The following is a 72,089-nucleotide window of genomic DNA, read 5'->3' as shown; positions in this document are numbered from 1 at the left end:
GTGGTATGCTTAAAAGATTATATTAACTAGTATAAACAGTATTAAGGACCATTATGTGACGGAATTATATACACCTTTACAGAGTATACAAACACAAATTTAAACGGAAAAGAGAGATAAAGCATATATTAGATTAACAAGAATGAAAGATTCGACCAATGTTTGTCAAAATCCAAGATATAGCGACAATAGGTATACAATTTACAAATGTGTGTAATTATCGAATTACTTTTACATGACCATAATATAAACTTAATCCATTTTCTATGGAAAGTTTTCAGGTAAAGTAGAATTAGAAATTGTCACTAAGTATTTTTATTATTGTTCATTAGTTTTTTTCTTTTTGTCAATTTTTCTAATAGTATGTGAGACTCCTGGAGTCTGTGGGGTCCAGCGCTGAAGCCCCCGCTATCCCCCTGGTTAATCCAGCGCTGTTTTTAGTAATTACATAATTAGGTACATCCGATTACTAGTGATTTAAGATTTTATTTAAATTTGAATATCTTATTTACAGATACAAATATTTAACTTTTGTTGAAATAAAATTTAGAGTGGGCTATAAAATTGCTATGCCCGATGAATGTCAAACGTCCACCCGACGCCATCAAAAACGAAATAATAAAACTTTTATCCCTACATCATGCTTAAAACTAAATTGCTACAAGTACTGGATAGAGAAGCTTTGTATGTATGTACACACTGGTATAAAAAATTTAATGAATTTAATGTTTTCTATTTGGTTTGAAAGGGATGTAGGAGTGAGATTGGGTTTTTTCCCTTTTTTCCAGGAAAAAACTAATAACAAAAAACGTGTTAGTAGAGAGAAATATATTAATTTATTAGTTGTGTTTTTTTAAATGTGTAACAAGTAGTGAATGTATATCTTTATCTATACTTCCTTGTAACAAGTAAAGGATGTATTGCATTTGTGAAAATTACAATACGTACATTCAGTGTTGGGTTGCCTTTGAAATATCCACTTTAGCACATATGAATTCCCTCTAATTAGTTTCAACATGACAATTAGAATAATACAACCGTTTGAGAACATTGCGTGCTGTTATACATTTATTTAATTTAGCTTTTGTTTGTTTATGGCGGCAAAAGTCAAATCGTAGTCAATGAATTGGCTTAAAATTTTGACAGGTCCTTGTGTCTATAACCATAAGTGCTTCTACATGCTTTTTATCCCGAAGTTCTCATAGGAAAAAATATTTAAAAACTGAATAAAAGCTAAAAATCAAACAAATATCAAATGTGTTTCTAGACAATTTTTTTTACTGCATTAATAATTAATGTGGCCGGACCACAATGCTCAGCAATTTTTAAATAAAGCAATTATTAATAACATAATTAATTAAAAAATTAAAAAAAAGTTGTTCCAAAGTTTTCACTCAGAAATCAAAATTTTTTTTTTTTTTAATTTTAAATACTGGTTCTTGGTATTTTTAGGTATAAATGATTTCATGTAAATAACCGCTTCCAAGACAACATCAAAACTAATTTCTTTTTCAAAAAATACGTCCTACTTACACTTCCATAACACAAACAACACTAAACTTCTATTTTCCACAAATGTTAACGGGGTAAACAGAGAAAGATTAATACATGAAATCATTTTTAAATAAAAATAGTATTATCCTATTTTTAAAACTAAATATCTATCATGGGTGGAATCCATTTTGATAAGTTTTTAGTTAAAGACAAGGAAGTAATGTGGTGCTTCCATAACATTTTTTATTTGTTTCCTGTTCACATTATGGGTCATGCTTAAAATGAAGATGTTCTTTCTAATTTAGTTGAGTCATTAAGTTTTTAATTTCTATGTGAAGGTATGTACATACCTTTTTTTATTTCGTTTCGTAATAAACAGCCATTAACTTCAATAAGGGTTTTGTGTATATTTTTAAAAGTGCATAATAAATCACTTTTAGTTTCTTGTTGTTGTTGTAATTGTAAGGCATATTAACAATAAAGTCATGGCTGATTTGGTAATACATTAGAAAAATATGAAATTATATTTCATGCTTTAATAATTAAGCTTCCACGACAAATGGTACGAAGGCTAGCAACAAAGTATTCGAGAGTTTTACCTACTTTGAATATAAGGATGAATTTTTGTTGGCTTCAAATGAAGATGAAGTCAAATTCACAATTTCTGGCGCACTTTGATTTGCTTGTTCTATAACTTCACTCAAATTCACCTTTGATGCCGCCTTGTTTTCTATCGCAATTAAAATCAATCTCAGTTCATAGTAAGATATTATAGTTTCTATAATAGATCATTTATCTATTATAAATCTAGTAAAATATTCTTTACCTTTCGATAAAGTTTAAAATTATTATAGATATACGGGTATTAACGGTAAACAAGTGAAAACAAACAATTGACTGAGTTAATTGTAGAAACACCATGTATAGACAGTGTTGATTACACTATCAGACAGTGTAGATTACACATACATAACTGTTAATCCCATATAATACATACTATACAATTTGCGCATAATTTGAGTCCTCGCGGATAAACAGTGACGTTTACGAAAAAAATTTTTAAATAAAAGTTGTTTATTTTTTGATAAGAATCATTTTTTATATTTAAAATTTTGTTCTATCTCCAACGGTTTACAAGATGGGCCCTATGGATCCAAGAGCTTGACCAATGTTGCTCAGACCAGAGAACCGAAAATTGACTAATTACGTGATTTTATGACCACCTATACCAAATTTTTTTTCGTAGCATCAATATTTTTAAGCATTAAAAACTTGGGATTAAACATACTATACCTTGATATATATTACATATATACATGGTATAAAAATAGCAAATGCTTATCAAAGACGCTCTTAAGTTAGGAGTTTTGTTATTGGTAATGTTCAGTTAACATTGTTAAAAAGAATTATTATGAGCAAACTGGAAGTTTGCTAGCTTTGGGAACTGACTGCTCATTTGTTTTGAATGCCTAGGGGCTCTCTGCACTTCGGGACTCTGATGGACTGTACCACTTAGCCCTATGGTTGCTAAGTTATTGCTTACAACAAAACTATTAAAATGTCTGAATGATTAATAAAAACTAGCCTACTCTTCTAAGGGCCTTTTCATTCTATAACAAACTTATGTTCTTTTAAGATTTAAGTCGGATCATTATTGCTACTTCTGCCACGTAGAATGTTAGACGTCATTACTAATTTTTCCGATAATCACCGTGTTGTTTTTAGAAGGACTTTATTATTAATTCTTTGAGTATATTGTTCTAGTTTTTGTACGGAATGATTTTCAAATTTGTACTAAACGTCTTTAATCTGTAAGGAAATCTGACTTGGGTCGTAATTAGTATGTTCGAAAAAACTTTCTCTTATACATGTTTAAGCAAATTAATAAAATTAATGTTATAAATAGATCTCGATAACAACAATTATAATTAATAATATTCATGAACACACTTTTAAGTACTAATTACTCCAGCTAGATATTCCTATTAAGTAATAAATATGGTAATTCATATTACATCAGATTAAATACTTATAATCTATATATATACTTAGTATACGAATACATTTAGATATACGATTATATTCTGAAACGTAAACATGTATGGCGTGTCCAGTGCCGAATGGTTAGGTCAGATTAAACTGTTCTAGAATGAAACACATTTAGACCATAGGGTCCATGGTGGTACCAAAAAAGTGGATTGGCCCATCCTCGATTACCACTTCATAAACCATGATTCCAGTAATTATTCTTAAATATGCTGTTTTTTTACTTTATTATATTATAAATATAATTAAGTATTGCGATCGAAATAAAAATCGATATCGGGATTTCAACGGAAATACACGTTTTGAGGGTCTCTGATTCCAAAAAAGAAGTTTTTAAAAAATGTTGCGCCCGTCGGTATGTCGGTATGTCAATATGTCTGTTACCAAGCTGGAGCCTTCAATTTTCAACCGATTTTTCTTAAACTCGGTACATAGGTTCAGTTTGATCATAATTCCAGAGAATTTTTTCATTTTTCCCTAGGCCTTTTTTGAAGGGTACTTCCCTCTAGGCCAGAGTAGGATTTTTGGGGTTTTCTCATAAATGGCTTTAACGATTTAGATAAAATTTGGCACAAGGCTAGACAAAGTGTTCCTTGGATTGGTATAAGCCACATATCCGGGAAAATTCGAGAAGGCCCACAACCTAGGGAAAACCTTTCCAAATACAGGAAAATGGGATTTTCTAGGGAGAGGCTGAGGCGACAGCAGTGACACTTCGTATCAGGGTTTATATCAACAAGGTCCCCTAGGTTTGATATAACTCCCCTCTGGGACCCCTACCCCTGGAGCCGTAGAGCTGGAGGGGATGAAATCGTCAAGAGTGGTCAAATCAACCCTACCCAAAATTGATTAATTATTTTTTAAAATGTCTTTTTAAGTAACTCTTGAACTTGGTAATCTTTGCTTAACCTTACCCTTACCAAACTACATCCTTCTAAATATTATATTAAATCCAATAAATACCTAAGCCTGTTCCTCATTACCGTATGATTCCAAATATACCGCTATGCTTGTATCTATAGCTGATATAAAATAAAATTTGGGAAAAATAATCAATTATTCAAAAATTACCTACCTTGTACCAAAAAATTATTTTGCCAAAAATTTTATTATTACATCATAAAGTTTGTAAATAAAATCGAGAAGGGCCACACCAAAATATTACAAAAATAATATATCAATTTTATAATATAATAAAGTCTTGTCCGATGTTTCGGACCGTTTTTTAAAGTTAACAACCTATATATTCGATGCGAAACCATATTCTATACATATTTTAGTATAAAGACTACTATTATTGTAATCAAAATCGTATATGTTACCCATACATAACAATAGTCTAGCAATTACCAAATATTCAACATGGATTATTATCAGGCAACGAACAAATAGTGAGTTAAAATTATACAATTGTTATTGGCTAATGAGAAAATTATACATTTGTACGATTTAGTTCCTCTAGATGTATGCCAGATATTATCACAAATGTTTGTAGGACATGTTAAACCGTTTGTTTACCTTAATGAGAATGAATAAGGCTCTTACAAGAAATATTCGAGAAAGTCACAGGTACACTAAACCAGACAGAGAGAATATTTTCCCAAGCGACAAATAGTTTCTTGGTATATGGAAATTATTTCTTTGAAAATGTAATCCAAACAATTTCAAAATAATTGGTTTAAAAAAAATGATAGGCTGTCATGGGATTTGCCGATAGAATTGAAAACTTAGAACTTTGGAATAACTGAATTAAAATTAAAATTATTGAATTTAATTTAAATAGAACGAATAATTAAAATTCAAATCATTTACATAATACAATGAGTATGATAAACTATTTGAAATAATAAAAAGGCAACAGCACACAGTGTTCCCATTTCAGTGATCTGACGTTAACTGATGTTTTCAACGTGAATGTAAGTTTATTGAATACTCCGATACCTCGGGTTCATACAACGGTTCAATACAACGGTCGTGGTGGTCATATGGTTCAGAGCATTTTTCTCATCCCAAGAGTGTCACTATGAGATGCTACCACGTATTCAGTGCTTTTCCTCACCTCGAAAGAACCCAAAACCCCCAAAGAGGTTTTCACTTCAAAAAGCTCTCAAGTTGTTAGCTCTCGTACCAAAATATCTCTTCTATTTTATTTTTGTAAAACGATGAAGCTATTTTTAAAACCAAAATATTGACAAAAAAAAATTTAACATAAAAATGAAATAAAAGATAAATAAACAAATGTTTGATTCGTGTTTGTATTTGTCGTTATACGGCGCCATTGAACAATCCCCTTAATTTACCATTCATCAATAAGGAAAAAAAAACTAGGAGCGTACCATACGCTTTTCAATCATAAAAGCACGAGCTTTATAGAAAACATACTCACATGCTAAGCATGCTAATAATGATGGTTTGACGGGTGAACAAAAAATTGAAATAACAGTAATTAAGAAGACTCATATGGTATTAAAAAAAATATTTTGTATGAATATATGTATGTTATTTCAATAATTTCATATTTGTAAATATTTATGTTATAAAAACAAAAATTTATTCATAGGTGGGATAACATGAAGGTTTGTTTAATATATTGATTCATTGTGGTTAAAAAATGGGTGTTTTTATTTCTTTGTGCAAAAATTATTTTATGTTTTTAATGGAAATTTTAAATTTCACTATTTTTTGTTTAAAAAATCCAAAAATATTTTTTTGCTTGGTTTTGAATTATGGTCTAAAATTGAAGAAAATTCGGCTTATTTTTATCATAAGACAAATAATTCAATTAAATCGATTTGGAAAATTGGGTCTCATCTGCATTTTTGGTCGATATATCAGAATTATTCCCCCAATCGTCAAACAAACCTGATTTTTGTTGTTTTCTTTTTGGTCAGTATTAATGACTCTATATATCGAGTATAAATTAAATTTCGAAGTAAAAAGTTATTTGCGATTTTTCCAATTTTATGCCCTCAAAAAAAAAAAAAAAACAGAAAATTAGTTGTTTACAATTTCGATAAAACTCAATATTTTAGATAAATTTTATCAGAAAAGTACAACAATCTGATTCCCTTGATGATTAGGCAAGTCGATTATTAAGATATATGCTTAATCCAATACGAAGACCGATTTCTCGAGTCGATTTCAGTCAATTGTTTGAAAATGTTCGTCTATCGGTAAAATTAGGCAGCTTTTTTTATTTATTTTTGGGTCATAATTACTGTAGGATATTCAAAAAGAAGTACTCTTTCCAAATTCAGATAGAAGCTCATTAAAATCATGCAAAACAGAAGCGAGTGAAATAGTAGATGATTAAAATTTTGTTTCCCGTTTTGATTAAAATTTACGGCCAAAATGCAAATGAGCGATCTTCAATTATTTCGAGTAGGGTAATACAGTCCAACTTGGGTGAGTCAGACCAGGGTTAGTGAAAAAGAATGGAGGGTAACTGATAGGCTCCTTCATTTTAACTTTCTAAAACATCTACAAGAAGAAGACTTTTTTTCTCTTTTCCTTCATGGATCTCTATAAGCGAGACTGCTACTTGCTTGTACCTCTACAAGCGACAGTCTAGTACTTAACATAAACTATTTATGATCCAAACTATTAAAGATTGATAAAGATTGCTCTTGCTTATCCCCTTTTTATAACACTCGAAATAATGGTAAGGATTGTTTTACACAGGTAAAATATATGTATGGTTTTCTATTTTTTTAAATGTATAATGGTCGTATTTATTCATTGAGTATATTAGAAAAGGGTCGTGAAATATTTTATATTGACTATTTTTACAGATATCTGTAGTTAATGGTAATGTCCAATTAAATTAATTTTAATTTTTTTTAATTAATGTATCTTTATAAATTATATCTCATGTGTTATTATGAAGTATGTGCTATATTGCTGTACAGTTTCATTAAAAAACCATTCGCTAGTTTTAGCGTGAAAGCGTAACGAACAAACAAACAAACATGCTTACTTTCGCATTTATAATATGTATAGATAGAGAAGAGATAGAGGTAGAGATTCTTCAATTTTGTGGAACTACCATTATTTTTGTCTAAAACCTTAATAAGTGATAAAATCTTCCAGTGAAGCGAGAAACTTGGTTTAGTAAAAACCCTCCATAAGTGAAAAAGACATTGCGGTTTTTTGAACTTGCGCTTATTTAAATTTAACTGTACAGCGCTTTAGTCCATATAAATAAATTCGATCTGAAGATACAAGATAATTTTATCCAAAATTATTCTTTTTTTATATATTGGATTATTTTCCTTTTTTTTATGTCTGAATATATTATACAAAACAAGTTTCAATATGATGACTATGAAAGAGAATTTCATATCAAACCTTATATCTATCATATAGATACACCATCATCCCTTATGTAAATAATAAGATATCACATGGGAATTCATGATTTAACAGTTTGGGAATAAATATATGAATATGGTTTACATTATATCAAGGTGGCTGTGTTCTGATCGGTCATAGTCCCGATACTCAACTACATTAATAGTACAAGAGACGGTATTATGTCGAACTTCATCCATCTAATAACTATTATGACATAACACATATTCTATATGATATTTTATTGATTTCGAAACACGCCTATAATGGTTTTTCTATAGAAAAGATCATAATTTGTTGTTAATAAATCTTTATAAACAAAAATTTAGCTTTCATATGTTTGTGGCCTCAAATTTGGAATAGTGTTCGGTGGATTGACTAAAAATTTTAATGGTCGTTGCATTTTTACCGAAGAGTGTTTATATATATTCCTTAATATTTCGAAGTTCCCACGGGGACGTTAAATATTTAAAAATAACTGAAAAAAGCGATGGAAGTTTATATGAAAAATCGAAATTTTTCCTGATATAAGGAAGAAATGAATATCTGACAAATTGAAGCATTCCATTGCAAATAAAAACTTCCTAAGCCATAACAAGAACGCACAACTTAAGAAACTTTTTCTAAATAAAAAATTTGTAAGGCTTCGCATGATTAAGATTTCTGATTGTGTGGACTAAGCCCGCTAGTTCGATGTACAGTTGCAGAGAGTGCCCAATCTCACAGTTGGAACTTGCAGATATTTCGGAAAAGGGCATCTCTGCAACTATGAATCAAGCTAGGAGGCTTAGTTCCCAGACTACCAAAATACTGTTTGGCGAATAGTTGATAACATCCGTATAACAACGACATCCCAAATTTTAGACCTAATTAAAATCCATACCAAAATGCCGATCGCTTACAGGATTAAAAAGACAATGAATGCTGACGGCACCAGGACTATAACGCTCGAATCGATGTGATGATGGGATGGGTTATTTTGACAAATTACATTAGTATAGCGGAAGTTAAACGGTGTTTTTTTCCTCTTTGTTGTTGTAAGGTTTTTATGTATAAATTTTTTTATCGGTTTGTGTTGTGTGATGCTTGAAGAGTATTATATCGGTTTTTTAACTCTTAATTTAATTCGGATATAAAAATAAAAATATTGCAAAAATTCTTGTTTCTAATTTTGAATAAATATAAATTTTATATAAACAAACTAATAAAACACGGTTACATATTTGTTTATCGTAAAAGTACAGCCAAATTAAATAAAAGAATATTATCTTAGACTGAATAAGCAAGGTGCTAGAATAAGCATTTAGTTTCACTTTTTCAAACCGAAGGTAAACTGTTTTAGTGTCATCTAAAGTGAGAAAAAATTGGCGGATGTTACTTTATATATATTTATTCTTTATTTGACATAAAAATCACAAAATTTATATAATAAATAGAAAAAGAAAATAAAACTTGCATCAATGAAAAACTGAATAATAATAATAATAGTAATAATAAAAAAAAATAATAATGGTAATAATAGTGGTGACAATGTTGTTAACCCAAAAAAAGAAATTAAAAACAATGATTCTTCTATAAAAATGGGAACATAGTTGGCTTCATTTGGTGTACGCCTCCCATTTTTTTAAGAATGAATTTGAGCTAAGCTACAACTGGGTTTATTTTCTCAAAAAACAGTGTATATTTTGAGATGAATAAGTTCACCTCTTTCTACACCAGCAGTTTCAGGGCAATCTTCTATCAAATGTTTGATACTTTCAACTGCATCAGACACTCTAACTGTTGTTACTATTAAAGGGACAACAATTGTATTAATACATAGTTTACTTACTAGACTGCAAACAAACATGATAGTGGTTGTCCATGTTCTTTTGATTTTGAGTAAAATAAGAACAGTTTCAAAAGATACACCGTCATGTACCTTGGGTCTAAGCAAGGTACTGTACAACTGATCAATGATTAGATAATACTTATAATATTAAAATCGTTTTGTTCTTAGCTTAGATGTTCGTGCCACGTAGTACAAAGAGAAAAAATCAGTTCTATTAGCTTGAGTAAATGAAAAAAGCAATAAAAGCTATTTTTCCCGTTCAGAGAAGAAGATTGCAAAAAGAAAAACATGTGGAGAATATTTTGATTACTTACACCCCATACGGCTGTGCTACAACATTAACTTTAAAGATTTCATCTTGTAGAAAGCGTCTCCAAGTAAAAAGAACTAAGATGATCCAAGGTATAGAAACTAATTAACGTAGAATTCATCGTACACTATGATTTTTTACCATGATAAAATTATGATTCTAGGTTCTAGCTATAATTGTTTGATATTTAACTTTTAAGACTCCCTTAATAACGCAAGGATTATTGTAAGTTCAAAAAACATATTCTTTGTACAGAGAACGTTAAATTACAATGTTTTCTTAGAATCTTTATACATAAAAATTACTTTAAATTATTCGTAAAGGTAATTTTTTATAATTTAAAATTAATAATGTCATGTTTAGAGTTAAACATGGGACGAACCATCATTATTATATAATAAAATAAAAAACATGGCAATGAATAAATAAATATTTTCTAAACATTACCTACATTATAATGAATATTTACACGCAATCACAATTTGTTTATAAAGTGTGAAAATACCACCACTACTCTATATATACTATAGTAGGGTAAATATGTAAATTAATAATATATGTCACAAACTATATTATACACGAATATTAATATGTAACGAACGAGAGTGGATATGACATTTAGAAACCTGAGCAATAATTTTTTTAGAATTGAAAACTTTTATTTACCTTGGCCATTTATTGTATTTTGCATATTCATTTTCTCGCTACTGGCTCAAGGTGAATTGAAAGTAAATTTTAACTAGAATGGTAAAAATGAAGAAACTTCGACGTTTTCTGCAATAAAATATCAAAAAATGCATTACTATTTTTCGAAATAGCTACAATTAGGTGATATCTGCTATGTTCCGAATGAATTCTGTGGTAGAGCCTATACAATCGGAAAATATAGGTCATTAAAGTTTCAATCAATTATCTGTTTGAATGCACCGAATTTTGTATGAAAATCTGGCCATTTTTTCGCGCTCTAGAAGTTTTCATGGTTTAAAAAAATATTTACTTATACTATTAATAATTCAATTTTTAATCAGGGAAATACTTCTTTTCTTGAATTGAGTATTGAGATCGTTGAATCACGAAATATTTATTTATTACAAGAACATGAATATCCAAGTAAATACGTTTAATTCAATCCATCAACTTTTTATACCATGCATATATGTAATATGCAAGGTATACTAAGTTTAGTCCCAAGTGTGTAACGCTTAAAAATATTGATGCTACGCACAAAATTTTGGTATAGGTGTTCATATAATAACCTTATTAGTCCATTTCCGGCTGTCCGTCCGTCCGTCCGTCTGTCAACCCGATAACTCAAAAACGAAAAAAGATATCAAGCTGAAATTTTTACAGCGTACTCAGGACGTAAAATTGAGGTCGAGTTCGTAAACGAGCAATATAGCTCAATTGGGTCTTGGACCGTTCGCGAGGGCGCAAATTATATAGTATGTATTATATGGGAACATCAATCAATCGTTTGTCTTCACTAGTTTTACTCTAGAATCTATCATTATCTTACGGTCTATTTGTTCAGGGAAAGTCGCGGTGAAATGTGGCCATGTTTAGCCTTAGCCATGTTCTTATTAAGGTAATTAAATAAAAAAAACCACAGTTATTCTAAAGTTGAATGTTTTCATTTCTATCAGCAGTCCCTTTTTTAATTTTCTCTTTAAGAAGTTAATTTTTTTCTATTTTCGAGGTGAAATTAATAGTTTTCCATTAGAAAATAATTCATATTGCATGAGAAATGAAGTCAAGTCGTCAGTCACTTTTAGATGATGTAGCTACTTTGTATGTTTTGGTTTGTTATCATTTTCAAAACTGTCCGCAACAGTTTAAATAAGGTGTAGGGAAGGTTATTGTAGGTTTGGTTTATACCAACAATATAATAACTAATGATACTTTTTAAAACTTGATGTATTCATGTTGATTTTAACACAATATGGTTTATTATTATTTATTACCTACAAAAAAATTATTTTTGAAAAATAATTATCTGGTGATTTTCTGAGAAGATTTCACACTTATATATCGCAAACAGAACGGGAAAAACAGATATTGACTCTTTTTTAAGGGAAAAGAAAAAATAGTTTTTAGTTTTTTAATACGCAAGCACCTGCAGAATCAAACAGGGATCAACTTTTTTTTTCCTAGACCTTTATTTTTGGTACCTGATTTTAACGTATTTTAGGCTAAAAAGTATCCACCAAGAAAATTTAAACGAGGAAATAATCCAAATAACATTTTTCTAATAGATTCTCATCTTCTATCGAATAATAAGTAACTTTTACCAATATATCTCTTTTTGCAGGTGTGCATTAAGAAGGGTGTGCACTTTTTGGAAATTTTAATCCTAAGGTGATGAAAATGGGGATGAAGTTTGAATGCAAATCTGTCATTTTTGAATCAACAGCAAGTCACATATATAGGCTTTATTTTATTTTTTTTTAAATTAGGCTTCCGCACTTAAACATTAAAATTCAACAAATTGTGAACAAAAGGGACGATAAGTGAAGGGAAGAGAAGGGATGACTATATATCTTTAGGGAAATTACCTTATTATTTTATTATTAAGGCTGGAAGTTCACATGGTTGGTTGATTGTATTTTCACGCCGTTGTCTTTTCTTTATACGAATAAAAAAAGTTAAGAATTGTCCTGTGAAGTGGACGATAAACTGCTAGTAATTGTTATAAAACATAATCTTAAAGTCTGCCTCTCTATTAAAGTCTTAAGTGTTCCCATCCTTCCAAGTTTTACGAATAGTTACAGTAACATCATTCATTTATTAAAGTAACTAAGGAGTTTGAGTAGTAGTTTTACAAAATTCTATAGAGATTACATGAAACATTTTGTAATATATATGAAACTATTTTGACAAATTGAAGATTACTTCCCAATGTACAGTGAATTATCTCCCTGTCTTTATAGTATTAAAACCAAATATAATTGGTATAGGGAAATTAGTTAATAGTTTTGTATATTACTTATAAATTGTAAATTGTAATTACATAAAGTAAGAGATGCAGCAGAAAAGTGTGCGATTTTAAAAACTCTCTTGAACAAACAACGATCAATTTTTTTAAATTATTATTTTATCATCTTAAAGTACATAAAAAACAAGTAAAAATAAACAATTGGCTGAATTAATTGTTGAAATACCCTATACAGACAGTGCTGAATATCAGTAAATAGGTTTAATAAAAGAATAAGATTCGTGTAGTTATATAATGTTATATAATGGCGGTCATTTTTTACCGAAAAGTAAAAAGAAACTTTTAATATTTTGGGTGCAAATTACAGGTAAACAATTTTCCGATTTTTAGAATTTCTTGAGGGACAGTTTAGAAAAAAAATTTTTCTGTGATTGGAAAAATCTAAAATCAGAACGGAAAGAATATATTTTCGATCGCCTCCGGACATATCGCGGAAATACTCATCTAATCATCAAAATACTGGATTTGATATATTTTTTTTTTTATAATTTCCTTAAATAATTCAAAGGCGTAAAAATCTGGTGAATACATTACTGCGTAATATCATCCTTCGATAACAATTTTAGTTGGTATATCAAAAAGTACTGTCAAAAAAACGATTGAATTTTTTTGGGTACAACTTATCTACTCTAAGAAAGGATTTCAATCTATATGGAGACGAAAAAAATTTCTAAAATTTTTGCAATTTTCTCAAGGGAAAAGGAAAAAACCGCAGAAAATAATTTCTTTCCAAATTTGATAAAACTTGTTATTTAGTGTAATTTTGACACCAAAAAAATGCAAAAATTAGGTGCATTTAACGAATTGTTGTGTAGTTTTTGAGATATCACTTAAAATCATGTACAACAAATTTTATTTCGGATCGATTTTAGAAATAAGATATATATAGAAAAATTCTCATCAAATCGTGAAATAAATTCATTCAAAGAGAAGAGATAACTTCTAAGTTTTTCCAATTTTCTTAAAACATTTAAAAAATCAATAAAATGTCATAAAATTAGATGGGATCTAATAAAATTAAATGGGACATTCCAATCTGGATTACGAGCCAACTATAACAACTTAAGTATATATAGGAAAATAAAACAAAGTTTAAAAATTAAAACCCCGACGCTCTTACCAAATCGTGCTCTTAAAAGTATGAAACAAGAAAACGTCTTCATCTGAAATTGTTATAATAAGTAAAATCGTCATTACAGTCGGCAAACCTCGAAGAGTAACCAGTTTTCCACAGGACCGCACAAAGGTCCCCCGACTGTAATGTCGATTTTACTTACTATAACAATTTCAGATGAAAATGTTTCCTTATTTTCATACTTTTAAGAGCACGATTTTGTAAGAGCGTAGGGGTTTTAGTTTTTGAGCTTTATTTTATTTAAACTATTTTGGGGTTATAGTTTCGTGATAAAGTATTACAATACATATTTTTTCGCAAAGTGCTTATTACGCCCCATAATTTTATACCAAACATCCTTTCATTAAATCGAGATTTGTTCTTCGATCATAACTTTATGTCTTCTAGAGGGCGCCATATTCAATTTAATGCGACGCTTCTAACGATAATCATTTGTCAAATTATGATAAGTATTTTAGAGGTAGGCCCGAACAGATGAACATACATACATATGGATCAAACACATAACCCTCGTCATTGTATAGTCGAGGTAATAATGATTGTTGTCTCTCAATTATCTTGTACGACTGAAAATGCATTAGTATTACGTAATTATTCCTCGAAAATATCGAAAAACACATTTCGTAAATATTTTAATATTCAACATAAACATTAAACCGGAGTAAATACACACATGAGTTACTACTATTACGAGAAAAGATAATTTGTTATTGGAAAATAAGAGAAACTCGACGGTAACGACGATCATATAATATTGGAATTGAGAAACTATTGATAATCTCATGGGTATTAAATGTTGTAAACAGAATTTAATGAAAACAGAAATTCCTTAAACAAAGTAATTAAACTCATCACTAATGTCTAATGTTTATAGTTTTAGTATTTTATTCGATTATATATATATATGTATGTTTATATATCTACACAGGGTAGGGCAGATAAATGTGTGATTTTGAAAACCACCAAAAAGAAGAAATAACCATTAATTTTATCAATTTGTCTTTTTATTATGTTAATTAGAAATTAGAAAATTTATGTCCGATCAATCTTCGAAGGTGGTAAAGATGTAATAGGAAAAAAATTGGCATTTATTTGTACAGTCATTCCAAAAAACGCACACTTTCTGTTTGTCTAATCCTGTCCGTGTATAACGATTTTGTTTATTGCGAGGAAAGCAATGTCAATATTCTATCTATAGAATACTTTATGTTCGAATTACCAAAAACAGTCAAACCTGTATAAAATTATAAGAACATTCATAAAATTTCAAGCTGCATTTCAACCGATAATAAACGAAATTGTATTCGGAAATATTGGCTTAACATCAGGGACAAAATAAAAGTTTTGGAAGTCTAGATAAGATGCAAGACCAACGAAAGTTTTTAGACTTTTATTTTGGCACTGAATTATCGTGCTGATGCCATGCTTGGTCAATAAGTTGGTTAATTCATGAAGGTGGAAGATTTACGGTCACTGGAGTTAATAATAATAATAATGGGGTTTAACCTCCGTTTCTCTGACATATACGCCTATAACAGAGGCCACCGACATCATTATTTGTTAATCTTTATTTATTTAACTACATACATTTTACAATTACCTACATTTTGATGTGGGTGGATTCGGTTACTTCGTTCTTATCCAAGCGACGACAATGTGATCAATTCTACCGCCCTAATTAATTTTTTTTTTAATTGTTCACACTGCCGCTGCTTGGATTTGAACCAGCAAAATATGTCTAAATAGTCGACCAGTCAAAGTCTAACGCCTTAGACTGGTCGGTCATTTAGGTTACTAGAGTTGATTAATTGATGGTTAGAGAAGCTGTGCACAGTAAGAAAAAGTTTATGTACTGCAAGCAATTATGTTCTTTACATGGTATCGAGTCAATAATTTTTAATTTACTCGCTATACTTAAATTTTAAGCATTCAAATACTTATTTTCTTGAATTTGGTATTGAAATCGTTGACTCAAGAAATATATACTTGTTATAAAAACATCAACAGCAAAGTTAATGCAATTACTGTGAAAGTTAACTGAATTAAATTCACGCTTTAATCCCAAGTATAATAATGCATCTTCTTTATAACATTATCGAATTTCAGCAAAATTTGAAAATATTAGTTGAATATTTTTCAAATGACAAAAAGGATCGATGAAAACTCCGATCAAGCAAATGGAAAAAAGTATCCATGTATAGACTTCGATCAAACTATCAAATAGCTTTAGGAATCTGTCCAAATTTGCATGAGACAATTAGAAAATTTAGGATAGAAAACACAAAAATTTGGAATATTAAAAATCTGTTGAGTATTGAAGTATTGAAGGAACCAATATTGCTTCCTGTTAAGCGAATTAAAAAAAAAAACTGAAAAATATTGGATTTTTTTTTATCAAATAAATTTGACACCCAAAAAATTATTTTCACCCGAAATATTTTATTGTTCGAAAATAATCAGAGAGGTATCGCTATTCTATATATTTTATATATATTGTATTTTAACAATAAGGTTAAACTTCAGTTGATATTGTGTTATACACCTACTCTTTCGGTGTACAGACCGTGAACCTATAATAAAACGAAATTTTCATTATTCATTTTATCTACCTTTTTCAGGATTGATAGAGAATCGTTTGGTAACATTGCGTTTTCATCAAAATTTATTGTAAAAATTTTGTAATATGGTAAGAAATTCTTATAATGCGTTCCTAATCTTAAATCTTGATTCTCTTAACTATTATCAAACTTACCAATGTCAATTCTCGAAAAGTCAGACAAAAAATTACGACAATTTCATTTCAATATGGGCTCAAGATCTAATAGACTAGAAATATTTAGTAAACTAGTATATCTAACTAGAATATAGCTCGAAGCAACTATGTATTTTATGTGATATGTATAAATCGACCATCCGGACCCGGTGGTGATACTATATATCAAGTTTCGCTTGGTTTGATTCGTTCAGAGTAGTTCGCTAACGTATGAGCTTGCCATACAAGAGCTAACTGCTTACTGTTGGAATAATACTTTATATATTGTTAGTTATGTATTGTTAAAAGGTAGACAACTACATATCCTGTACATTGTATTGTTTTCTGGGCTATTGTTAATTTTGGGAAGTTCTTATTTTGTCTACTTTTAAAGACAATGTGTTGTAAGTACAATATTTAGTGATGAACAAACCCGGTCATACTTTTGGTAAGGTAAAACTTGCAATACCAACATTACTACAACATTAGAAAGACCAAGTCTTATGTCAAACATAGTAAATGGCGTCAAATACTATAACTGATATAATAATTTCTTTTTTAACATTTTTTATTTATAATATTAAAATATATTTTTAACAATATATAATATATATTGTAGGTATCACGTGATATCTACAGGTAATAAAAACTGGCAATTTTCAACTTCCTTGTATCAATTTTTTGGATTAATAAAATTATTTCAATGTATTTTATTAATGTTACGATTCATTCTAGTTATTTGTTTGAAAAAAAAAAAAAAAAAAAAAAAAAAAAAAAACTGAGCCGAATGAGCATTGTACAAATATTATGAAATCAAAAATTGAAAAATAAATTTGTTAGTTTACGCCTGTATGTATCGTATTTCATCAAATATAGTCGAATAGACCATAATGTAAATAAATATCGTATGCATGATTATAAGTAAACAAAAAACAATAAATAATAATAATAAATAAGTGGATAAACAAATTTAAAAAATTCATTGAGTTGAAAAAATTGAATTCGTGTCTAGAACTCGAATAGCCTAATTGGTAGGGCGCTTGACATGACTCCAAGAAGTCCGGGTTCGAGTGTATTTTTTTCAATTCTCTTTAATTTAAATTTTTGATGTTAAAAGTTTAAAATGATCAATTTTTTAAAAATTTTTTTATGTACTTACGATTTTCTTCAATACAAATGAAAGAAGCAGATATTTGTGCTGCATATCTGAAAGAAAGCAAAAAATAATTGAATTACTTAATTTGCTTTATTTGCTGACAAATGAAAATACTTCCACAGAATTGAGTTATCGCAATTGTAAGCATGTTTTATTATAATCTTTGAGCAAATACGATAAAATATTAGAAAAGCTATAGTCTCCGCCCCACAAGCAAACTTTATCAATTCTCAAGGCAGATGAGTAAATTTCTTAACTGTACAGCAGTTGAAATTGCCTTAGATCATTCTACCTCAAAATATAGATAGAATAAAATTACGTTTGATTCAATCACCCTTTCTCTTACATTCTGCGTCAAAATAACCCATAAAATTGTGCCCATGTAAATTGTAAGGTAAGTTTTGTTTATTGCCTTGTTCTCAGCTGAAGTTTCAATAATAGGGTTTTGTACAATAGCGCATTCAAAATCTATTCAAATCTCTGTAAAAATACAAAGCAGGTATGTAAAAAGGCCAGACAAAATTTAGATTACCTAGTTTGAAAATTTTTCATACCATAGACTTAAAGGTATATATACAATAATATCTATCTATATACCACATATATAAAATGGATTGATAAAACGAGACGAATTTAGTTGGAGGGTGGGGACTTGGGGGTTTCTAGTTGGTTGAGGTGGTATTTTATTTGATGCCAGTGATGGTACAAACACATTTAACAAACAGACGAATTGCAATGGTTTTGTGCTACCGTTCGATATCATTCTATATACTAAATATCAGATCCAATACATATGTGTCAATATTCGATCTATTTTTATTCTATTTTATTTCATGTGAAAAATAAAATGAATTGTCAATGTACATGTTTACCATGTGAATAATGTAATTTACACGTTGCAAATTTGTATATCCCTGATCCTAATTCGACTTATTATGTGCTATCGATTCTTGTCAACGGATTTTCATCTTGGCTTATCTTTATTTCAAATTAAAATGAGTATCTGAGTATTCATCTTCATGATCATACCTATAAACTTATTCTCTAACTAGAGTGATACCTACCCCCTTGGCTGGGTTTAAAATAAATATTGATAAATTTTGCTCTCGTTTATCCCCTTTCTATAACACTCAAAATAATGGTAAGGATTGTTTTACACAGGTAAAATATATGTATGGTTTTTTATTTTTTTAAATGTATAATTGTCGTAATTATTCATTGAGTACATCAGAAAAGATGGCCGTGAAATATTTTATGTTGAATATTTCTACAGAAATCTGTAATTTATGGTAATGTCAAATTAAATTAGTTAAAAAATTTTTTTTTTATTAATATATCTTTATAAATTATATCTCATATGTTATTCTGATATATCAGCTATATTGCTGTACAGTTTCATTAAAAAGTATTCGCTAGCTTTAGCGTGAAAGCGTAACAAAAAAACATGCTTCGCATTTATAATATATAGAGATGGAAACTTTTTTGGCCCGATAATTATTTTCCAGAGAATATGGCGATGGCATTTTTTTTTTGCTTTAATAGCAAAACAGAATTAAGCATGAAATTCTCGTGGCAAACATAGTAAATGACGTGAAATACTATGTCCAATCTCTCTGTCTAGTTAGTAGTTTAAAATTCTTACATTCTTAAGTGTTTTTATTGCAAAATTTATATTTATAATAAATAATATTTTCTATTATATTATTTACAATATTAAAATAAATTTTTAACAAAATATGATTATTTATATGATTTATTATTATTAAAGCAGTACCAAAAATTATCAATTTCTTAAATGTATCTTGTTCTGGTTAGCGTTGCTTTAAAACATTTGTTCAAAAGAAGTGTTATGTTCATTTTACTCATATCCTAAGTTTAATTTTCACGTGCAAATAACTTAAACATGTTAGCTTGTAAATACTACCAATCAGAAATAAAATACTTTCCTATATATATTTTGTATGGCTGTTGAAAGAGACAAGTTATTCATTGTTCACAAAAGGTTATTTTCCATCTATCCGTCTATGCGTCCGCTCGTCGGTGGTCGATGTTGATGATTCATTCACACCTTTTTTTGTTGTTGTTACTTTTTACCACTCTCCCATATATAGTCGAGAAATGTTCGATATGATTTATAACATATTTGATAGAAAAAAAATATGACAATGTTAAAATAAATGTTATGATTTTTATTCGAAAATGTGATTATTTATGGAAAAACAAAATGGGAAACTATCACTTAAAAATCAATTGAATATGGAAAAATTTAATCCAGCTTTCATTTTTTTCCAAAATGAAATTTTTCCTGATAGATGTTTAGTAGGGGGTGGGTACAAGAAGAATTTTTTGACTTGATTAAATGTTATTGCTTTGGATAACCGTATAAATATGGGTAGATTATAAATGAAAATAATGGCCATGTGAGATTTACAAAATTATTATCAATTCTGTGAGGTCTCCAGTAACATCTATGAATTTGAATTCCAATTTAAAAACTTTTTGTACCCCCATTCAGGAAGATAGTACACTTTGAATGATTTATATTAAAGCTCGCCATAAATTTCGTTAATTTTGCGCGGTTTCTAAAGAAGCCAATTTACGAATGGCTAAAAATTTAATAAAATTTTTTTAATAAAAACTAGTATAAAATTAAGTTTATTCTTCAAAATAATGTTACTAAAACATAACCTTCTATATCGATACGAAAAAATATAACTAAAAAACATTTAAAGTACTCAGGGTCGTTTAAAAATAGGTCAAGGACATTCAATAGTAATTTTTTTAAATCATTACATACATATTTTTACGATTCTAATTGATTTTGGGCTTGTAATTATAAAAGGTGTCAAAATTTGATTTTTTTATTGTCTTTAATTATATTTTTTTCGTTCCTCAAACGATAAAAAAATATCTTGGGTTAACTAGTATTCCTTCCATTATATTTCATAATCACTGAAACTCACGGGAAAAGAAAAATGGTTTAAATAGAAACAATTAAAAGTGAACTAGAGTTTCGATACGACTTTATGGAATTACACCGACGAAGGTTGCGCACGTAAGACTATATAATGAAGTAGGTTAGGCTAGGTTAAAGTGGCTGTCTTGGTGTGGGACACACTTAGACCATATGGTCCGTTGTGATACCGAAAATGGGTTGGCCCATCCCCGGCCACTACACCATGAACTATTTGGAGCTGTTTAAGAACGGCAGGAGAGCTTTGACGTCGACGGACTTTAGGTCGGAGAGGTCGTCAAAGAGAGGATGGCTCAAGTAAGCCCATCTCCTCATGAAAAGAGCTGGGCAGTGACAGAGAAGATGAGACATTGTCTCCTCCTCCTCACCACTGTGACAGCTCCTGCAGTAGTCGTGATACACTGCCAGGCCCAAGCATTCAGCATGCCTGCCGCCCAACCAGTGTCCTGTAATAGCCGCAACAAATTTGCGAACAGAGGCCCTTGGAAGTGGTATAAGAACTTCGAAACGCCTACGATTTTACTCAGACCATATCTGTCTTGCACAAGTACGTTCCTCCCTCCCTATAATGAAGTAAGGGGAATACTCAAATAGTATATTGTGAAATAAGAGAATAAGCTTATCAATGCACCCGAGAATGCAGCTTCAAACTCTCTTTTTCGGAACAATTTTGCGTGCAATGAAAAATAGTTAATTCTTCATTATTTGGGGTAATTTCCTAGCCTCTCGCACGTAGTAGCTTCAGTTCGGAAATTTAATTTGTCGCACGCAGTGAAAATTGACTATGAAAGTTCGCAGAAGAAGTATTTACCCAGATCCAGTATTAATAACGAAAAAAATTAATCTGATAGTTTCTAAAGTTTTGAACAATTTTTACTTGTACAAATTTCCGAAAGAAGTGGAAATAATTGTCGTAGATTTTTCAACGGAAATATTAAATTTTTTGACTTTTATTTACTAAATTCGTGCTTTTATTGTAATTTTTAATTTGAGTTGGAGAAAATTTACAAAACTAAACACTAGAAGTAAATAAAAAAATATAACAACTTAGTCCCTTAGATTTCAATTATATTGTCATTAATTTTATGATTTATCTAGATAAGATAAAATAAGATTTTCATTCTTATCAACAACATACAAAACGAAAGAATATTGGACAAGAAATAGCCAAGGGTCGGTAAATTTGTTGGTCGGTATAAAGTGTATTTTTAATACAATTTACTACAGTTTTTATCATGATTATATTTTCCGTAGCTAGATGCTTAGGTGTGCTTTGAATGTTCGATGATCGTTGTTTATCGTTGTATTATACGCTTATGTATAAAACCCATGATACGTTGATCACAGCAATTTTTAAATACATGGTGAAATTGATCGTTTGTTTTATCAAATCATCAAATTAGTAAACATTTTTTTACGGGTAAGTTTTCAAGCAATTAAATTTTACAAAAAGCTGAAACATGGTACAAGAAAATAATTACTTACACTTCTTAAATTTTAAAACAGTCAAATGTATTTTTTTTAATAAAGTATTGATTGAAAACGTTAATTCAAGAAATATTTACTTGTTACTAGAGTATTAACAGGAGAAGTAAAAGTGTTTGATTCAACAAAGTAGTTTTTGTTTACTGTTAGTTTTTAAATTGTTTAAAATACATAAATTAAAGCGAAAAAGTGTTCGAGGGTTCCACGAAACCTCTTGCTCTTTTTTTTAAGTGCATCGATGGAATTTATTTCCACATTTTTTGTTACAAATAGAACGAAACATCTAAAGTAAAATTGTGTATGATTTTTCAACAGGTTTTTGGTCTCGTTTATAATAATAAACACCTAAGCAGGTCGCTTATTATATTTAATAGGATTTTCAAGAGTTGTTGCTTTTTGCCGTCCACAACAAACAACTAAACAAGCATAATTCGGGGAGTGAGTTAAACACGTTTGGTGAGTGTATTTGAAGATCAGGATGAAATGACATTCAAGAGTTGAAAATATTCACTGGAGAAATCTAAATACGGAAAATCATGACAAAAAAATCCATAAAATCAGTTTTGGAGGCTAAATTTAGACTTGGATTAAGGATTATCTTAAGAAAAATATTTTAGCTGGCACTTTTTGATAATCATGAGTTGTATGATGTTGAAATTTGAGATCTAGGACCTTGAGAGCGTTGATCGTTCTAGTTAACAATGGAATCTGTCAATTTCGTAAGAAACAAAACTGTAGATGTACTTGACCAAATTACAGCGAGATTTAGTTAGACTTGCTGATTTAAATCTCAAGGTCGATTTTCTTTATAGTCCAGTTAGAGAGCGTATTGTTGAAACTGCTCAAAGTGATATGCCAGAAGAGCTCTATACTGCTCTAGAGAGAGCCATGTAGAGCAAAATCTAGGTTCCGTGTAAACAGTCCGCTAGAGTTTGCAGATATAGTATATTTTTGGGCTTATAGTCTACAATAATTGAGGAGCTGAATGCAAAAAAAGCGTAAGATCGCAAAGCGTGTTTGAAGAAAAAGGCTAATAGAATAAGGCTGATAAAAAATGTATTTTGAGCTATATTTAGTTGTCTTTCAAAGATATATTATTTATCAAATTTCTTATAATTTAAGGCTTAAGCTTTCTATGCTCAATCTCAAAATAACTCTATTTAAATACCAATACGAAAATTTAAATAAAACACAAACACTTAATTAAAAAATGCCCATTTTTAGGGAAAAATCAAATTTTCAAACTTGAGCTCAAAGAATTTGTAAAAAATATTATTAACCGACTTCAAACAAAACAGGAGGAGGTTCTCAATTCGACTGTATTTTTTATTTTTTTTTTTTGTCAAATCTATAACGCGTTCGATTTTTATTTGATTTATAGGATCATAAGAATACGAATTAATTTTTTCTGTTAAAATATTTTTTAGTTTTAAACAAATTGAACTTAATATTATTTTCTTAGAAGATAAAAAGATTTGGTTCACTATTTTCAGTGTAATAGAAAGAAGAAAGGCGTATACAGAATTTGAACATGTGCAAACGCCTTTCTTGAAAATATCTCACAAAAAAGTTTTTTTTGCCTTCATTTTTGTCCAAACTATTCGATTTTCAGATAAAAAAGGTTTCAAACAAAAAATATTGTTATTTTTAAAACTTTCTAATTTAAAGTGTTCTTCTTACTATTATTAGTTATGAATCAGAGTTATATTTTTATCGAATTCGAAAGCTTAGATCGAACTAAATGCCCTCGTAATACGTGCGAGAAGTCCGGTTAAACAAGGACGTAAATTTGCTTACGTCCACATTCCATCAAGCTCCTTAATAACACTCGTCGATAAGCTGATTTTTGATGGTTGACCAACTGTTTCATACTGGATTAGGTTATAATTTTTCTAGCTACGTTGTTATCCTGGTCTTATATGGTTTTTTTTTATTGTTGATATTTATTGTTGTATATATATATATATTTTTTTTTATTTAAGCTCATGATTTCTTTATTTATTATCATTATTTATTTTGTTTTTCACAATTTTTATGTTAGTTTTTATTGTCACAACAACATAGACGAGGTATTTGAAGGGTGCAACGTAACGACCGTATTCGGACAAAATAGTCATACTGGGTGTTGTTTTTTTAACTTACCATTCATGAGAAAAATAAGTTCAATTGAGGAAAATTTTTCAAATGAAAAATGTTAGGTTCCAAGACTTTCATTTTATTTATTAAAACCTTACGCTTTTCTTTTTGAAAAGGTCAATATTTCTTGTTTGAAACTTTTTTTTTTTTAAAGCCGAATGGCCTGGAAAAAAATTGAATGAAAAAAGTCTATCTTTTGAAAGAAGTAAGACATTGAGAAACCCTAAATACCAAAAATAGCCTTTATAATAAACCAAATCTTATTAGAAACTTTTGCTTGAAAATCGTTTAGATTCCGTAGACGTTTTCTGAAAAACATCTTGAATAAAAAATTAAGATACCAAATTTTTGCTCGTTTTTCAGGATTAAAACAGAAACTTTATATAAGAAAGTTGAAAATTTTGCAATAAACTGTTGAGATTCTTTTTAATTAGGAGTTTATTGTTTTATTTTAATTAGGAGTTCATTATTTTATTTTATTTCAAGTTACCAAATAAATTCATTTAAAAGTTTGATTTTCATTAGTTTCATTATTTTTCAATATTAAAAAATAAAAATGAATTTGATTATTGTCTTTGGATTGATGATAATAACCATTTCAAAATGTCACCGTGTAGATGGTAAGAATTTATATACCAAGAACCTTCAAAACTGAATTCTACTGCTAATTCTGACGTTGGTTTATTTGGGTTTACTTTCGATTTATTTGCAATTTTTGCATCTTACATTTGTGAGCTCGTTAAAACTAGCTTTATTGTTATAGATAACCTTAAATGCAGAGACTATTTCACGAAAACTAAAGTCTTCGGCGATTTCCAGGCCCAGACGTTTTGTGCAGAAATAAGTAAGATATTATGTTCTTAAGAAAATTGAATTTTATCATTTTTTGAAAAAATATTTGCAGGTACATGTATGGAAAAATACGGTGACATCGATACAAGTCATTATGGTTTTTTGCATTGCCATATTGATGGTAAGTTATATAGAATGCTTCAGAATTGTGCGACACTGAAATATAATAGAACCAACCAAAAAGTTTGTACAGTGTGTCCAATTAAGTCGCCACACCTTGGAAAAGTATTTTATTATTTGTTTTATGAAAAAAAAACCAAAATCTGTTTTTTGTCGGCAAATGAATAATATAAGATATCTGACCGCAGTTTTCACTTATAGTCGACTTTTCTTAAATAAAGATTGTCAATATTGTAAAAAAAAAGGTACTCTTAAGCAAAATTTACATTTTTCGACAAACTTCGAATAGAAAAAATTTATTATTTCATTTTGCGTTTTAAGGTATGATAGATAGAAGAGATTATAGGATCTTTGAAGCTGAATACCTGTTATAGTGCCTTGCAATTCTAAAACATCCCAAATTTATTTATTTTTATTACCAGCAATTTGGATAACTTTGGCGAGTATACTCGGCGAAAGTGTGAATGAGCGAAACACCCTGTAATCTGATTGAAGTGTATTGTCTTAGTTTCTCACCAAATTATGTATAATTTTTGAATGAATCCTTTGAGAGAGAATTTTACTAGCTCCGGCATTGACTCTGTTCTGCACGGAGAGAATTAACAATAAGTTATTTATTATAGCATGCGCAAAAACAATGATGGAATGGGGTCATACGGTGGTCGAATTTCAAGAGTATTGCAATGATTTACTAGCATTTGAAAAAAAATGGTATCATGCAAATTTTGAAAGACCTCCTGTTGGTTCAATGGTAAGGCCTTAGATTCAGGTTTTGCTTTACATTTATAAATGTATTCATAAATGCTTTATAATTATAAATGTATTAATAAATGCTTTGAATTTATATATTTAGTGATAAATGCTTTATATTAATAATTCCCAGCCTTCTTCCTATATTCATATATATAATATAAGTGAACTTTCAAGTGTATTTTTATCTAAATTCAGCATGTAAATTTTACTTTTAACAACATTTACAACACATATTGATAAATTATATAAAAAATAGCTCCAATAACATGGCCTCCATTCGTGCGTATTCTTCAAGATGATCAAGTTTCTCATCATATTCCACATAATTTGGAACTCGTATTGTGAGTTTCGAGTTTTTGTTGCTTCATCATGTTATGATGGGTTATCCCGATACAGTTCCTCTTCCCCTGATACTCTTGTTTTCGGGTAACTCACAAGAATGCCGCAAGTGTTCAATATACAGTTCATAATTTCTTTAAAATTCAATTTATGTAATTTTCTTAAATGCTTTTTATTTAATTTAGATAAAGGAAAAAAGTTGAAAAATTAATTTCATTAACTCCTCTTTCAAAGTCGCACATTTCTCTGCTCCCCCCGTATACATAGTATCAAATCATTAGTTTTGAAGTAAATGTTCTTTCGAAATAGAAGTATTTTAGATATTCAAATATATTTCGTAATTTTATTTAATCAGAAATTTATACATATTTAGAAATTTATTATTTTTTTGGTAATTTATTTGAAATTTCGAAAGAAGCGAATATTATACAGAGTACTTAATGAAATCAATTTGATTTGTTGATAAGATTTATTTTTGAAACTAAGTCCATTTCTTTCTATGGCCAAGCGCATCCGCGGTAAACGATAGTGAACTGAATTTTAATCGTGATAATATGCACGTTTAATTAAAAAATAACCCTTTTATTAGTTTCCTTTTAATCAGTTGAATAATGAATCGAAAAGTTTTGCTGATTATCATTGGGCTGGCGTTTGTAGCTACTGACCAAATTGTTGGTAAGCAAAAATCGCAAATATTACAAGTGAAATTTACAAAATTTAAAAAACCCGCTTGCGTTTGAAACATGTGTAAGAACGCTCTCCATTAAATTAACTTTTCCTTAAATGCATTTCCCAAACTGAGTCGATTTCTAGGAGCCGAAGCCTAGGGTAACAAACATGAGATCTGAGTCATTCTTTACTGCTGCTGCCTATAGTGTTTATACTATTTTTCTCCCCGGTAGAGGCGGAAATTTGCGTCTTCGTTTTCCGCAGTGGGCAGGAAGGTGACAGATGTCAATTTCTCACCTACGGTGCAAAAGTAAACAATATCTCAGATCTAATGATCATTGTTGTCCGAAGCGAAGCCGAGGGTGACAAACATGAGTTCTGAGATATTCTTTACTTGCTCCCGTGGTTTGTATACTATTTTTGTTCCCGAGGGAGGTGGAAAGTGGCAACTTCTTTTTACATAGTGGGCAGAAATTGACACTTTCTGCGGAGATGAGAATAATAACTTGTCTAGATTATTCTAGTGTTGTTAAGAGAAACAGCTCTAGGTGATTTATTTGGTAGGGCAATGTAGAGTAAAATCTAGGCTCGGTATCCTTCATCATTTTGGAAAAAATTGTGATAGAGATTTATTTTTGAGTTATTCTTAACATTCTAAAATATATTTTGTTGGTGTTAGGTGCGTTTAACTTCCAGAACCCGCCTTGTAATTGGAGAAAGCTTCAGAGAAAATTAAAAGATAGAGACCTCACAAAACGTTTTTGCAACATTGTAGGTAAGAAATATTATGGTATAGTCTCTGCTACAGTCCAGAAAAAAAGTTTTAGCCTGGTGCATGCGTTATACATATCCTTAGAGCTAAGACTGTATGCAATGTTTTTATAACGTCATTGTAACTGAATGCTGTATAGCAAATATACGAGATCAATTATTTCTAGTTTTATAAGTTATGCAGGATATTCATATTATGGAAGAACGATCATACATTGAAAATTTGTCATTTACCCACCCTCCTCCGATGACATTTTAATTGCACTGAACTCATGCTGAGTGGGGTATTCTATGTGGGGCTTAATGACTTATATTCTCTGTTTAAAGGATTTCTTAAAAGGAGAGTGTTCTGAGTGCCAGAAGCATAAATAATATAAAATTGAAATTTATTTAACATGACATGTTTTCAGATTTTTGTTATTTACACGTCCAAGATTTAGGGAAAGAACAAGGAACGGGTCATGAAAGATACCTACATTGCCGTATTGCAGGTGTGTAAAAATTTCAGTATTTAAAGCGTTTTTTACTCATGCCCACCATGCAACTAACTGATTACATGACCACTGACAATTTGTATATGTGTTATTTATGTCCTGCGAAAAAACATCTTTCACGGAGGACGGAACTTCATCATCGTCATCTGGCGTTATAACCGATTTATAACTTGCCAAGCCATTTAAAAACGGAGGGTATTGGTACAAAGTTTAGAAGACAATCAAATTAAAGCCCTTTTTAATTGATAATACCTTCTACTCCCTAAGTGAATTTTACAATTTTAAGCAAAAACTCAATCAAGCTGTTTCAGACATTTTAATTAATTATTCATTTTATTTTATTTTATATGTTTTTTGACAATGTACCTGTCCATAATACGTAATGTACAATAAAGTTTATTATTATTAACTCTCGCTTGTAAAGTATAAGTATATTTTTTCCATGATTAATAAAACAGAAGTTGGATGTGCATGTCAGATAAGTAAGTTAAGTCTTCTCAAAAAAAATAAAACCTAATTAAGATGTTTTGATACCAAAACAAAACTGTTGCCAAAAAACTGAACGACATAATGTTTCTTAGAGAATGAACTAAAATTGTGTCACATTGGCAGGAATAGAGTATAATGAAATCTTGGAGTTGTTTTCGAACGTCGTTGCTTACAAAAAATGCTCATATCTCGAGAACGCAAAGCCATACGTCTATGAATCGTAAATTAAGACAAATCATTATTCTCTAAAAATTTTAACAGTTTCAGAAGAGGAAATAGATACTGGCCTTAAAATGAGTCCAATTTTAGCCCAAGAAGAAGAAGGATAAAATAGTTATTTGCCTGCAAATATTTTGATACATCAAAAAGTCTCGAGTTTTTGCTTTTTGTTTTGGATGTATTTGCAATTATTCGTTTGCGTGATTACAGCGTGCGATGCTGTTCTTCAAGAAGACGTCTATCAACCTCCATTCATTTTTAAACAATACTGCAAGGCGTTACAAGATTTTGATTGGATATGGTATGATGATTATATAAGTAAATTCTCAGCAGAATATAATCAGCTGGAACACAAACCATGGTACGATAATTTTCCACCTTTGACGATCGAAGAGATAAATAAATTGTCTTCTAGTGTTTTGAGTAAGTCATTTCCAACCGACTTCATACCGACATCGCAACCTCTTAAAAATGGGAAAATTATTATACCTATAATTACTTTCCTGATATCGGATATCCGTTATTATGCAACCTTTTTGATAAAACACGACTATGACAAATGTTCAGTTATTTAAACAAAACTCGATTTTTTACACTCAAAATGTAAAATGGTTTTTGGTTTTCTGTAGTATACAGGATGCTTTATTAACTTAACATATGCGTGAAATTCGAAAAGTAAGTTTAATCGAGAAAATTTTTTTTGATAGGACGAGTATGTACGCCGCAAATCGCAAAAAACTGTTTGCTATTTCTTTAAACCCAAACCCCTCTTCATCGGCAAACATTCAGCGGTTGGATTTTTACCCAACATTTGTAACCCCTTTATCGACTCTTTCCTGCTTAGTTTGCCTTGCAACGAATTTTTTTTGTTTAAAAAGAATATAGTACGATTACACTACAATAGTAATTATTTTTCGAGTTTCAAGCATATGTCCAATTAAAAAGAAAGAAAGCCACCCTGTATAGAGTTCAAACATTGGCACTAAAGGTGATTAAATAATAAAGTCTGTTAGTTTTATTTTTACATATTGCCTCGTAGGTCCAATAATAATAGGTTTGTATTACTATTTATAGGTGAGCATCATTGGGACACACTATTTTGCAGAAGAGAAGTGCGATATTTTTTCAATGTACCGAACAAACAAGCCAATCGTATGTGCTATCATCTAGGTAACGTTCCCTCTTGGAATAGTAAAAGAGTTGGGCATAAAAATTTTCATGTTTTCCTTTCACATTTTTCATTTTCTTTATGCAGTGATTTTGAACTTTAAACTCAGCCTATTACAAATTGACAAATTTTGCCTATTCTTAATAATATGCCTACCGTCATAGATGGCTAGAGATATCGAAAAAAATTATTTGAAAAAGTTGCTTAGAATATTTTGTTATTCGCATTTTTAATTTTTCAAAAAAATGTCAACCTAGTGAAATCTGCAAATCTGCAGAGGGAATATGCATTTTTTACCACTTTTTAATAGCAAACACAAAAAAAATGACCAGGTAATGGCTAGCTATCGTAATTTGTTCAATGATCATTTTTCAATTTAAGTTGGTAAGTTTTAAATTTTTAAGGTACATGTACGAAACGACGCGATAAATACGAGGATGGATACATAGCGAATCTTCCGAGCAACTTGCGTGCAATACGTTACGGAGATTGTCATCAGGAAGGTATATATGCCATTTTTATTTAATAAGCCGTACCTTATCACCCACTTTGATAATAATACCATCGGAATAGCTATTGCTTTCGGCAATTAGCCTTTTTCCTCTGAAGATTATAAAAAGATCCTCTAGATGGCAGGATATATTTGTACACCCCTAGTTTTGCTATCTAGCTGATCTTATTTCAATCTTCTGTGTAAAAACTCTAATTAAAGCATTATATTTTTTAAATAATACTAATAAAAATTTTTAACTAAATACATAAGACAAATTATAAACATTATCATATTACCATTAAATCCGTATATACAATAATCAATAATTCCAGGCCTTTTCCCTTCGAAGATTAAAAAAAGATCCGCTAGGTGGCAACACTAGGGGGGTACACATAAATTCTGCCATCTAGAGGATCTTTTTTTAATCTTCAGAGGAAAAAGGCTAATTGTGAGAATATAATAGTTAATAAAATACAGGAATTCATTTGAATGTAAATAGTAGTGCTCACTGAAAAAAAATAAATTTTAACCAGTTTTAAGCCAAAAAGCACTCTTGTGATTTTTTATCTAGATGCTTAATTTTCGAAATAAAAATGCTGAAAAAATTAAAAATACAATATTCGATTTTAAGAAAAATATGTTTTTTTTTTCAATCTCTGAGGGAATTTGCTTAACTAACGAGCTCCTGAATACGATTTTTTTTTTAATAAATGTTTTGATGTAATCATTTAGAAGAAGATTATCGATATACACCATTTTATATTATAATAGCGATAAAATCGAAAAATCGAAAATGAATTGTGGTTCTAAAGAATTCTTTTTATAGTATGTTCACGAGGTTTAGCTTATCCTGATTATTATGGTTTGGAACTAATGCCATTCTGCAGGGCTTTTTTGGAATTCAAAAAGAATTGGATTGATAAATGGGATTAACAAATTTATTCTTCTTCTGTACTTCAAGAGAATTCAGTGCCTCAAGAAAATTGTTGAACTCGTACTTTGGTGTTTGTATTTCATTTTGGATTATATTTATAAAATAAAATTTATATTTGAGTTTGAAAATAATTTTTATATATTTCTTAATATCACAGTCATTTGAAACAGAGTGATTTTTCCTGTATTTATAATTTTCTCAGGCTTGATTTACAAAATAAAAAATTCACTTTTTAAGCCACCTTACCCAAAGACTATTAAATTCAATTTATTTCGTGTAATATTTTCCGATCAATGTTCTCAGATATGAAATGATTTGTCGTATTAACAGTAAGGTAAAATCTTATTGATAATGAGGTTTTAAATCTGCAGTCTACTTCTTTGAAGACCCAAAATAAAGATAGTTGTTACAGAAAAATGCAAAATTTTAAGCGATCTAAGGTGTTACATAACGAAGGAGGACAAATTCCTGAAAAGTTTGATCTAGGCAAAATAACGTTATATTTTATAAAAGAACATCGAATTTATTATGCCTTCAATAAAATGTCTCGGACTTAAGTTGTAGGTTACTTATGTCGATGCAACATGCAACATGTAACGTTTTTCCTCTTCCTTTTATCAGTAGCGAGCATTAGCAATTTACTAGCTGCCTGCGCTAAGTAATAACTAGGATTGTATAAAAATTCGTATTCCAACTATATTTTTACTATTTAAATCGTCGTATCTATAACTAAAGCTTAATTTGAGAAATTAGAGACCTTACCATTGTATATGTAGTAGAAGAATTTTTAAGAAGATTTCTAGAAAAAAAACAAATAACAAATTTATTGCACCAGTTAAAAGTTTAAACAAGTTAGAAAAATAAAAATAACATTTTTCTCATAAGCAAAGCCGTGGAAAAAAAACTTCGAAACGGCTATACCGATTTTGATAAAATTGTGTGCGTGTGTAAATGTTCAAGCGGATTCGAGAATGGTAAAGATTCACAATTCGCTTCAATACAACATGTTTTTGAGGATTCCACACAGAAAGTTAAAATCCATGAAATAAATGGTAGAATCGCATATAAATAATGCATTATATTACATATACCATATATTTATCTGCACTCCCATCACATTTATCTAGAATTGTAAAGGGCTGTACTTCAGTTTCGTAACGCATTAAGAACGACTTTTCAACCCCTACCCCTCCTATGTAACAGATTCTAACAAATTATTGAAACCCCCTCTCCCTGTTTCGTACGTTATTTTTTTTTCCTTGAGTTCTAGAGTATTATGGTTAAAGACCTTTTTATGGTTAAAAAAGAATTTGTGTGTGTTGAGTAATTTCTTAATACCAAAAGCGGCCGCAAAGCGCTACTTTCAAAATATTAAAAGCTAGCTACAATCAAGTCAAGAGCGCGAAGTTTAGTTAAAATTTTTTGTTTAAATCATCAAAACTTTTTTTAAATTTATTTTGGTAATGATGTACAAGCGTTGAAGGACGCCCTTTTCCGTACCATAACAAATAGTAACATTATAATTTGACCCCCCCCCCCCCTTAAATTGGTTACGTAAGTACAGCCCCTAAAGATGTGTTGAGGTTATTATTATTTATTATTATTCAGGTATTGCGAATACGTATTTATTTGAGTTTTATGCTATTAGAAAAAATGGAGTCCAGTGCGTGTCGTACACTGGGCTTTCCTGAGATTTTCCATATCAAAATTTTTGTTTCGGTGTACCCTATTTCTTCCTAGATTTTTAACCATTTATTATCATACAACTTAAAAGTTATTGGAAATGGAAAGTTTGTCAAAACAAATGAAAGATTTTCAATTTAATTAGAAATTTGTGATTGTATTAAAAATTATTTAATTAGGACTTTGAGATAAAATTACATAAATAAGTAACAATTCTCTTTCGATTTAAAATCAGTAATTCTTGCAAAATCAATAAATAAGTTTTCAATTAACATATAATGATGCATAAAATAGTTCAGTGCATCGTCTTTGTTTTAACGTTTCTAACCATAGTAAAATGTTTCCAATGTAAGAGATGTATTTTAATTTACAATTTTTTTTTTCGAGATATATTCCCCAAGGATTTGTTTGGATTTTTTTATTATTAATAATTAAACTTTTTTGGATTGCATTGATCAATTATATCTTTGATTTATTGTGCCATGATAATTTTTTTTCTTAGCTCTATGCAAGGAATTTGGAATTCAATTCACGCAAATTGGTCTAGAAAACTTCTCTTTCCCTCAATATTCATTATTAAAATGTTTTTATCATATTTTTTCCAAAAATTTAACATTGTGTATCTTGAAAAGTCTTTGACCATGAGTTAATATGAAGTTGTTTTATTTTACTTGTTATTGAATTTTATTTTAGTTGATGACTGTCAAAAGCAGGTGGCAGAGGAACCATTCATGCTTCCGATTACCGTAGCAAAATCATATTGCAACGATCTAGGTATTATAATAACTCATTGTAAAAGTATAAAAATATAATTAACAATTTGTGAATCGTTTTGCAGGTACCTGTTATAAAAGTTATGGAAACGGTGATAACAGTATTGGGCGCCACGGTTTATTCTTGCATTGTCGTATTAAAGGTATTTTAAATAAGGGAAAGTCCTCTTTACTATACAGTGAATAAGCTGGAAAATTGTTCATAGTGGAAATGTTGGGAAATAACACCGATTTTAATGAAACTTATTGTAACGAGTTTATATAAGACCTTAAGAAACATGCAGCCAACTTAGATACTTTTGGTCGCGTAAAACGAATCATATTACACGGATTTTGTCACGTATTTCGAAAAACGATCTATTTAAATTATACTTTTTGGCACAAAAACGGCAAAAAAATCGTGCCGTTTTTAGCCAAGACGCTGCTTTGTTGGCATGTTACTTGGATCGCTTAGGAGAGTGTGAAACTACATTTTCGAAGCAAAATAGCAGCTTTACAGCGAGTTTTGTAATTTTTATTTAAAAATTTAATTGTTTTAGCATGTAAAGGTGTACGGAAGCATTTCAACCAACGATCTTTGCAGGCTGCACCAGTTTTTCTTAGCTTTTGCGCTGACTTAAAAGAGTTGGAACAAAAATGGTATAATGATTTGAGTGATTAATACCGACGAAGATAAATGTGGCGTTGATACACAGAGTAATACTGTGGGATCAGTTTGGCTACCTGCAATCAATGGTACTAGTGCTTAAATGTAATTTTTCTTAATTAAATAAATACATTTTTGTCTCTTTTCGATTTTATTTTCAAATGTTGATAGGACAATCATTGCAATAGTTTAAAAATGCACTGTCGAAAACAAACTATCAAGATAATATTCGTTCCAAACTACAAATCTCGAAAGAAGGGTTTAAATAGAAAATACAATAAGCTGACGAGGTCAATCCAAGCCCATACACCCTGCATTTTTGGGACAAAATTATTTAATTGTGTTTGATTAAATTTGAAAACAAAAAAATGTTTACATTTTCCAAAAACTTATTTTTAAGAATCGTAAAAATTTAGGAAAAAATTTAAATATAAATTTACACTAATTTAAATTTGTAAAAAATGATAATATTGTACTAAAATCCGTTCGCGAAGTATCAGTTTGGCTATTTAATACTACTCTCGTAAATTCAAAATCAAATAACTGACAATGGACAGACAATGCTTTCAAATCAACCCAATGAAATTTAGATTTGAATTTGTAAAAAATGATATTGTGCTAAATTCCGTTTCCAATTATGGCTACCGAAATATCAGATTGTCGGGGCCTAAATTAAAAATCAAATGAACTGACAATGGACAGACAATGTTTTAAATCAATCAAATGAAATTCAGATTGTAATTTGAATCTGTAAAAAATGACACTATTGTGCTAAAATTCGTTCCCAATTATGGCTTCCGGGATATCAGTTTGGCGGGGCTTAAATTCAAAATCAAAGGAACTGACATGAGACAGGCAATGCTTTAAATTTGCTTTATCGGGTACTATTAAAGAGAAATGTTAAATTTTTTGTTTTCCTCCTGAAAACTCACCTATTCTATGCTCTAATTTTAGAACTAATCAAATGGGTAGAATATTTATTTTTAAGTTGACATTTCAGGATGAAAATAAAAACTTCCTGAAAAAATAACGAATCCATTTTCAGTAGTATAATATGATCTCGAATCAAAAGAGTTTTTCTTTGCTCGTGTACAAAAAGAACTAATTCCGCTGTGTAAGCACCTTATTTGGTCTAGTACGTATTCAAATAGAAAAGCATTCAATTCGTTTCTACTTCTACTTTTACTATCAAATGACAGGTTTTTTCACTTGTTTGTATAATATTCTATTTTTATTGATAACCTATTTAAGATCATTAAAAAATCAGTTCAAAAATAAATAATTCACAAACATAGTTCTATACAAAAGAATCAAGAATATTATTTTGACATATTATGACAGTTATTATATTTGAGTATGTCATATATTTGTTAGGTATCGATAATCAGAGTAGAAGAAATAGATACCAATCATCATTGAATATTAAAATAAATGCGGGAAAAAAACAAACTTGGGGAATATTTTTTATTTATCTGATAAATTTATTTTTAGTTAATATTATTTTAACAATTTTTATTGTGAATCAGATAATTCTATTGTAACAAAATCAGATTTGGGCCCCCAAATGATTTTCCTTTTTATCGGAGAATACATATGTTTTATATGACTATGACTGGCCTTTTAATTGTTCGATTATATATCAAAAACGTATGAACTGATTTGAACAACTGTGGTATCGTTATAAATGTTTTGACAGTCCGAGAGATATTATTAGTACAAGATCCGAATTAAGGTCGACCTTCACCCATCTGTTTACCGAATGAAAGTTATTTTTTATGAAATGTAAAATATTTACAAATATCCCTGTTGTGGGTTGCCCTAAAAAATATGGTCCAGACAACTTTTAATAAAAATATCAAAACTTGGAAAGCTTGTAAACTTTATTTTTTGACTGATATTTTGTAGACAATCATATAGCACCGTATTTGCAATAAAATTATCTTTATTTATATATGTGAGGCAATGAATTAACAGATGAACGTAATTACTATTCACAACTTGTATAAATGCGAAAATAGTTAACGAAAAGAGGCAGACAGCATAGCTGCTGCATATTCTTTATGGCTTTTACTTTCGAGTAGATCAATATTCGTTAGATATGTAAGTCAGTGAAAAATTTCAAAAAATTTTACTCTTGATATTTTCACTAAAAGTAGTCTTGACCACATTTTTTTAGGCAAGCCATTGCAGGGATATTTGTTAACATTTTATATTTTATAAAAAATAACTTTCATTCGGTGAACAGATGGGTGAAGGTCGATCCTAATTGGGATCTTAGACTAATATAATGGTACAAAATAATCAAGAAAGCAGCCATCTGTCACCCAATTTTCCAGATGGAATTAAGTTTATATCTCAAAAACTACTAGTCTAATTGTCGTAGAAACCCGATTTTAGTTTTTTTTTTTTACAATATTACTCGAGAAAACGGTCTTTATACAAAACGGACAAAAAAAAAATATTTCAATTTTTTGCAAAAATCGAGATAATTACAAAAATTTTGTTTACAGAATTTGATAAAACTTGTTATAAAAAGTATTTTTGATCCAAAAAATAAAAAAATCGAGTTAATTTAACGATTGAGTTAATATCGAGTATCGAGTAAAATCCTGAACGAATGGATAAAATATGCACCAGAAAACTTTTTTTTAAGGGAGGTTACAAAAATTTTCTAAATTAAAAAAAAATTTTGTTTAGGGTTTATATTTTGTTTTGGGTGATGGAAAATTTTGTTTGAAAAAATGTTCAAATAAATGAGCTCATGTACAAAGCGACGAGTCGACGAGTGACGAAGGACGAGCAACAGGCGATTAATTACCGAAATGTATCATATTATTATGAATACTTGAAAAATCTATGATTTGCGATTTAATTATTAGTTCTGTTTAATAGAAAATATCGATCGATAGTAGCTTATAGGGTGTCACCAGTCGTTTATCACTTTGTGTGGGAACTCATCCCAATTCAAGTTTAAACTGATGCTCTTTTAGAGAACGATATATAGTTATCGTTAAAAATGTCATCGAAATAAATTTATAAAAATATATTTAAAATAAAATATACCGGGTATATAAGAATAAATGATCCATAAACGCCTTTTTTAAGAACTACAGGCGTTACAAATGTACAAAACGTATCGAATTTCTGCCAAATCTGTTCTATTTTCGAAATATTGTTTCGAACAAAAGTTGGTAGTATTTTAATAAATAACATTTTTGCTATTTAAAAGTTTTCTCGGAACGAGTTGTTACATTTAGTTATTCTTTTTTTTTTCTTTTTTTTTTTTGAATAGTATACCAATTTTCCTGGATCACTCACAATCTGTTAAAGATAGAGTCAAATTTTAAAAGGCAAAAATATTTTTCTAAAAAATATTAACAACTGTTGTTCGAACCAATTTTTCGAAAACCCAAAGAATTTGATATATTTGGTTCTAGCACCTGTAACTTTGAAGGACATTTTTCCGGACAAATATTCTTCCAAAATTATTGTTTTTGTTCAGCTTATCACCTTCTAGAGTATTTTTCTGATGCACTAGGTATAAAAAATCAATAATTCCAATTAAACATGTTTTTAATTAATTAATTAACCTGTTGTAAATACAAAAACAACATTTTAGTTTTGTAATAGGTATGGATTGCTAAATAAAAACAAAAATAGAGTATTTTATTTATTTTATTTTATTTTTTTAATTGTAATTCATTTTTATTTCAATTTATTAGTATTAATTATTTTTTAATTACATACTAAATGTTATTATAATTTATTGATATATATTTATTATTAAATAATGAATGCATATTTTCACTATTATTTAATAAAAATAATTCTTTTTTTAATGTAATTATCTGGAAAGTTGAGTATGTGTACTACAAGCATCGCACTAACTTGAAAAGCTTATTTAGTACTTATATAGAAAACGGTTTTAAGTCATATAATGCAAAGTACAAGTGAAATTGTAATACCTATTTTTGGAAACTTAGCCATAAAATGTTCTCAATCAAGGCGATTCCACCGTTTAGGGGCTACGATGCCACTGAGAAACAGCAGACGCACAGATAAACACTCTAAACTTATAACACTCCTTCATAAATCATTATCAAAGTGATGGTCAAGGACATCAGATGAGATGAATAGGATACTTAGAGAGCTATCATTTTTTTTAAACAAATTTTTGGAAATATTTTAATCGAAATTGAAATATTTGAGATGAGTTTTGAATTATTGTTTTAATTACCTAATTTTTTTAACATTTCACTATTCAAAATGAATTGAGCCAGGATTATTTGACCATTCATTTCCATAGTAATTATTTATATGTTAAAATTATAAGTCATGCCTTTTCCAAACTGAATAATTTTGAAGATCATCGCCAATTTTGTAGTTTTTCCGAGAATGGAACTCTAAGCACTTTACATAGCTAAGAACACTCTCCGTTAAATTACCTTTCAAACGAAACCAAAAAAATTAAAATCGGTTCATTCGTTTAGGCGCTACGAAGCCACAGATAGCAAACACACAGAGACACACACACAGAGCGGTCAAACTTATAATACTCCCTTTTTTAATTCAGGGGCTAAATATTAATCTTATGACGTTCATTTTATTTAGTGAATACTAAAATATTTATTATTTCAATTAATATAAAAGTGTCAAGTCTCTCTTGTTGGTTCATTAAAAATTTTCAACAAAATCAACAAATATTTTTTTGTTTATGTTCATGTAATGTATGTTACGCTTCAATGTAACATGCTAACGATATGATATACATTTTTATGAAACGCCTGTACCGGTATATAAGCAATGATTTGTAATGTTCGATGTATGATGGATCATAGCCCACTATTTTAATGGTGTAGTTATTACGTCACTAAACGATGCTAAAACCTCTAAATTCTTTCCTATAGCTCCGATTGACCTGGAAATTTGGAACCACCCTTTCTCAAGGGTGGAAAAACATATATTGAAACGGAAATCAATAGAGCGCTAAGTTAAAAGTGTCATTTAAGTATATTTCAAAAAGTCAATACATTCCGAGTTATTTACGTTTGAAATTGGGAGTATTTACCGTTAAAAAACTGAAAAATTTGACGTTTTTTGAAAAAAGATAACTAGCTGCACTTTTAAAAGTACTATCAAAAACTTTGAAGATGAAATAAGTTTCAACACATTTTAACGGATAATAAAAAGAAGGTTTCTCGTACCTTTTTTTTTATGTTTTATTCAGCACAAAATCTGCTGAATTTACTGCGGGAACTAAAATTAATGCTTGCCGCTTTCCAATTTACTTTATTCAGGTACTGGCAATATGCTCAAAAATTTTTAATAGTTTCGGATAAATAGTTTTTGAAAAATTGCAATTGAAATGAAAAAAAAAAATTTCAATAAAATCGAAAAAATTGTCTTGATCGTAAAATAACTCGAAAAATAACACAGTTACAAAAAAAGTTTAAGAGGAAAAAATTTTGCTCTTTTTCCGCAAATTATTTTATTTACAATACTTTTTTTGTTTTTTTCGAAATCTTTTTATGTATCCGAAACTTTTTGATCAAAATCATCATTAGGCACCATATAACTTTTGATATGGAGGGTAAACAAAGCTTAATCTCAAATTTTCATATTACAGCTGCAAAGGCTTGCAAGCTACTTGGACACCTAGGAAAATAGTTTTTTCAACGATCTAGCTGTAATAGAGTGAAATAATGTAACTGATGTTACATAGATATGTAACCAAATAATAAATATATATAATCTCATATATTTTAACTTTGATGAATGTATTTTAATAAACTAATACTAAAACAGTCGTACTCGTTCATCGCGCCGTGCTATTAATTTAATTAAATTTTAATTAGTTCAAAATATATTAAAAGGGAGGGTGTAGTACCTAGGATCAAAACTTACATTATTGTGTTTTTTACATAACTATGCATTAAAATATCACAATGGAAATTTTCTCTGCCTGTACCACTGTTATTCGTCAAGTAAACCATGGAACATGATAAACGACCGTGGTAAAAAATCATAACTTTCCATGGTTCACACGATGAGACGATGCACCTCTGTCAATCCTACCAACGGTAATTTATTTTTTGAAAAGGATATATGGATTGTACCGGCATTACCGCCGGAAAAGCCGGAAAAGATTGTATTACAGAAAGGACTTAAGCAAGTTGGGTCTGCGATATCTGGTGAAAGAGGCACTTTGATCACTCTGCGGCTGCGGTAAATGCAATTGGCAACCCTATTTACATTTCCGCTTTTAAAAATAGATAGAGAACCGAGTTTACCGCCTGGATTCATCCGTAATACCACTGAAAAAGGATTACCCGATATTTATATTTTATCTGATATAAATTTATGATTATAAAGATTAATATAGTTTTATGTTTTAGATAAATCATTAATTCAAACAGCAAACTAAATGCTAAATGCCCTTCATTGCTAATATTTGCCCCCAACTCTTAAAAAAGTGCTTCGTTCTTCTTAACCGAGCAATTCAAACGGCATATTCGATTTGAATATGTAAGATGAATAAATTGCCGTCATGTAAGTAATATTATTAAGTTGAGAACTTTAGGAGATATTTACAGAAGTTTGAATTTTGTTAATACATGCGTCAAGTTTCCCTATGATGATCGAGCACCTTAACCTTAAGCCCACGGCCTCATTGAGAATGGTATTAATATTTGAGGATAATAAACTATAAAAAAAGTGTCGGTCGGTGGGTGTCGGGCACTTTTTTTTTGTCTAGTCTCCACGCACTGACCAAGGAAAACAATTAAATTTGCTGATTTAATAAGTAACTGATCTTTCTAAAAGTTATATGTTGTAAGATTTGTTATTTTTTTATAATTTGGTGTATTTCATCACAAAACTTTTATTAAAAAATATTTCATCACAAATTTTATACAAATTAATTCTATATATTTCGTTTATAAAGTCGATTTTGCAGAAATTTTTTCTTAGTCTCAAAATATTTTTCATGAGCTTCAATATGACAAAAATAAATCAAGTATTTCTACGTGCCTTTTTCATCTTGGCGGTAATTGTTAGCGTCAACTGTTTTGGTACGATTTTATGCTGTTTAATGAATTATTTTTCAGAGCTTTTACCTGACGGATATGTTGTAACAATTTACTGTTGTTGCAAAAACTTACAGCCCAAAACTTTCTATTAATAATTCACTGTTTTCATTTTTAGATCGTGAAGTATGCATACAAAATTTCAACAAGAATTTTGGATTTAACCCTGAAAATGAGGAAGCAAATGTGCTATGCTCACTAACTGGTAATAATTAAACTCAAAGGAAAGGTTTAGAGCCACTTGTCTAACAACTTTTTTTTCAACAAAAATTTTCGTAGTCAGCTTTGAGGGTGTCTGAGAAATTTTGAATCAATATAAAATTGATGAATATTCATTGAAGATGGGTTTTAGATAAGAAGATGAAAAATGAACATCAAACGTTTGTTGTCCGACACTCAACAACCTTAGGTATCCGTCTCCCAACATCTCGAAAGTTTAAGTTTTCAACTTGTCGAATAAAATAAAAATAAATTAAATATTTTCCAGCCACCTGAAAGAGACTCCGACTATGGAAATTTTCGTAGAGACTTTGTCTAGCTGTCGGTTATGGACACATTCTTTGTAATTCTTTTTTTTTTTTAGAATCATGTGTCGCCGAAAATAATGTAAAGCAGTACGAGGACTTTTTCAAATGTTATGTCGTGGGTATGTAAGTTTATATAATCTGGTGTACAGTGTCATGGTTTCAGCAATCTACAGCTGTACATAAATGACTTTTCTTTTCTAAAAACTTAGTATTTTCGGAAAAAGGATGTTATTATACTCTGTTCCCACTCTTTTTTCTGCTAAGTTGCTGTCAATAGACAATTAGCTACTTGACAGTGACCAAAAGGAAACAGTAATTCCTAAAATAAGTTTTTAAAATTTGTCGGGTAATCTCTTACTCACTTGGGTTGGTAAAAGTACTACTTCATTCATATTTCTAAATCCGTTCGCGTGAGAATTTTCGCACTTTTTGTACAATATACAATTAAACGTGCCTTAATACTTCGTGTGTCATCGACAACATTACGTGTTATCAAAACCGCTGATATTTTTATGTGTCAAGAAATTTTCAATAAATTTCAACCCAAAAAGACTTTTACAACCGTATCCCGAAGCTCGAGGCTAACTGTTTGAAGGCTTGTTATCAATTAAGCTTTTTATATCCAGTGATTTTGTTGCTATGACACCCCTCTTCTTTAGTTTTCCTCAAAAACATGGAATGTATACTGACGGATTAAAAGAAGATTAGGTCCGAAAGGGATCAAATTTTGCCCCACCACGAAATCAAATAGCTAGTTATTATTATAATTACCAAGATATCTCGATGCCATCAGTCATTCTTTTTTTTTTTTTGGAGCAATTATTTCTTGAATTATTCATGTTTTTCCTTTTGCCCTTTTCTACACGTTCTACAGCTTAATCGTTAACTCTCAAATTAAGATACTGTTTATTCAACACAACTTAATGCTTGCAGCTTGTTCAAAAATTCTTAATCCTCCAACTGCAAGGTTCTACTGGCGTACAAGCAGTTCTGGATTTAGCGCAAATTTTTGTGCTCATATTTTAGAAGATTGGGTAACACATCATGGTGATTCAGATGAAGATGATGCTTCTTCTCATGAACACGTCGCCGGTTGGAAAGAAGAAACTGCTCCTGCATTTTCATATTATTGAATGCAATAGTTTTGCGTAGTAAATAAAACTTATTTAAACCTTGATTCTATGTTTGTTTTTATCGTTCCTTTTTATGAGTCCGAAATTATTCTTAAGCAATATTCATAGATGTAGATAAATATTTGTGGAGAAAGCTATTCAAAAGGCTAAAAACATTTCCATTAATTATGTTTTAGTTATTATGCAATACAAAACAGGGCAAAAACACTCAACCCTTAAAACTAAAGCATGCTACTTCGACCAAAAATTGTTATATTCTTGGACTATAAAGTGTTAATATTAGTAAACATGTACGTGTAACTCAAAAAATAAGTTTAATGGAGGAAAATATTTTAACCGCAAAAAGTTCAGTTCCTTAAGACAAGTTAAATGGTTATAAGATTAGGTAAAAAGTTCCATTAAAATCACAATCTTTTAAATGATACTTTTTGTAAAAAACGTAAATAAAATTATCGAAGTGGGCTACAATCAATCTATTTTTCGGGCTAAATACGGGTCGAAAAAAAATAAACAAACAAACACACAAAAGTTAATTAAAATTTTTAAATATATTACATATATTTCAATTACATATTTTAATATTCTTCTTAGTAACATTTTGATTGGACGTTTTTTGCAATCATAAATTCGATTATTGCAGCGTCAGTAAGCACTTTGACTTTTATAGAACACTATGAATCAAATTTTTGCTTTTAAAATTGCCTCTGTTATCTTTGGATTGTCGTTAATTAGTAATGCGAAATGTTTTGGTAAGACTTTTTTATTAAATTGTTTTGCATGTTGATGTTTGGGTTTTCCGAGTCGATTTTCTTGAACATAATTTAGTTGATTTTCGACCAAATAACGTTTAAATCATAATCAAAATCAATAGACCTTTACCATGTAAAAGAGGAAATGCTTTTTGATAATTTTTTATGAAAATATAGGTCGAGTAAAGCCTGTATTTTTAACAATAAAAAAACTATGAAAAAAATTGTAAAAAATTCACAATATTTGAAATAATTTGAAACGATTTTTTTTTGCTCCTCCGCACACGTGATCTGTGATGTCAATTCGGCAAGCAATGACAATAAAACAGTGTCAACAGTCGCATTAATATATCATTATTATCAAGTTTAAATGACGTCAAACCAACCTTCGTGTAGCATAGTGTGTTTCCGGATCGTTTTCGCCAATTTGAATTTTAATGATTTTCATTGTCTGTTTTCTCGGTCATATGGCTCCAAAAAAATCGGGGGAAAAAATTTTTTTCATTTAAAAAAAAAAGAGAAAACAAATGTGAAAAAGGTCTATTCATCATTTTAAATCAATATCAAAATCGGAGTTTGGAGACATCTGCCGATAAAATAGTTGAAACAAAGTAAAGTTGTGTAATTCCAGTATTTTTTAAGTTTAAATATTCTTTAAAATCGATTTAGATCGCCCCAAATGCACAGAATTCTACAATAAAATTTTTTCAAAAGATGATCCAGTTGTATTTTGTTCGATTGCTGGTAATTTGAATGCAACATATAAAATTTAAAACCCATTGGCCGATAAGACATTTTTTATTTTTAGATAAATGTATGCATTATTCGGATATTGAAAAAATAGACGATTCCAGTATTGCCACGTTTAAGAGCTGTTTTTCTTCAAGTATGTAATTTTCTACTAAGGTTCGAATCAAGTGTTGTTTTTGACAGTCATATCAGAATAACAGGAAATTGGGGGTATTATTTATTCATAGCTGAAAATTTATAGGTGGTCTCAAAAAATTTTTAAGAGTGCTTTAATTTAATGAGTGTTTCGGAAAAAAGTTTCGAAGGTAGTTGCTTAAGTCAATTTTCAAGCCGTTCTGAAATGACACCGAAATACATCGCTTCATTCGAAAGTTAGATTTTCATTTTTGTTTTGCAATAATAAATAAACAGATGTATTTAACATAATATTATTCTTGTAGCTTGCGTCGCCCTTATTAAAAAGTATAATGAAAGGAAAAGAGCAATTTCTGGCATGGGTGAATATCAACGTAAGGGCCGTCGTTTGCTTGAGCTCCAACCCTCAAAAAGCAAAGGTTTTTGTGCAAAGGCGTTAGTTGATTTTATGAAAGGCTATGAAGGCTTTGTTGAAGCCGTTAAATAAATGTTTTTTTTTCATTAAGAACATATTTCAAGAAATAAAGATTATCTTTAAAAATTTTTCAAAGAAGAATGATATTATCCAAATACAAAAGTCGAATTATTCCTGAAAAAGTTTTTAAATGAAGTTTTAAATATATCGATTACACGATTATTTCATATGAAATAATGTTTTTTATTTTTAATAATATTTAAATGATTAGATTCAGAACTTTTTTTGGAAATAAAGTTTTCTCTAGTTTCTTTATCCTTTTACTAATTCCATTGCAACCTTACTTACTATTGGTTTTCTTGATAAAACTCAAAAAGCTGGCTACAAAATGTTGGTCCCGAAAAGTTTGATGAAACATAGTAAACAGGGTATATCTAACCCAAAAAATACGAAGACTATTGAACGATTTTAATCAAAGCTTTATTTAAATGTTTCGAAAAATGCTCATCTATATTGGTAAATAAGTATAATTTTGGATACACAAAAGATTCTAGGCTTTTTTAAAATAATTATGATCAATATTTTAAAAATATTAAATTTTCATTTTTTTTATATACATCGAACTAACGTGCTTTAATGAGGTAGATAATCGATTTAAATATTTACCTTAAAGTGTTTAAACATCTTTAACCACACGATAAACAGTACATATATGTAAATCAATTAAAAATATCACTTTGATCCCTGTGAAAATGTGTGCATTGACGTAAAAAATTGGTTTATATTTCATATAACATAGTTCATTTATCATTGAGAATATCTACTCTTTGCCTTAGTCAGACACACGAACAAAAAAACACGTACCGAACAATAGGGAAAAATTTTTATAAAAAATATTTTAAAACAATATTTTATTTTAGTAACAGAATATTGTAACAAATAAACGTTTGCTTAAAAAAATATCACCGACTTCAAAGTATGATTTTCCGTTAAATTAAAAATATTCTTTTTTTTGCATCTTTGTATCATATGTTTAGCAGTAACTCAAAAATTTATACAGTTATTAAGCGAAGTTCGCATTATTTTTGAAGTTATAACTAAAATAAGTATAAAACAAAAAATACCAATCGTCTTCCAGTCCCTTAATGTCAAAATAAGTCATAATTAAAAACAAAAAAATTGCACATGTTTTTGTAATAAAACAACAACAAAAAAGCATTAATCAACAAGAAGCTACTCAAATCTTTAAATGGTTTCCAGCATGGTCTTTGCAGCTTCTATGCTAAAAGTATGGTAAAACCCAGATTTTGTATATCATATTCCTTCATTCTGTTTTGAAATCGGTTCAAAAAAAAGGGTATACCATAATAAAGAGTTTATTTGTGAAAATTTTTATAATTCATCATTTTCCTACAAACACAAAATAGATAAAAAAATTAAGAGAAAACTGAAAAAGCATTTATCATCAGTCGTGTATTTATACAACTGTCTACCCGTTCACTGCCGCGCGTTGCATAAAAGCACAGAATAAAAATCACTACACAATTTTTACCGCATATTTATTTTTTTTTTTAAATCTTTTTTTTTTTTGTATGTTTGTAGGGAAAATGGGTGATCATTTGTCATAACATTTATATTTAGTAAAAAATTATATATGTCACTGCGAAAAAAAAAATATATATATATATAAACGCAGATATATATTTTTTCCCCGAAAACTAGAACAAAAACACAAAAATTTGTTATTTATTTTGTTTAAATTTCATAGTTTTCGCTTTTCAGGAATGTCTCATATAGAGGGAGAGCCAGTGACCAATTTTAGGTGGTCATTTCAAAAGCCACGAAACTTTTCATAGTAAAACCTCAATACCTGCAGATACTGAAAAGCTACTTCTGGCAGCCATGTGTGGCAGGGATGGACTACCCTAAATTTTTAAAGAGGGTAAGAAATAAGGCTTATTTTTGTTAAAGTATAAGTCATAAAATTTTAGGAAATTTTTATTTTATTTTTGCCAGAACATTTATATGCCTCCTAATTGTTGCCAGAACGCTATGCATATTTATTTAAAAAAAATCCATTTTTGTCATTTCATCAGCCTTGAAATTTTAACATAATAAGCTTTATTTCTTTAAAAATTTTGAGTAGTCCACCCCGGCCACACATTTTTGACAGAAGTAGCTTTTCAGTATCTATAGGTATTGAGTTATAGTTATACTATGAAAAGTTTCGTGACTTTTGAAATGACCACTTAAATTGGTCTCTGGCTCTTGGTCTAATACCATTCATATGTATTTTGGGGAATTTTTTAATTTTTGTATCAAAAATCATATTTTACACGAATAAAGAAACAATAGATGCATTGTTTGTAGCAAACTTTTTTTGAAATGAAACATAAATTATTACTGTCAAATATTTTTAGGGAGGTAAATTTTTTTCACTATAAAAAAAATTTTGTTTTTTGTTTAATTTTTATCGATATGGTTCAGTGGAACTAGTTTTTCTGACAGGAAAACAATACACGAACTAGAAAAGTTAAATAAACTTGAAACATATCTACTGACCTAGTGAGTGTAATTTGATTTTGCCTTCTATCTATAACAAGACTATAGATAGTCATTTCAAAAGCTTTGGAAATTTGAGAGACTGTTCGCAAGTTGGTCCCCTAGAAAGTGAAATATATTAGGAAAATTTTCTTAGAAGGAAAGGTTGTTAAACACGACGTTGACAATTGCTTCTCAAATTTCCAAAAAAGCGAACACGGAGAGTAAAAATTATTTTGATTGAAATTGAATCGGTATATGTATGCATTTGAAAGATTCTGCATTTCTCTGTCACATAAGTTTTGACGCATTCTCGTACGAGTTTTTTGAACTAGCTACGCACTTTCGAAAACAATTGGACACTATACAATTAAGCTTATTAATAAAACCTTATTGTTTTCTTTAAAGTATCGACAGCTTACATAGTTTAGAATTCACTTTTTACAGATTTTGGCTCAATATTTCTTAATCAAATTACGCACTGTCAAAGTAAATTTGACACTGAAGCTTCTTTAAAGATTTTAGTAAAAACTTATTCCATACAAAAGCTTCATTTTTCTATCGAATGCGCTTTTACGCACTCTGGTACGAGCCATATATTCAAGTACATTATAATCAGTTTTAAGGAAAACAATATGTTTTTATTAAAACTTAAAAAAAATATTTTTTTTAAATTCGATAGATTTAGTGGCCAATTTGTTTAGACAATGCGTAACTTGGTCCAAAAAGTATAAAGAGTATAAAATCACATTCGACAGAGTCAATGTATTACTTTGATTAGCCAATTGGTATATTAATAAAGTTTATTAATAATAATTAATAATACCTAATAATTCGACAGAGAATTGTACAACCTTTCGAATACAAATATTATATTTCTTGCAAAATATTTTAAACAGGGTACACTTTGAAAGTTCCGAGAAAATTATAAAATAACTTTTCTCATCTTTACTAAACTAAAGACACAAAGGATTGTAAGGAAGCGATCCTTTTTTTCTATATAGAAAATATTAAAACAATAGAGACATGAAAAGTTCGATTATCGAAATGAGGAGATCTGTTGTCATTGACGACTTTCTATATCCTAATTTATTTTAAATTACTTTCTTACCATCTGATAATATTAATTATAATAAGAAAAATGTAATTAAAAATATAGATTTTGATTAGGGTTTTCTTGTATTTAACGAAACGTGAAGATAACTATCGAAATTATTTACCAGAAAAAAATTTAAAATAGAATAATTTCTATGATTCTATTCAGTGTCTCTTTTGTAAAATAAATTTGCATTTTTTTCATGGAATAACTCAGTAAATTATCCAACGGTTAAGTGAGAAACATTTTCACTTATTTATTGTTAATTAGGTTAAAATGTCGTTAACATTTCTTCACGTAATTAGGTTACTATGTCAAAAAATAATTATAAAAAGTGAAATAATAAAATCCTTTATAAAATTTAATTAAAATATTAAAAAGTGTGTGTTGTAAACCTCCCAAGATCTCTATGTACAGATTTCAATATTGTATTTTTTTCTGCTAATATTAAATTATTGTTTTGTGTAGTTTTGTTAAAGGGTTTTTATACTAAAAAAATTCCTTATCCTTAAAATATCAGATATAATTCGATATAATATAAATATATCGAAGTATATATGTGAAATATTGCTCTAATCTAATTTTTCTGATTTAAAAAAAAATTATCTTTTCACATTTGATGAAGCAAAATCCTTATTTCAGCCATAGCTTTTACGAAAATTACGAGCTTTAGCTGCTTAGACTCTTTTACGCTTAAAATCTTGCTCAACAGTGAAAACGCGATCTTTTTTAGTGAAGTCCTTCATTATAAAAAAACCCCAAACTGCCATCTGCCTTATCTTTTGACAAGCTTTTATTTAGTTCCACCTATCCCGTTGTCTGTCTGTAATAAAATCTTGCAAGTCAAATTTGATCCACTTAACGGTTTCCGATTGAGCTGATATATGCATGCACATTTAGTTTGGATGACAATGCATGGTAAAGTTGTTGCGTTCAGATTTTTCAATCGCTTCCACCATATTTGATATATATACATTTTTTTTAATCCTAAATTAAAAATTTTAATAAAAATACTTTTTAAGGGACAAGCTTTTATTGTACTAAAAAGTAAAAAATAATTTTATCTATGAGTCATACTCATACTCGACTATTTGTAAAAGCTTGAGGTGCTTAATATTAAGAATAATGTATGTGTGTGAATGACTCATAGATAAATTATTTTCTACTTTTTAGTACAAGAAAAGTTTGTACCTTAAAAAGTATTTTTTATTAAAAATTTATTCATTGTCAACACTTTATCACGCAAATGGAATTCAAATTTTGCTGAATTTTTGGACATCCTTTACATTCATGTACAGTATTATTTTCTATAACGAACACGATAGCATAAAAAAATTCCATGAAACTCCTACCTAAAATGTATCGCATATGGAGGTATGATAATATATTATATAATTCTGAAGAAAAATCAAACACTGAGTAAACTGACTTGTTGAAAATGATTATAATATGAAGAAAATACTTGATTTTTGTTTTATAAATATTGACATACATCTTATTACTACAAAGATAAAGTTTTATACTGTTTAATGAAAATGTTCAACAAATACTATTACGCAGAGTGGCGCATAAGTCAGACAACAATTTCAATTTGGAAGGATTTTAACTAACTTTGTAATTTTAACTTTAAATTCTTAGCTTGGCAAATTTGTTTTCAGGCTGATTTTCATGAGTTTCTTTCTGTTTTTATTCGATCGATTGGATTTATTGAGTTCTTATGCATTTCTATCGACAAACATGTGATATCATAGTCGAGTCGAATATACTTTTTTTACGCAATTTTTACATTAAAAATGCGTTAAATACGATGATGACAAAAAAAATTTATAAAACCTGGACTTGATTGTAAAAAATTATCATTTTATAACGGCAATTTTCATCATTTAAATCTTTCATGAGTTTTTCATAGTTTTTTTTTTTTTTTTTTTTTTTTTTTTCGTTGGTAACATTAACCCAGGAACGCATGTTAGGGTAATTTTGTTGTATATATACCTACTGGGCCGTTCAAAGTAACTGAAAATAAGCGATTTTATGAATTTATTCAAAGGCAAAAAAATATATATAAAAAAGAAGATTTTGGCATCTCGTTTTAGATCGTTCTAACGCGCAATCTCAGAAGTGCTAGGGTTGCGTTAATTAACGCTTTGTATACATAAAAAACGATTTTTGTTCAACTAGATATAAATCATCAAAAATAGTTTCAAACAAAATTTGTCGGAAATTTACTTCAATTTTAGATTGTAACGCAACTTATGACTCACCTTTTATATATGAATGAATGAAAAAAAAAAAATTAGAATTTAATTTTTAATTTAAATAAAATTTTATTATTGACTTATTGAAAGAAATCTTATTAGTAAATTAAAATTTCAAGACATTTTTTTCTCTAAGAATGGTTTTAACATTACGACAATATTTTTATAGTCAAATGTGTGTAGATCTTAGAAAGAGTTCAATAAATGAATCAATTCATTATGTCTGCTTTTGGGAGCATAAATCAGAAGCTTCATACAAATTTTGAACTCTGTATCTTTCATAGTTTTTGAAAAAGTTGAATTTTAAGTTTTTTACAAATTTGGATTTTTATTGGATTTTCCTTATCTGCAAAAAATACATTTCTTTGCGCTTCCACCATATTCATACTAAATTTTAGATAAATAAATAATAGTCTAAAAAACTAAAAAACACCAAAAAAAGAATAAATAATAGTTTGAAAAAACTAAAAAACGCGCTTTCGTAACTAGCTGAACTGAAAGGTAGAAAAGTCTTAGTTCAGGTAGTTACAAAAGCGTGTTTTTCAGTTTTTATAAACTATTATTTGTATATTTAAAAGCAATTTCATTTGCCTGAAATAAATATTTCGTTCCTTTTGTTTTTAAAAATAATATATAAATTATTTAAAATATTGAATAATTTATTTATGATAATTTGTGATGAGCTCGAATAACTTAGAAGAGTATGTAGCTCGAATAACTTAGAAGAATACAAAGAAAAAACACCGTATATTTTCGATGGTACCACCAATCTATCTGTATTTATTATATCCTTGTAAGATATTTAAAATGATTGAAATAATATAAAAAAAGAAAGACAAGAAAAAAACAATGTCGATCGTTTTATACAACATTAAATATTAATTTACGTAATGAAAATATTAAACTTTACATAACAAAACTTTCTTTTCAAATTAGTTTATTTTTTTACTTCTTTCTTTAGAAAAATCTTTATACAATGAAAAATTTATAATATAAGGTTATATGGCAACTTGTAAAGAATAAACAGTAACAACTATCGATAGTTTTCACTTGATGTAATTTTTTTTTTAAAAAAATATAAATTAAAGAATTTAAATTTTGAAAATAAGAAAATTTCGTCAGTTTTGAAATCTCAAGAACAAAAAATTTCTTTTCAAATTAGTTCATTTTTTTATTTCATTCTATAGAAAAACCTTTTTACAATGAAAAATGTAAAATTTAGGGTTAAATTTCTTTTATAAAGAATTAAGATAATAACAACTATCAGTAGTTTTCACTTGATGAAATTTTTTGGACGAAAATTTTTGCATATATAAATTAAATAATTTTATTTTCCAAATTAGAAAATTTCGACCGTTTTGGAATCTCAAGAATTAAACTTTACATAACAAAATTTAAGGTTATTTGGCCACTTGTAATGAATTAAGATAAAAAATTTAAGTAAATATTATAAGAATATAACCACGTTTTTCAACGTGCTATTACCACGAGTAAAAACATCACTTCTGAAATACTAAAAGATAAAAACAGCGAGTATAGTTTTAAAAAACCGTTCCCACAACTCTGAAAAAACTATTGGACCTATAAATCTTTGTGCAACTTGTTTAAAAAAGTTAAACCAGTCCTAAAAAGTCCAAAATTTGTCAAAAATGAATTCGTCAAAGTTTTTCCATATCTGACTGAAAACACGGAAACTTAAAAGCAGAAAATAAATAGTAGTTTAAAAAAACTAAAAAACACGTTTTTGTAACTAGCTGAACTAAAAAAAATCATTTTATCGTAAAATAGCGTGGAGTGCTTTTTAAAATATTTCATAAAGAGTTTACTTTCATCAATTTCTGTCAATAAAATATTTACATTAATTGAAATCTAACACCCCACGCTGCAGCTGTTTTACGATAAAATAATTTTTTTCTTAATCACTTTTTTTTTAATTTAATTATTTTTTTAAACTTATAGATTATTAATTATTTTCTACTTTTGAGTTCAGCTAGTTACAAAAGAGTGTTTTTTAGTTTTTCTAAACGATTTTTGTTTTTTCTTTCAACAAAATTTTATAGTTGTGAAATATTTCACTTTGACCACTCACCGATTTGCAACCGTTTTTTAGACCTATCACTGTAAATGTGCTTCTACACATGTTTTTTAGTCGAAAAAGTAAATTTTGTAGACCAGAAAACAATAGAAATGTGAAAAACAGAAATGAAACATGATAAACCATATGTGAAAAACGTAATTAAAATTAATGTATAATACTCGTGATAATAAAAACTTAAAAGAAATTATTTAATTGTTATATTATAAAAGCACACTCAGACTTTTGTCTCCGACGAATACAATAAAATAAATTTTTATATTCATATGTCACTAGACCCGGTGCCAACCAGCTGCAGCGTATATTGTCATTCATAAATACACCTCTAGAAATTGTTGAGTGGCCTAATAATGCTTTGTCTAACAAACTTTAAAGACATTTATTTAACTATACTTGTATGTATGTCCTGGAATTTTTCAATCAATATTTCACCCACTTCCACTGAAGGTATCAGGCACACACGTTTGGTTCTTGTGACAATGCAATTTATGGTAAGTATGACATTTTCCCATCGCTTCCACCATATCTGATATACATACGTTTTTACTTTATTATATTATAAATATAATAGGTATAGGCTACATATCCAGAAAAATTCGAAAAGGCCACACCCTAGGGAAAACATTTCAAAATACAGGAAAATGGGATTTTCTAGGGAGAGGCTGAGGGGACAGCAGTGAAACTTCGTAAAATTTCGCGCTTCGAATATTTTATATTGAATATTTCCGGATATTTTAAATTGAATGCATCCAACTATTAAAAATAGTCATGTACGCCAGGTAAATCCTACAATAAAATCGCAAAACGCGCTGTAAAGCTGATTTTTTGGCATGCTATTTGCATCTCTTAGGGGACTGTGAAACTTCTTTTGGGAAGCAAAAAAATGTATAGTAAAGTGATATTCAAAGATAAAAAGTTGTTTATATAGACATACCAATTTTACCTCAGACTACAGAGAATTTCTTTCTGCATTCAATTGCAGGAGTTGTTTTTTTATTTTAATAGATTCAGTACCACGTATTAAATGTAAATGCACAAAATCCTAACAAAAATAAGCTAGGGAAGTGCCTCCATTTTAGGGAAAACCGTTTTGAGCTATATATCTATAACCGCATACTTTAGACCAAATATGATAATAGTCTTTATTGGAGATAATTAAATTACTTACCTTTTTTGTAAAATAATTATTTTTTGTCATAACTAACCGTTTATGACGATTTACTCATTGACTATTCGACCGATATCTCCTCTAATATTTGTTTAAACAAGAAAATGATAATAATTAAACTTTTAAAACAAATTTCCGTAAACTTTTACTCTGAACGAAGGCATTCAGTGTTGAAACCACCGGGTGTAAGATTAATAAAAATGGGGTATTCATATTGTTATTATAAAAAAACAATAAATATATAAAAAATACTAATGATAAAGACATAATTAGCAATAAATAATGTGCTTTCTTACCTCCAAAATCTTGAAATTTTTTTTTAATTTAAAAAATTGTGTAAAAAAATTTAATTATTTACAATAAATGTTATTAACACTTTTGGCTTAAAAAGCACGGTTACGGGTTAAAAGGCCGTAACGGTTTTTCTTTAAATAGCGTCACTTCCGCCCTTTTGTAAGGACTTTGTGCATTTACATTCAGTACGTGATAATAAACCTATTTTTAGAAAAAATAACTCATGTAATTAAGTGCAAGAAAAAATCACAGTTATCAGTAGCTGTTTTGCAACATTGAACGTATCGTCAAAAATATTAATTTTAGAAAGAAAAGTTTAAAGTAAAAGTTTTAGGAACTTTGTAGATGTAAAAGTTCAGTTATTCTCATTTTATTGTTTAAACAAGTATTAGAAGAGATATCGGTCAAATAGTCAATGAGTAAATCGTTATAGTCATGTAAGTCATAAACGGTTAGTGATACAAAAAAAAAAATTTTTACAAAAACAGTAGGAAATTTAATTATCTACAATAAAGACTACATTTTTGGTCTAAAGTATGCGGTTATGGATATACAGCCCAAAATGGATTTCCTTAAAATGGAGGCACTTCCCCCGCTTATTTTGTTTGGATTTTGTGCCTTTACATTCAGTACTTGATACTGAACCTATTTAAATAAAAAAATAACTCCTGTAATTAAGTGTAGTATGAACAAGAGTAATGAGATTCTATATCACCTAGAGTATTTCTAGAGATGTTTTTAAAAAACAATATATGTGATTGGCACCGAGACTATACCACTATTCGATATAAAAATATTCAATGTTTTTTTTATATACTTTCCTGTAATTGAATTAAAAAATTTAAAATATATATTAATTGATTTATGAGCTCGAATAATAAAAACGGTATTTGTAATGAAGCAATAAACGGAATATTTTATATTTATCTGTAAGATACATTTTATAATTTATATAAAATTATGGCTTTTGACATGCAACAATGTTCAATAATATTTTACTTTTACTTGACTTAAGAAAATGGAATCGAAAATTTTTAAGATGATTGTACAATGAAACCATTAAAAATAAATAAATTTTCGAATAGTTATAAGAAGAACTTTTTTTATATTTATATGCGGAGCTTACTAAAAAAAGAATATTGATGAGGATACTGTAGACTTTGAAATGCTTTTTAGTCACTCCTAATGAATTTTAATTTACTTAAATTGGTGGTATGGATAGTTTATTATAAATCGGTTCCTAAAATTCTACCAAAAAGTTGAACCCAAGGAAATTAGCAAAATGGTAGCAGCAGCTTCGAAAATTCTACAAAATTCAAATTAAATTCCACTTGGATTCATTCTAGTTCTTAAAAATAACATCAGAAGGCTAACCTAGTAATTATTTAAATAAAAATAAATTTTAAGATATTTATATCTGAAACAATTTAGCAAGATTAAGTTCTTAAATAATTAACGCCATAATTTCTTGATTTGAAATTTTAAAATTCTCTCAAACTATTTTATAGATAGAATTTTATTCAACGAATATGTGGTTAAAATTCCAACTTAAATATTCATGCTAACTTTTTGGAAAATCGAAATAAAGTACATTGCTCTTATGGAGAAATCTCAAAAAAGTGATATTTTTCTGAAAGTTTTTGATAATTTTCACTTGAAAAATAGAAAGTAAACCTATTTTAGCAATGACATAGAAAAAAAATCTATGTCTCCATCAAAATAAGGGATGTACGAGCAGATTTAGGGTTAAAATTATTTTTATCTTTTTTTCAACTTTAAAGATGAATTTAATTATAACTTCAAGAAAGAAGACAAAAAATAAGAATAATATTTTTCGTTATCTGCTTTGTTTTTGAATAATGGGAAGCTAAACTATTACAAAAAATTTACAATTTTCAATATTTTGAAATTTAAGGGATATCGAAAAATTGTATTCTTACTTCTCTTCTTATATCGTCAATTGATATTGAAATTCACTATTAAAATTGAAAATATATATAATTTTTTTCATTTTTTTATCTGAAATAACTTGATCATATACGCTCGTACATCCTTAATCTTTAAAATAAAAACTATAATTATATAAAAATTGTAAGAAATTAGGTAAAAGTGTTACAAATCATATAGCATGTTCATAAACTGAAAATATCAGTTGATAAAAATGCTCTATGAAGACACAATATTTATTAAAATTGCAATAAAATAATTAATAAAGTTCAGTATAAACAATACTGATAAATAAAATAAAATTAAAAATAGAAAAACAAAATGTCAATATTCAAACTAATTATGATTAAAATATTTTATTAATTGAATTTATATTAGGTTTTTGGTAGTACATACTAAATTACAATAAATAATTAAAATAATAAAAAATAAATAATAATTTTATTATTAATGAATGATTACAAGTTTACTTGCGTTCGAAAAATTTTGAAATAAAACAAATAAACTTGTAGTCATACATTAATAAAAAATTATTTATTATTTTTTTATTATTTTAATTAGTTATTATAAAATAATATAAGACCACGAATCCAACCTTTAGAAAATTACTATCTGTCAGAAAGTATGCATATTTAATTAATATCAATCTTCATAATTTTTTTCCATTATTTAAGCAATTTTTTCTTACGTTTTAATTAAAAGAAAAAAAAAGATAGCACAAAACCAATGAAATATTTAACAATTTAATCAATTACAAAACTATATGCAAAAACAATGATCGCGTTAAAAATGATTAAAAATATTGTTATAAATATGTAAAAAATAAAATTTAATTATTACGTCTTATAAAATTTAATGTATTTGTTTAAAAATAAAATCAGTTCTACATTATATAAAATGAAAAAGAAAATAATATAAGGATTTCAGAAACAACACTATCCTCATCAGTTTAAATATAATAATAATTCATAGAATAAAAATATACTATTTATAAAAATATACTAATATACTTTTTTTAATTTTAGAAAAATCTTTTTTTTTTAAATAATTAAAAACTTTTTTCAATAACTTGTGGGAATTAATAATTAATTATTTATTTCTAAGAATTTAAATAATTGAAAAAGTTTTCATAAGGGTAAATTCTTGATTATTCTTTGAAAATGAGGTTTGAAATGAAAATAACAAAACCGACCAAATTTATATGTTTTGAAGTATATTTTTTTTGAATAGGATTTCAGTTATTACACTTCCCTCATCAGTCAAGTAGGAAAATTAAATGCTAATTATTTTCACTATCTACACATAAAAAAGAAGAAAAATAATTTTTTTAAATACCTGGAAAAATTATTAAATTTTCCACTAAAATTTGAAGAATAGCAGCAGATGGGTGAACAAATAGGCTTTTTTGTTTTTAAATTAAAACCACTCCGAAAAAATGAAAAAAATAACAAAAATAATAAAAATGTAACTCGTTATTCACTTTGTAACAGAAAATTCACAGTTTTTCTTTATTTTCTATAAATAAAATGTTTCCGGTTACATGAAGCAAGAAAATAAAAAGAGGAAAAATTCAAATATTGTTACTCGTAGTATGTTGTAATGTTTGTTATTTGTATATAAAATCAACAAACCTGAAAACCTATTTTCATTTTCCCCGGTTTTTAGTTGGAAAATATGTGTGTGTGCACAATACGAACGGCGGTCACATACTGAAGTGTGACAGTGAACGATACCGACGTTATACGATGGAGTCACTAGCCCACGGCTCCATTTACATGTGTGCGCAACAATATCGGCTCATATCGGTATATATGTATACCCAATACATACCCATAACTGTCGGTTGAGAGGGTATGTAGGTGCCTTGTGTAACGAATGCGATAGTAACCGTTCACACATATACATAGTGTCCTGTCGTCCGTCCTCCGTTCATCCGTTCAAAGAACTTGTTATTCCTTTACTATCATAAGAGAGATGCTTTGAATAGTTAAAGAAACTAGAATTTTTCTTAAATAAACCCCATTTCCTCACTTGTATCTTAGAGAAACCTAAACAATTTTCCATGTTAATTAAATTAACGGAAATTTGCACATTGATAAATTATAAAGAAAAACTTGTGTTCCATATTGTAGACTCTTATTTTCACTTGGTGGTTCGAAGACATTATATACAGGACTTGACTTTTTTATCTTTCCAATAAATAAATGTATGAAAGAAATTTGAAAAAGAATGATTTCGTGTTTAAATAAAAGAACCTTCTTCTCTCTTCACATTCTACGAATTATCTTATAAATAAAGAGTTCTCGAAACCAATGAAAATATCAGTTATTTATTTTCCTCTATAAAATACTAATCACCAGCAAAAATTGTAGAGCTCCATTTGAAACAAATTTTTGTATTTGACTTATTTTAAAATATTTTTGCAAATCCTACGTTATGGTACCTTCTATCCTTTTTCATACTTTTGAACGGTAGGTAGAATATCTCTAGAAAATTTCTAAAGCCCACAAAATTTCGTTGTAAATGATATCAAATTGTCAATATGGCAGTCATAAGCGAGCTTAAATTTTTAGAAAACAGGCAGAGGAATGTGTATATAGAGTAAGCTCTTTTTTTAGATAGTTCATTAACAAATTTTAACAATATTGTAAAATATTTCTATGGTTTCTTAATATCCATCTGTCCATGATTGTGAAATTTTTCTTCCTAGAACTTCCACAAAATTATTATAAATAGGTGGAAATCAATTTCCATCATTGTATGAAAAATTATTTCGTTGTATCGAGGCCCCACTATGTAATCTAAGAAGATCGGAAAATAAAATTCTCGGAAAAACAATTCGTAGGAAAAATATATATGCGTAAAGTTGACATATTACGAATTATTTTTTTTATGTCACGAATTATATTATTACTTCTTTTTACCAGTTGTTTTTTTCTCTAAGGATAATTTTTTCATTTTTAGTTTTCCAGGTATCGGTTTTTCTCGTAATTTAGATAAAATTTTTCATGGAAATATAAAAACCGATGTATTAAACATCTAGTATAGTTATGAATTTTTATTATATAAAATTGAAGCGTTATTTGCATGTTTACGATCTATATAAGATCTAATCGAGACGAGCTATCATGTTCAACGAGAATTCCCCAGACGGAAGAGCTTTTAAACTATAGAATTATAGCCATTAACTGTATGGGCTTACAAAATATTAGTATTGTATATAAGATGTGTATAATATATACATTTAAACTACACATAAATTGGGACGAGTGTTGTACCTGGGATCACAATTTATATTTATATTGTAGCGACATTGTAATTGCGTTTTTTTAACCTCATCAATCCCAGTGTACCTGTACAGTATTTTGGACATTAATTCAAATTAACGTTCAGACCAAATTTTCTAATATGAGTTTAAAAACATTATTTTTGATGAATTTGTAACAGGCATCTGGCATCGTTTAATAAATATTGATTTTTCATAAAATTTTGATTTGTAAAACTACAGACTACTAACTCTATCGCATTAGACATACATATAAGTCGCACATATATAACTGATATTCCAATATAATACATACTATACAATTTGCGCTTTATTTTGCGTCCTCACTGGTAAACAGTGACTTTTACGAAAAAAAGTTCAAAGCAAAAGTTGTTTATTTTTTGATAAGGAACATATTTACATATAAATTTTTGTTTTATCTCTAACGGTTTACAAGACCCAATTGACCTATGTTGCTCATTTATGAACTGGACCTCAATTTTTACATCCTGAGTGCGCTGTAAAAATTTCAGCTGGATACATTTTTTCGTTTTTGAGCTATTGTGTCCACAGACAGACGGATGTACGGACGGACAGCCGGAAATGGACTAATTAGGTGATTTTATGAACATCTATACCAAAATTTTGTTCGTTGCATCAATATTTTCAAGCGTTACAATCTTGGGACTAAACTTAGTATACCTTCTATATTACATAGATGCATGGTATAAAAAACGGTTTGCATAATAGTATACTATTCAAAGGGATTTAAGACGAGTGAAAATTTTGAAGAAAAAAAACTACTGAGATGGTTAAGGTTATTTTTTTTTTAATTAAAAAAATTAAAATAAAGGATAAGCTTTTATTGTACTAAAACTAGAAAATAGCTTTTTGTTTGAGGCACTCATAAATGATTATGATGGAGCGACAAATTTAAAATATCAAAGTTGATCTGGAGCTTATCATTCTTAATTACCTGCTTTTAACATTTATACTTTTAATAATTATATATAATTAATTATACTATGCATATATGTAATATGCAAGGTATACTAAGATTAGTCCCAAGTTTGTAACGCTTAAAAATATTGATGCTACCCACAAAATTTTGGTATAGGTGTTCATAGAATCACCTAATTAGTCCATTTCCGGTTGTCCGTCCGTCTGTGGACACGATAACTCTAAAACGAAAAAAGATATCGAGCTTAAATTTTTACAGCGTACTCAGGATGTAAAAAGTGAGGTCCAGTTCGTAAATGAGAAACTTAGGTCAATTGGGTCTTGGGTCCGTAGGACCCATCTTGTAAACCGTTAGAGATAAAACAAAAATATGTAAAAATGTTCCTTATAAAAAAATAAACAACTTTTGTTTGAAACATTTTTTCGTAAACATCACTGTTTACGCTTGAGGGCGCAAATTAGGCGGAAATTTTATAGTATGTTCTACACTTGAATATCAGGTATGTATGTGTCGCATGTATGTATGTGTTATGTATAAAGAAATCAACACTGACTATGCATGGTATTTCAACAGTTAACGCAGTAAATTGTTTGTTTTCACTTGTTTTTAATTATTATAATGATTCTATTTTCAAAGAGCACTTCTTAAAAATAGAAAAGTAAATTTGTAAATAAATTACAGTGAAAACGAAATTTTTTACCTTTTGCAGTAAAACAATTTGATTGAGACTAAGCTCTTTTTCATATACTTTAATTTGCGTTACACAACTTTCAAGAAACTAAAGAGTAATGCAGGGTAGATTGTCTGCAAGGTACAACATCTTACCCAATAAACGTATTTAAATATATATTTACATTTAACTTTAATTACAATTAAAATTTTCCCATGATAATATTTTCGGTTCACTAGGTAATAGACCGTGAACCAAATATGAAGCCAAATTATTTATGTCTTCTAAAAATACAGTATAATTTTACATAAAAAAGGGCAAGTTTGATCTTAATAAAATAAAAAGGCATTAATCTTGACTTGAACATCACATTCATGGATGGAATAGTTATATTCATAGATAACAAATATTTATATTATAATTGGTTGTTTATGGTTATAATAAGATAAAGCCACTGTCAAAAATTTCAGATATCTTACAATTGCCGAAGAGTAATTTTTATAATTTTACTTCGTTTTTAATTATTTTAATTTATTTTTTTCTGTTTTTAATTATGTCCAAACATATTAATTTGGATAAGTTTTCATAGAACGCAGAAACTGTGTCAGTATTAAATTTACTACAGAGAGAATTTGTTTGTCCAGGAAATAAAATCGGAATCAAATTTTTTCAGTATGTTTTGCGTTATTATTATTATTGGGTATTTTTATTTCAAGTCCTTAGTAACTATTTACTATATAAAGCTATAGGAAATATTAAGGCCATAGGGCATTTAGGAAGTAAATAAAAGTTGATTTACAGAATGTAACAGAAAAGAATGTAAATCTGGTCACTATATACAGTAGAGCTCCGATAATTGAACACTCCACAATCGGAAGCGAACAGTAGTCGGATTATTTTTCGCCCGCTCGTAACAATCAGTCAATAGCACGTGTTCCAACTTCTTTAGGCATGGTGGTTACTTTTCTGAATGGGAAAGAAGCACTGAACTTGCATGATCGTCACGTTTTCATCACGAAACTAAATTTTAAAAATTCATTTTGAATTTTACCTACTTGGTGGATCAGTGGTATCGCCGCTCAACTTCCTATCAAAAAAAAACGGCGTTCGAAATTATAATAGCTTTTTTATACCCGTATTAGTTTAAATTTACAAATTATGAAATTGTAATTATTCATACTGTAATTAATTTAAAAAAAAAAAAAAACAATCCAGTCCTCATGACTGACTATATATTTTAAAAGCTTTTATTTAACTTGCAATGTATGTATGTATGTTACGGTGGCTCCTTTGAACTCAATTTTGTAGTAGATATCTTACAACCGATTGAGCTGAAATTTTGCATGTACATTTAGTTTGGATGACAATGCATGGTAAGGTTGCGCCGTCCTGATTTTCCCATTGTTTCCACCAAATTTTATATAAATACATTTTTTTAGTCTTAAATTATAAATACTTTTTAAGGAACAATCTTTTCTTGTACTTAAATGTAGAAAATCATTTTATCTAGAAGTCAGTCATACCCGACTATTTGTTAAAGCTTGAGGTGCTTAATATCAAGGGATATTTTAAATTAACCGCCTCAATAAATAGTCGGGTATGAGTGACTTATAGATAAAATTATTTTCTACTTTTTAGTACAATAAAAGCTTGTCCCTTAAAAAGTATTTATTATTAAAATTTTTTATTTTGTATATTGTATCGATGTATCCACTCTATCTGGTAATCATTTTTTTGTTACATTCTGTACCTGTCCATGATAAAAAATGAATATTTTTCTAAAGCTTGAAAATTTATTTGAAAAATGAATACATATTGCTATCTCGTTCTATCGTAACATATGTTAGATTATAAAAAATAAACATAAAATCCTGTTTTTTTTTTTGGTAAATATTGAAATGAAATAGAAAATAAATAAAAATTTCATTACTCTTTTCATATTATTTTAACTGTAATTTATAATCAAACGAGAAATAAAAATTTCATTGAAATTATTCTTGCTAAGAAATTGACAAAATGTAGAAGTATAGAAGAGGCGTTATTGTTCATAGAGTAACTAAAATTGAGACTGGAAATATTTTTCGTTGTGTTTTTTAATAGTGAAAACCGTTATAATATAAAGTGGCTTCTATCTTTTATCATTAATTGCTCAACTACGAATTTGAACGATGGGATATCGATATGGTGCGCTCCTACAAGAAATATTTTTCCGTGTGTAGTTGCTCTTAAAAAAAGCTAATCATAAATGTACATAAAAAATTATTGTAAAACAAATAAAAAATTACTTTGACTCCTATACATAAAGAATAAAATTAATTCTAGTCACAACAAAATTTTATTGTAATCTGTAAAATTCTTACAGATGTAATGGTATATAACAAACATAAATTATTTCGAAAATCATAAAAATTCATAAAAATTTAAAGAAGAAATTATACTCATTTTCTACTGCTTTAGTTCATTTTTTTATACTACCTACGTACGGTCCTTGTCTACAAATATGTTCAAAAGAGCAAACCACACGCTGCAAAAGACGTGTTTAAAGCGAGTTTTTGTTGAATAAAAAGGGACAAAAGTGTAAAGAAATTATTAGCTTAGCTTTTATTTTAAAAAAGTATGTGTTTTGTTTCAAAATTATTTCTTGCGTTAATTTTGGGACAACCTCTACAACAAATGTAATACTTGTGCAAACGTTCAAGAATAAAATTTTTTTCACGTTGAAATTCAAAATTTCATAATGAGGATGTTGAATAATTTTGCGCCTAATATGAACTTTGTACAAAGTATGAACATTGAAATCTTCGGACGGGTTAAGGAAATAAGTGTGTTTTTTGCTGGATTTAATTTTAACGCACTTAATTTCAGTTCAAATTTTATTCCTGCTAGTATTACAGTTTTTAGAAGTTTTTTTCGAAAATTGAAGATGTATGTAAAATTTTTTCTAAAGTTCCTGAAAAATATATATTCGTTGTGTGCGTGGTCATGGTAGGGACAATAAAATCGCTTCTAGTGAAAAATTTTGGCGATAAAGGAGACTAATATGACTAATTTGTAATTCTTTACATGTTAATGTTATAAAAAATGTCAAATTAAAATTATTGAAAAACACTACTTAATTAAACTTAATAAAATTATATATGCATCCATAAAATTCTATAATTAGTGTATCGTTACCATGGAAACTCCTCCAATAAAACTCACACACGGTGCGAATAGTTAGTAAAGACCTTTGTTATGACTACTGTCCCCATATAGAAAAAAATAAATTCTGTAAATATTGTATTTGCATTTCCCTTAAAACAAGTAAATACCTGTATCTGATTTTCCGTTTTCGAAATATTTGGATGGCCTGAAGAATATCTAGGATAGTTAACAATTCGCTCAGGTAATAGTTTTCTTCACTTTCGTCATTTATTTTCAAAAAAATTTCATTAGTAATATTATTAAAAATATAAATAAATAGGCATTAATTAAGCAGTTATCATATCTTGTTCGACTTTCACACATAAATGAATATATGGGTGAATTCTATAACTATTACTGGCAGGATTCTCTAAAAGATAATGATTGAATAGAACAGATCCACATCCCGAAAAACAGAAATTATTTTAAGGAAAAGGTTTTTTTTGTAAGGACGTCCATGCATTAACGATATAAATAGAGAAATAATAAAAAAATAATAGTACAAAAGTTTTAATGATTGAAAGTTTTTTTTTATTTTGTAATTTTTATTTTGAGTGACTCTGAAGTACACTAATTTGTCACTAAAAAAAGAATCATCAAAATCGGTTGGCGTGATACTGAGTTATTCGTCCTCTTGCCGTGCAAATTTAAGACTTTTATGGTTGTCTCATGGATGTCGTTGTGTTTTGTAACACACAAAAAAAAAAAAAAAAAAATAAAATAAAATAAAAATACAGTCGAAATGATAACCTCCTGCCCTTTTGTTTAAGTGGGTTAAAAATATAAATAAAACAAACGGAAACATTTTTGCATGCTATAATATTGATACTCCTTGCTGGAACAGACTTGATCAAAGAGATAAATAGAATAAAATTTCAGAAGTATTGCACAAAAAGTAACTCCTATACTTATAAATTAACGATTTTTTCTAACACAAATTTTTATATTTTAGAATTTCGCTATAATAAAGAATTTGTTTTTAGAAGTACACATTTTTCAGTTGCCAACACTCTTTTGTTTGATAACGGATTTGAAGCAGGCAGTTGCTTTGTGTTAAATTTGATTTTACATTTCATAATGAATACAAATTTATGAAATTATAGGAAATAATTTCTGATAAACCCAAGACGGTTGAACACTTGGAATACAACATTTGGTGAACTTTATTCGAAATATAAACCGAATTTCCCAGACTGCAAACTGTGCCATTTCCCAAGCTTTAAAGTTTGAAAAGACGAAAAAATTAATGTTTAAACTACGAAATAGCTCCTATAGAACAACCACTTCAATGAGTAAAAACAGCATAATTTGGGCCCAAATATTCTAGAGATGAACATTTTCTATCCTTAATGGTTTATTCAATGACGGTTGGTTTCAATGTGAAAAAAAAACTAATTCTGTGGAAAATATTTACATCTAACCTTTCTATGTAGAGAGAAATTGTAGGAATGCGCGAAAAACATATTGTCTCCAATTTCTACAAAACTCAATTCATTAGGTAATTTGAAGTGTATCGTTTGATATTGAATTTATCTTTTTTGGAATATCGTTCAAAATTTAAAAAGAAATTTCTTGTATCAATTTCAGTACCTAATTATCTGAAAAAAATACTCGACTTATCGTTAAATGAACAGAAGTTTTGTATTTATTGGATTGAAATTACCTTGAATACCGAGTGATATTAAAATCTGTTTAGAAACTACATTTCCTTGATGATTGGATGAATCGTTTCTGGGATAGACTATTTCTCAAAAAATACTCCATCAATTGTTAAATAAACCCAATTTTTGTTTTTATTGGATCGAAATTACAATACTCTCTACATCGAGTATTATCAAAATTTGAAACAAAATAATTTTTGCGATCTAATCGATTATTTTAATGGTGTAGATACCTTTTAGGAATCGAGACTTTTTTTGCTGAAATGCCGGTAAAAATCAATTCACAAAGTAATTCTCAAAAAGCTCAGAAACCGCGTTTGTTTGACGATTGAATCGTTTAAGGGGTATCCCGTTCAGAGAAGGATTCAGAAGCATCAGGGATTTTTGAAAGCTGTTTACTTTGGCCACTCTGAGTATATATACAGAAGTAAAAAATATATATTCGAAGATAAAACAAATTGTGCTTATGTTTGCAGATTTAAAAAAAACGAAATTGATGAATAACCGGTATTATCTCGATGTGTCGTATTCAAGACTGAATCATATCAATACCATTTTGTTCGCCTATGCAAGGATGGTATATTATATGGGCCTATAGTAATACTAAACTTATTCTACCCTCTTTGTAAACCTCAACTGTTTTATTGAACAAAGACAATAATAAAACAAAAGTTTTATATCATTCTTCTTTTCCCACTTTAATCGAAAATACGCATTTTTTGTATAAGGAATAATATCACCTAATTGAATAAAATTATAAATTTTCTTAACATTTTTTTTTTAACACATTTCTTTTTACTGAATTTCTCTGTTGTTCTCGGAATGAAATGTTGTATAAATTGATTTTTAACTCAATTTCAACGTATCAATGATAGTGAATTTTTCACGCTTGATTGTCAAGAGTCAGATTTTGGGCCCCATATACGGAAGCTTGAATGTGTCACTGTCAATTTATGAAAAAGTGGTGCTACACTAGCTCATTTTTTAAATGTGTACTATCCACAAGTATTAAACAAATAAAACCAACTTTTAAAAAAGTCACTAGTTCACTTTCAACAAGTGCACTTGTGACTTATGGCATTATGTAAACGAACCCTTTTGAAGATGTCGGTATTTTGTCATGTGCAGATTTCTAATTAAACGTCATAATAAACACTTAAGGTAGTACCAGCATGAAATCACTTTTCGACAGATTTGGCCGAATTTTTTTTCTCGGGTTTATAATAGCTTTATTTATGAATTCCTAAAATTTCATAATTTTTGACCGTTTAGATCGCGAGATATTTAAAGACAAAGTTCGCGATTTTGAGGGTCATGTCCCATTTAAATCATGTAAAATGTCCGGTCTCTCCAACTATTTTTTATGATATTATTATATATTGAAGAAAAAGTAGAAAAAAATGTTTATACAATACAATTCTAAAAAAAAAATTTAGAAATTAATTTTCACTTTCGAGATATTAATTTTGACGTAAATTGATCGAAATTGGGACGTTGGCATAATTATTTCCCATTTTAAACGGTCAAAATTTCTGAAACTTTGGGAATTAATAGTAAGCATTATTAAATTCTTAAATTTAATTTTTCGTTAAATTCTGTCGAAAAAAAAATTGTACCATTGCTTTAACATAGAAACTGCAAATACCATGCTGGAACATCGTTAATAATACTTTTAAAGGTAAGCATTATATTTTTTAAATAATACTAAAGAAAATTTTTAACTAACTACATAAGACAAATTATGAACATTATCACATTATTATTAAATCCGGACATAAAATTATTAATAATTCGAGACAATTTCCGTAGTGTCTAATAAAAGGATAGTTATTACCGACTGACATCTTCAAGAAGGTTCGTATCCAAAATTCCACAAGTCACAAGTGCAATTGTTGAAAGTGAGCTAGTGGCTTTTTAAAAGTTGGTTTTATACTTGTGAGTAGTACACATTTAAAAATTAAGCTAGTGTAGCGCCACTTTCTCATAAATTGATTGTGAGCCATTCAGGCTTCCGTACCATAACACTATGTTGGAGTATACTAGAAATATCAGTTAAAACTTTCTGATGTGAATAAATATAAATAGTTTCCATCTGCTAATCAGAAAAATGTTTCGTTAATAGAGCATATCTATCTGCAGACTATCGGAAAAATCACTAATGACAATAAGCAATCAATATTGAAGTCATAAGCAGCCTTAAAGTTTTTAAAAAACAGCAGTACTAGTGGGCTATTCGTTTAAACAGTTCAGTTACAGATTTGAACAGCATTGGTGTAACTTACTATGGTTTTTTATCACCCATCTATTTATCCAACGCCTTGTGAAAACCCAGTATAACCATGTCATTGTAGTTCTATTTAACGACTCCGGTAGTTGCAATTTTTCCAATAGTCTATTTATCAAAATGAGAGAGAGAGAAGGAAGTTGCCAAGGTTGCTTTATTTTCCAATGTTTTTCCATAAGAAACAGCAAACAATATTGTTAAAGCTGTCAGTAGCAAATTTTTGATTTAGTTAAAACTTTGCAGTATAATCAAAGCCAAAAAAATGAGAGTCCTTAAATATAAATCAGTGTCCATCCATGCCCCCAAAATGGAATTCAATTCAAAAATCTATTTCGAATAAATCGACATCACAAATATTTTGTGAGTTTCTTGTCGTTAGTAAAATAGTACTATTAATTAGTCAAATAGTGCAAATACATATTTTAAGTGGTCGGCTTTACATATGTTTAGTTATAGTCCGTCAACTCTCGTCATCCATGGATCATAGATATCTATTCAAATGACTGGATGGCGAACTCAACAACAGATATATTATTGTTGTTATTCTTGTAGTTTGTATACATGTATCTGTACTAGTGGTTATGGGCATGAGCTGTATGTGCATCATGGGGAATCGGTACAAATCGATATCCAGTAGTATATAATATATATACAGAAGGTTTTGAAAATATTCATATAATTTTATATCTTACATTCATATAATTCATGTTCACATCTCCTTTACAATTACGATTTTTTCAAGTTTCTAAAAATAAAAAATCTCAAAATTAGGGAAATTATCAAAATTGTATAGCATTCCAATTTCATAAAAGAAATATTATGTACCTTAAAGATTCTTCGAGTTCGCTGCCGTAGCTCTTACAACTCTCAAACAGCAAACATGGCAAATTTAAAACCGGGATTTCCCGGGCAAAGCAAGATAATTATTGAAAGCATTGAATATAATAATAATAATAAACCATATGAATATAAAAAAAACTATAGCAACATGACAAACATGCATACGTTGATCTATATTTGTCTATAAAATTATTAACATGGGTTTTCCATATACATAATTCGCACCCCCTTTTAGCGGTTAAGGCTGTGCAATGATCCGTCAGTTAATCAGGACAAAGCATTTTATAGATACAGATTATTATTCTCTGACATTTTAAACGCTGCTCAAAACATTTTTGGTTGAAGTGTTAAAAAATTTGGATTACTGTGTCAGACGAAAATAGATGTCACCGCGTCCAATGCCTTTTATTATCTAGGGAAGTTTATCTACCATCACAATGAATAGTAAAAACATGGAAAAGATGAACTGTGGAAAATCGGATTATAGGAAAGATGAGATCCACTAAAAAACCGCTTTTTGTATATGTATAAATTTATTCCACCTTCATGATTTTAGGAATTATCGATATAATTTTAACAGTAGCTATAACATGGGATAATAACACCAATGCTCCCCTACACACACCGCACTATATACAGCATCTATATACATAATTTTTACTCCCTCTCTTTTACCCTACCCATCATTTAATAGTAACAGAAGAGTTCGTTGTACACACAAACAAGTTCCTAGTCAGTCAGTCAGTGACTGTATCAAACAATAAATAAAACCACGGTTTCCTCTACACATAATTTTCAATTCTTGTTTTTTTGCATTATATATCCAATCTTTAGGATGAATTTAAGCATATAATAAGATATAACGGCTTTCTAATTTTAGCTTCAGTTTAGGCTTCTTTCTGTAGTAGCAAGTTGTCGAGCGGATCAAGCCCTGGATAAAGCATAAATTGATTACTTAATGGCTAATTTTTATTTTATAGGCAAACTTTAGAAAAAATCGGACAAAAAGCACAAATTTTATAGAAATGATATTAATTTATAAAAAAAAAAATCTTCAAAAAACTTTTTAGATAAGCTAACAGAATTAGGTATTTCCACTAAATCCGTCCAAATTTTATTAGAAATACGTTATCTATAACAATGACTTTTATGAGCTAATTTTTAGCACCTTGGGATAAATTATTACAATTTTCAAAGAAATTCCTAACTTTTTGGAAATTAAAATGTAGCTCATATTGTGATAATGTAACTCCAATATAAGCAATGTTTCGAGAATTTTTAATCAACTTTTTCTTCTTCGACAAGCCTGGCTAATTTAAGGTTTGGATATAACTGAATTACTTTATCAAATTTAAGGTACAAAATTAGACAGAGAAGTGCCCGATTTTCAAAAACGAAATCCCTTTAAATCATTAATTAATTAAAGAGATTTTATAATTAATTATTTCCATTCACAAATTATTTCAAATTTTGATTTTACCATCTTAAACTACTTAAAAAAGTTATTTTTACCACCACCAAATTAAAAAATAATCTCAACAGTTTGATGGAATTTATTTTTAAAGCGCTTTCAAATCACACAATTCTTTACCTCACTTTGTATTTGTATTGTCTGATGCTATTTTTTCCTTATTTCTTGTATATTTGTCTTTATATTATGTCCTTTCACTGCCTTTAATATTAGCTTTCTTACCGAAGACATCCTCCTTTCTATTTGTAGGCTGACAAACGATATAACTTTATACAATGTATATAAACAAACCCCAAATATACAACCTGATTATAAACATACTTCATTTAACCCATGAATTCATATCCCATGCCTTGCATTAAGACATTATCTTGGAAGGTATGGCGCACTTCAGACAAGCTACGATCCCTACGTTCTTGGAAACTATAGTAAAACAAAAAAAATGAAATTTAGACAGCGCTTTCTTTTGAAAACCTATCAAGAAACGAAGAAAATAAGAA

At 28.7% G+C, this 72,089-nt stretch overlaps 5 protein-coding genes across 5 annotated transcripts; all 5 read left to right on the top strand.

Annotated features, from left to right (window-relative positions):
- The first annotated feature begins 25,185 nt into the window (after positions 1 to 25,185).
- On the top strand, positions 25,186 to 26,396 carry LOC123296286. The gene is made up of 4 exons (XM_044877748.1): positions 25,186 to 25,281; positions 25,425 to 25,505; positions 25,566 to 25,634; positions 26,257 to 26,396. Exons 1-4 carry the CDS (start codon positions 25,218 to 25,220, stop codon positions 26,394 to 26,396), a joined length of 354 nt encoding a protein of 117 aa, XP_044733683.1. The 5' UTR covers positions 25,186 to 25,217.
- Positions 26,397 to 27,237: 841 nt separating this feature from the next.
- On the top strand, positions 27,238 to 31,961 carry LOC123296285. The gene is made up of 7 exons (XM_044877747.1): positions 27,238 to 27,400; positions 28,074 to 28,169; positions 28,576 to 28,656; positions 29,578 to 29,790; positions 30,442 to 30,537; positions 30,940 to 31,038; positions 31,855 to 31,961. Exons 1-7 carry the CDS (start codon positions 27,337 to 27,339, stop codon positions 31,959 to 31,961), a joined length of 756 nt encoding a protein of 251 aa, XP_044733682.1. The 5' UTR covers positions 27,238 to 27,336.
- A 1,891-nt stretch (positions 31,962 to 33,852) lies between these two features.
- LOC123296718 lies at positions 33,853 to 35,087 on the top strand. The gene is made up of 4 exons (XM_044878321.1): positions 33,853 to 33,993; positions 34,339 to 34,419; positions 34,484 to 34,561; positions 34,958 to 35,087. Exons 1-4 carry the CDS (start codon positions 33,924 to 33,926, stop codon positions 35,077 to 35,079), a joined length of 351 nt encoding a protein of 116 aa, XP_044734256.1. The 5' UTR covers positions 33,853 to 33,923; the 3' UTR covers positions 35,080 to 35,087.
- Positions 35,088 to 41,998: 6,911 nt separating this feature from the next.
- On the top strand, positions 41,999 to 43,809 carry LOC123296284. The gene is made up of 4 exons (XM_044877746.1): positions 41,999 to 42,134; positions 42,268 to 42,354; positions 42,733 to 42,795; positions 43,610 to 43,809. The coding sequence occupies exons 1-4, from the start codon at positions 42,050 to 42,052 to the stop codon at positions 43,807 to 43,809; spliced, it is 435 nt and encodes a 144-aa protein (XP_044733681.1). The 5' UTR covers positions 41,999 to 42,049.
- A 628-nt stretch (positions 43,810 to 44,437) lies between these two features.
- Positions 44,438 to 45,930, top strand: LOC123296283. Its single transcript, XM_044877745.1, has 4 exons — positions 44,438 to 44,558; positions 45,228 to 45,302; positions 45,367 to 45,444; positions 45,749 to 45,930. Exons 1-4 carry the CDS (start codon positions 44,483 to 44,485, stop codon positions 45,928 to 45,930), a joined length of 411 nt encoding a protein of 136 aa, XP_044733680.1. The 5' UTR covers positions 44,438 to 44,482.
- Positions 45,931 to 72,089: the final 26,159 nt, after the last annotated feature.

The sequence above is a fragment of the Chrysoperla carnea genome, chromosome 3, assembly GCF_905475395.1.
Source record: "Chrysoperla carnea chromosome 3, inChrCarn1.1, whole genome shotgun sequence".
NCBI classification, from domain to species: Eukaryota; Metazoa; Arthropoda; class Insecta; order Neuroptera; family Chrysopidae; genus Chrysoperla; species Chrysoperla carnea.
This window is presented reverse-complemented; position numbering and strand designations above follow the sequence as displayed.

What these genes read in the sequence shown, in the direction of transcription:
- LOC123296286 (XM_044877748.1), top strand. Translation starts at nt 25,218, where the DNA reads ATGAATTTGATTATTGTCTTTGGATTGATGATAATAACCATTTCAAAA. An exon ending in AAAATGTCACCGTGTAGATG is followed by an intron (nt 25,282 to 25,424) that starts GTAAGAATTTAT and finishes TTATTGTTATAG; the next exon opens with ATAACCTTAAATGCAGAGAC. An exon ending in TTTGCATTGCCATATTGATG is followed by an intron (nt 25,635 to 26,256) that starts GTAAGTTATATA and finishes TATTTATTATAG; the next exon opens with CATGCGCAAAAACAATGATG.
- LOC123296285 (XM_044877747.1), top strand. Translation starts at nt 27,337, where the DNA reads ATGAATCGAAAAGTTTTGCTGATTATCATTGGGCTGGCGTTTGTAGCT. An exon ending in AGCTACTGACCAAATTGTTG is followed by an intron (nt 27,401 to 28,073) that starts GTAAGCAAAAAT and finishes TGTTGGTGTTAG; the next exon opens with GTGCGTTTAACTTCCAGAAC. An exon ending in CGGAGATTGTCATCAGGAAG is followed by an intron (nt 31,039 to 31,854) that starts GTATATATGCCA and finishes TTCTTTTTATAG; the next exon opens with TATGTTCACGAGGTTTAGCT.
- LOC123296718 (XM_044878321.1), top strand. Translation starts at nt 33,924, where the DNA reads ATGATGCATAAAATAGTTCAGTGCATCGTCTTTGTTTTAACGTTTCTA. An exon ending in CATAGTAAAATGTTTCCAAT is followed by an intron (nt 33,994 to 34,338) that starts GTAAGAGATGTA and finishes ATTTTATTTTAG; the next exon opens with TTGATGACTGTCAAAAGCAG. An exon ending in ATCATATTGCAACGATCTAG is followed by an intron (nt 34,420 to 34,483) that starts GTATTATAATAA and finishes ATCGTTTTGCAG; the next exon opens with GTACCTGTTATAAAAGTTAT.
- LOC123296284 (XM_044877746.1), top strand. Translation starts at nt 42,050, where the DNA reads ATGAGCTTCAATATGACAAAAATAAATCAAGTATTTCTACGTGCCTTT. An exon ending in TGTTAGCGTCAACTGTTTTG is followed by an intron (nt 42,135 to 42,267) that starts GTACGATTTTAT and finishes TTTCATTTTTAG; the next exon opens with ATCGTGAAGTATGCATACAA. An exon ending in TTTCAAATGTTATGTCGTGG is followed by an intron (nt 42,796 to 43,609) that starts GTATGTAAGTTT and finishes TAATGCTTGCAG; the next exon opens with CTTGTTCAAAAATTCTTAAT.
- LOC123296283 (XM_044877745.1), top strand. Translation starts at nt 44,483, where the DNA reads ATGAATCAAATTTTTGCTTTTAAAATTGCCTCTGTTATCTTTGGATTG. An exon ending in TGTATTTTGTTCGATTGCTG is followed by an intron (nt 45,303 to 45,366) that starts GTAATTTGAATG and finishes TTTTATTTTTAG; the next exon opens with ATAAATGTATGCATTATTCG. An exon ending in TAAGAGCTGTTTTTCTTCAA is followed by an intron (nt 45,445 to 45,748) that starts GTATGTAATTTT and finishes TTATTCTTGTAG; the next exon opens with CTTGCGTCGCCCTTATTAAA.